Below are 72,089 nucleotides of genomic sequence, written 5' to 3' on the forward strand. Positions count from 1 at the left end.
TCACACCAACTACTCCATCTTCGCCAGGCTGAGGTGTACCGCTTATGCGTGTCTGCTGCCCAAGCCAGTTTGATGAAATTTCAGCTTGCTGCGAATGGCCTGGGGAATTCCATCTTGAGCTGAAATCATCCAAACCATCAATATCAGTTTCTCTGACAAGACCAGTGGATGTTGACGGCCCTCCGGACTCATCAGAAGATTCTGACGAGGTGGAATGAGAAGCAGAGGAGTGCAAGTTAAATGTAGAGCTACCAGGAACTACGGTTGGGCTCTCCAGAATGGGATCACCAGAATAATCTCCACTTTCTGTTGCCATATGTGAGACAGAACCCTGGAATTCATCACGAACGGTGGAAAGGCATACCCCCAAAACTGCATCCAATCCTGAAGAAAGGCATCTGTCACCAGAGCCAGAGGGTCCGGACGGCAGCTGAAAACTTTTGTTATCTGAGAGTTTAGACGCTAAGCAAAAAGATCCACGTCGCAAGGACCCCACTCTCTGATTATCTGGAGTAAAATCATTGGATCCAGCTTCCAATGGCTGGAATCCCTCAGAAATCTGGAGATCCAGTCTGCTATAGTGTTCTGGGAACCTGGAAGATAATCTGCTAGGACAACCAGATGATGGCTGAGGCAATAATGCCAGAATTCCTTGGCAATTTTTGCCAGAATCCTGGATTTCATCCCCCCCCAATTTTTTAACATACCGGGCTGTTGATATATTGTCCATCTTTAATAATATGCAATAACAGTCCGCCTTCTTAGGAGAGAGACTCTTCATGGCAAAAGTTGATGTGAAGATTCTGGTCCCAGCTCGACCATCGTCCCCCAGTCACCAAAGAACTGCAACAAGCTCCCCAGCCCAAACAGCTGGCATCCAATTTGATCACCACACTCGGGTAAGAACCGAAAATGGCTCTGCCAATGAATCTCCAACCTCATTTCATCGGATAACGGAATCAGTTCCGAATAATTCAGACTCTTCCACAAGTGATGGATTTTGAATCTCTGCAGAGCACGATGGTGAAGAGGAGCCAGAAAAATGGCATGAATAAACGAAGCCAGAAGACCCACCAACCTCGCAATTATCCTCAATGACACAGTCGGGCTGGCTAATGCAGACCTCAATCACCTCTTGATGTTGCAAATTTTCTGAGAGGGAAGAATAAGTTGTGAGCGGACTGAATCTATCCTGAAACCCAGGAAGTCTATCACCTGAGACGGACTCAATAGTGACTTCTGCACATTGATAAGGAATCCCAGCTCCTGTAAAAGATAAATAGTCCGTTCCAAATGAGTCAGGAGAGTCTGTGCATCCTGAGCCATCAACAATATGTCGTCCAAATATATGATCAATCGCACCCCTTTGGCTCAAAGAGATTCCACCACTGGTCTCATCAGCTTCGTGAAGCACCAGGGGGCTGATGACAGACCGAAAGGGTGAGCAGTGAACTCCAGGCATTGACCCCTCCATAGAAATTGAAAATATCTCCTGTGTGGAGGAAAAATGGAAATCGAGAGATAGGCATCCTTTAGGTCTTGGCGGACCATCCAGTCACCTTCTAATAGAATATGTCTCAACATGTATATTCCTTCCATTTTGAATTATCTGTACAAGATCCAATAATTGAAATCTCTTAGGTTTAACACTAGGCGATGACCACTTCCTGTCTTGTCTACTAAGAAAATGAGGCTGCTAAAACCATACAGGTGAGAGGAGGAAAAACTTACTGCCCCTTTGTCGATCAGCGCATGAAGCTCTAAGCAAGGGAAAAATACATTTGAAGAGGGGGTTTCAATTGCTTCGGTGTACTGAGAAACTCCAGCTGGAACCCCAATACCGTCTGAAGAACCCAAGGTTCCCCAGAAATCTGTTTCCAGTTGTCCAGAAACAATCCCACTCTGCCCCCCGAAGTACCTGAGAATGAGGTATAATGCTTACCGGAATGCCCGGCGTCTTGAATTGCTCCTTGTTGTCCCTGAAGGGGCCATCTACAGAATCTGGAGTTTCCTCCTCTGGAGTGGGTGGGATAGAAGATGGAGTCTGAAGATTGATCTCCATACCAACTTCCTCTCCCTCTGGGACAGTTGATCTGAGGACTTGAGAAAGATCCTCGGCCGGACATTCGCTCTCCATAACGACTGGCCCTGAGAAGAAAGCCTCTTTTAAAAACCTTTTTGAGGGACATCTGTGCCTTATCGAGGGGGAAAAAAGTAGAGACGAACTTAGCCAGTTCTTTAATGAATGAAGTCCCAAATAGTAATCCATCGCCTGAAGCGCCAGCCTCTGAGGTGGCCAAATCATTTAGTTTAGGGTCGTACGCATGAGTATGGACTTCCTGCGTTCTGAAGAGATCCCACAATTAGTATTGCCAAGTTGACAAATGGCTCTTTGCGCCCAACCAATCAAAACGTCTGTGTCCACCGGGGTCCCTGATTCCTTAGTGTGGAAGGCCATTTCTACAATCCTTGTCAAACGACCAGACATCTAGCAACTTGTCCTGGCAATTACACCATGACCTATCCAGAACTTTTTTTGGGTCCCTAGCAAATTTTTTCATAAAGGTCACCATAGTGGGGTCAATTTCCGGAGTGTCTGCAACCTTGCCATTCAGGTCTGGTCTAGGGCATCCTGCTTGAAGGCGGGACCACACTTCCTTATCAAAACTCTTGCGAATGTTGGACTAAACATACTTAGCCACTTCCGGCGATTGAGTACTTATCTGCTGAGGAGCAGCAAAGAGAGAGGAAGTGACTTAAGGGGTCATGGTTTAAATGGACAGGGTTCTCGAATTGTGATTGGAACATGTAATTTAAAGTATCATGGGTATTGATGTTTTTTGTTTTACTGTTATTTGATTGGCTGCTGTGTTGAGACAGCAGAAGAAAGAGAAAGCATAATTGTGGCCTCCGGTCCTGACATAGAATTTGTTTTGAGTGGGAATCTTTTTTTAAGTTGTTGCATATTTATAGGCCTAGACATGAGTAATTCATTTATAGTGTGTATGACTATGTATCATGAAAACGGGGAAGCTCACCTACATGTACACAAATTGGCCAAAAGCCTAGATTTTTAGACATGCATTTAATCTGCATAGTAATGGTGTTTGCTATCGCTGACCAGGCCGTTGAAATGATTGGATGTGGCATGTATGCAATCTATTCTTTGACTTCTCTGGAGGGAGGAGCTCAGGTGAGTCTCCCGTTCCGTGATCTCAGGTGGAAATTTGCCTCCTTGAAGTGCCTGAGATGAGAAATACCAATACTGCTGGTAAAGTCATAAACGGGTCCCTTGTGGTAACTCACAGCTGAAAAAGAGAGACATGTGGGGAACGTGATGCGAATATGCTGCTTGGGGTGGTAGCTGGGTGAAGCGGTATTCATTCAATTGACCACATAGTCAAATGGACGTGTTTCCTTTCTTTGACAGTCTCACAGTTAATCTTTACTGGACGACGGGTGAATAAATATATATTTTTTAATGTTTTTATAAAGTAGTGGGGACTAGCTAAATAGAGCAACAGGGCATCATTCCTAATTGTGAAGCATAAGATAGTACATTGAGCGGCTTTGAGACACTTCCTAGCTGAGTAAGAGAAACTGCAGCTATTGGAGGTGTAGCTTAGTAGTTCTGTTGCTGGCTGTGGATATTGAGTTATAATCCCCTCTCCCTGTTTAACAACGCTGTGTGATTTTAACTGATTGTCCCATCTCCTCCCACTTTAGGTCTCCTACCAGTTCTAACTGAGAATACAACATAAGTATTATTAGAAGACACTATGCCCCACTATAGGGGTATCTTTGTATTCATGACATGAAATGGATAATTGTTACTCTTTTTATAGCCATTGGAAAAATTATAAGTTGTGAGAATTTGAACAGGCCTCTAGGGACACAGATCCCCTTTAGTCGATGTATGTGTCAACAAAGACTACAGGCCCACCATAGGACATTCAAGAAATAATTGAATGGCCATCGGTCACTCTTTGACCTATACACATTGAATGGTTGACTTTGGAATGTTGGTGATGTGGTTTTCTCATGTTGCGTATGTACAACTAGCATTTTCTTAAGTAGCCCATCATCTGATGTATTAAAACCCTCCATAATATTTAATTTATATGTTCAGTACGTCTTGAATGTTAGTGATGCATTCATAATTGTAAATGAGAGTGGCTGTCCTAGTGCCATGAAGAAAAAGGAATCACAACTATGCTCTAACTGCTTTAGTTTCATGCTGCCTGGACGTCTTGGATTTTGTAGGTTTTAAGTTTGGTAAGTGATGGTATCAACTGGTCATGATGCGTACAGAGGGTGATTATTTTACCCTTCCTCTGCTGACTACATTGTTTGATCATTGGCTTAAATGCATTGCCAGGGATAGTAAGTGTCATAGGTGTAGTGATATTACACTTTTTTTTTAAATATGGATAGATATTGACATTTCTCATCAGCCTGCAATGCATTATTGATAAATAGCATATGTTTCAGAATATTAAATAGGATTTTCACATATTGTTAGTAGTTCTTGTTAGAAATTTGGCCTGTGGTTGGCAGAGGTAGGCACTCTGTCCAAGTAAGAACCAAAATCATAATCAGTCTAAGTCTGATACACAACCAAAATTAACCTGTGCTCACCCTCTGGTAGATTGGCACAAAGCAGGCAGGCTTAACTTAGAAGGAAATGTGCAAAGTATTTGTGCAACACATTCTTACAGTACTACAGTGAAAGACACCACAAAAAGACTCAACAACAGGTTAGAAAAATTGATAATATTCATCTGAGAAAAATAAGACCAAAACGACAAAAATCCAACTAACTATTAAAGAGTTAAGTGCTTGGGAATAATTTAGATCCACAAGTGTAAGTATTATAGATTCTACATATTCATTAGATAGTTCTAGGCAGTTCCCCGCAATATTAAGGGGGTGCTTGCAACCACACAATGCCCAATCTGCAGTGTTAGCTGTGCCAGTGCAACGATATGTTGCAGACAAAGTATTGGGTCTTTTAGAAAATATGGGGGTGCTTCCTTTACAGTAATCAGGGGCAGTACAGTGAGGTGCTTAGGATGAACCACTGGGACCTCTCAGGTCCTAGAGCAAGGAAGTTAGGATCAGCTTTCACCTTTCCCTGTGGTCTAGGCTAATGTGTCAGTTCCCCCCGCCTCAGGAGAGTCCAAAGTGTTCCCAACCACATCCAGGTTGGCAACACAAGGAAGAGAGTGCTAGGGGGCACCTCTTCTAGCAGGTTTGCAGTGTGACTCTTGCAGCCATTGCCACCGATCCTGATTCTCCGAGACTCCGATGCAGCCTCGTGGCTGGGGCAGGGAGACTCCGATGTGATCCTGCTGGTCAGCCTTGGATTCTCTGGCGCTTCATCAGCTACAGCCAATGGGGATACGACGCCTGGCCTTTGGTGGGCACAACCCCACACTGGCTTGTCGGCTCTGTCACTTGTGGGTCTTCCTTCTCGGTCCCCTTGCTGCTAGCAGGGTGACGGGTGCTCTGGCACAGTCTAAGGAAGGTGGAGGGTGCCAATTATGCTCATGGCGGCCTCACACCCAGAGTCTGTATTTTTTGGTGCAGGTGGCTGCAGTAGACCAGAGAACAGCCTGCGCAAATGGCCCCGGGGGAAGTTGGCACACAAAAAAAACTAGTAGACAGCTCAGCCCTCTGCCGAGCAGGAGAGTGCTTCTGTGGTAATACAGTTAGTGCCATCAGTGAACTGAAGAGGTCTTTGATGTCCCAACAAGCTCTTGGGCAGACAGAGAGAGACAAGACCAGTCCTTTTCCTGCAGGAGCAACAGGCCAGCACAACAGAGCAGCAGTAAAATGGCAGTCCCTCTTACAGTTCAGCACACAGCAGCAGTAGGCCAACACAGCAATGCAGCGCAGAGTGGCAGTCCCTCTTGGCAGCACAGCAGTCCTTCTTCATGAAATGGGGTCCTTGTCCCGGTGGAGTTCAGAATTAGGGGCCATTGGGGTCTAGCATTTGTACTTTGGTGCCCTGGTTCTGAAAGTTTGGAGAAACTTCCAGACCTTCTTTTGAAGTCTCCAGGGTCCCTTTCCTGCCCTCCTTGGCTCCAGACACTACACAAGGGTTATGCAGCCCTTTGTGTGAGGAAGGACACACCCATATTCAGAAGCAAATGTCAGCTCCTCCCTCCCACCTAGCCCAGGAAGACCCATCAGCCTGATGATGGGCATTAATATGCAAATGGTACAGCCAAGCTCTTTTTGTGTGTGGCTGTCTAGTGGGGACGCACAAGGATCAGCTGCCCTCCACCCCAGACTTGTATTCAGAGACAGCAGGGGGCACAGAATGGTTACATGTAGAAATTGCCCACTTTTTAAAAGTGGCATTTTCAGACTTACAATTTACAATCTGACTACATCATAAATTGTGATTTTAAGTTGTGAGTCCAGGGACACCAAAATCCATAGTTTTTTCTCTTCCCATTTGGACGTTACTCTTCAAAGGTGTTTAAATGCAACTCCAATGCTATTCTATGTGAGAGATAGGCCTTGCAACAGTGAAAGACACATTTAGCAGTTCTTCGCTACCTGGACATGTTAAACTTAAAAAGTACCTGCCCAACCTTTTATATACATTGCACCATGCCCTTGGGAGCAACTAAGGCCCACCTTAGGGGTAACATCCATGCCATTAAAGGGAAGGATTGGGTCTAGCAAATGGGTACACTTGCCAGTTCAACATGGCAGTTTAAAACTGTACACACAGGCTCTGCTGTGGCAGGCCTGAGACGTGTTTGAGAAGCCACTGTGGTGGGTGGCACAATCAGTGCTGCAGGCCTACTAGTAACAATTACTTTATAGGCCCTGGCCACACATAGCACACTTTACTAGGGACTTACAAGTAAACTAAACATGCCAATTGTGGTGAAGCAAATGTTACAATGTTTTAGAGGACAAAGCATCTGCACTCTAGTACTGGTCAGCAGTGGTAAAGTGCACAGATCCCTAAAGGCCAAGAAAAATAGGTCAGAAAAACAGGGGGTCAGGGGGCTAAACGTTTGGGGAGGCCACACCAAGGATGCCAGGTCTAACAGTTCTTTAAACTATACTTAAAATAGACTTTGGCTCCACCTAGAGGAGTATTAATCTTTCACCTCATTCTACTGGCTGTTGAGTGTATACAGCATGCTCATTGCAATGCATGAGAGACGTTTGGAAATCAATACTTTTTAGCATTTTTTTTATTGGAGTGGGATTTTTTAATGCTTTTGTCAGAGCATACGTTCGGGCCATTCTGATTAACACCCTAGCTACAACCTTCCCTATCACCAGCATTACGACTACCATTATAGCTCCCATCCCTGCCACCACCAGCACCATTATCACACCACCATTATGTTGGCTATTGGCATTAATACCACTCCGCCACTACCACCAACACCATTAATGCCACTGTTACCAAAACCACATCACCACCACCACATCACATTTACAACACCACAATTACCGCTACCATCACTGTCAAAGTATGTGTGCATGCCTGTGTTTGCATGCTTTACCAGATGAAAGCCAGACCTATTGGGTTTGCTAATGTTAATTAGTCCATGAATGTGCAACCGTTTCATGCAGTTGCACACTGTCCAAAGGTGCCCTTTCACGCCCTAAAATAGGACAAATTTAAAAACTGTTCATTCTGAAGCTAAGGTTGAATAGTGTACATGATTAAAAACAGAGGTAATGGGATCAGCTAAATTAAACTTGGAAATCTGCCAAAAATCAAGACTTGTGACCTTATTGTCAAAGAAACACAACTCTGCCTGGGGTTTCAGAACATTTCATTAGACTTGGCCCTTTTAACTATTAAGAACCGTGAGGTGTTCATGGGTGCTGCACAAAGGGGGCTGTGTGAAGGGAAAATGCTCTCCTAAAAAGTTTGAGAGCCTGCTGGATGCAGGAATGTATCGGTTTTAAGTTAGGGTCACTTCGGGTTAAACAGTTTCTTTTCCTTCAATGTGAAAGGCTCCAAAGACTAAAATAAACTCACAGGTCCAAGGGCGCTGATACTGATTTTCAGAGTGGCAGCTGCAAAACCTTTTCAAGAAAATAATAATAAACTATGGCCCTCATTACAACCCTGGCGGTCAGTGTTAAAGCAGCGGTAAAAGAAATGGGATAACGACCACGGCAGAAACCGCCAACACATACAGCCACCTTAACACTCCGACCGCCATGGCGATAGCAACAAACACCGCAGCGGTAAACGCCAACAGACAGGTGAAAGACAATGTACTGCCCACCCCATCACAACCCGCCCATCCTCCAGCTTTTCCGGGGCGGTACCAACGCCATCAAAAGTACGGCGGAAACAGTACCCAGAAGGCTAACCACTCACCTTTTGACACTCAACGAAGAACCAGGACGCCATGGAGCCCGAGCTGCATGTTCTCCCCATGTTGGTCTACCTCCTCATCTACCAGGGGTATGAACGGCGACAACTACGGTGAGTACTGCACCTAGTACACAGGGGAGGAGGGGAGGAAAAAGAGAGTGACACACACACAGAACACGCAACACCCCTACCCCCACCCTCACCCACAACACCATGCACACAAACACATGCAACAACATTCCATTTACACCCCGTAGCCCCCTGGAAGAATGCAAGTACAAAAGGAATAGAGTCAAATCAGTGATATTTTAGAAATAGTCAGATATACGTAATAATTTTAAAAACAGTATTTACAAAAATATACAATATGTTCATAAGGCAGTACATTGTCCACTCAAAATGTCCGTGGGCCACTGGCCCAAAACTCATAGGCCAAGCCCACACTTGACTCCTGCCTCAATACGGAGAGAACACTGCAGGGGCATCAGGTCGAAAACACACAGGCACCTCAAGGGATCAGGGGACGGGGAAGGGGGGGTACCTCAGCCGGAAGATGGAATAACGTCACTGCTCCTGGAGGGGGCTCCATGCCCACAGCAATGTCCTGGGGAGAGCAAAGCCACAGTCTCTCTAGTGGGTGGTTTGCCCACTGCTTGGTCCCAGGGAGGAAAAAGCCACAGTCTCCCTAGTGAGTGGTTTGCCCACTGCTTGGTCCTGGGGAGTCAAAGCCACAGTCTCTCAATTGGGTGGTTTGCCCACTGCTTGGTCCTGCGGAGTGCAAAGCCACAGTCTCAAGTGGGTTGTTTGCCCACTGCTTGGTCCTGGGGAGTGCAAAGGTACAGTCTCTCAAGTGGGTGGTTTGTCCACTGCTTGGTCCTGGGGAGTGCAAAGCCACAGACTCTCAAGTGGGTGGCTTCTTCAACTAGTTCTTGAGGGGGCTTTGTGCCCAGTCTGCTTCATCCTGCCAAGGATAGGGTGAGGTGATGCCTTTCTCCACTGGTTCTGGAGGGGCTTTGGGCACAGTGAGCTTCATCCTGCCAAGGATAGAGTGAGTGGATGGCATTCTCCACTCGTTCTGGAGGGGGCTTTGTGTCCAGTGATGCAACACTTGTGGCGTGGCAGTTCACAGTACCTCATCTGGGTGTCTGAGGCACGAGATTTGCAGATCCAAGGTTGTATTATAGTCCATGGAGGCAGGGCTAAACTCCATCCGGCGGCGGCTATGGCTGCAAACTGGTGGTAGTGCTGGTGGGGGTGCTGCCAGTGGTGCAGGGAGGCTCCAGTCCTTCTCCTGCAGCCTCGGATGGCTGGTCACTGGGGCTGCTGCTGCTGGTAGTTGTGCTACTGTCAGCGGTGCAGATGGCGGTGCTTGCGACGGTGCCTGCGGTGGTGCTAGCGGCGGTGCGGGTGGCAGTGCTGGCCGTGGTGCAGGTGCTGCCAGTGGTGGAGGGAGGCTCAAGCCCTTCTCCTGCAGCCTCGGACCACTGCCCACTGGGTTTGCTGCTGCTGGTAGTGGTGCTACTGTCAGCTGTGCAGGTGGTGGTGCTTGCGGCGGTGCCTGCGGCAGTGCTAGCGGCAGTGCAGGTACCAGTGCTGGCTGTGGTGCAGGTGCTGGTGCTGGTGCTGCCAGTGGTGGAGGGAGGCTCCAGCCCTTTTCCTGCAGCCTTGGATGGCTGCCCACTGGGCCTGCTGCTGCTGACAGTAGTGGTGCTTGTGGCAGTGCTAGCGGCAGGGCTGCTGGCGATGCTGCCGGTGGTGCGGATGGCAGTGCTGGCAGTTGTACTGGTAGCCACCAGGCCTTCACCTGCAGCCTCGGACAGCTAAAGTGCCTTGCCTGGTGTTTTCTGCCCCTTCCTCACCTTGGCAGATGGTGGTGTGACCTTGGGTCTGACAGATGGGGTCTTTGAGGTGGCCGTGCTGGGTGGTTGTTGCTCCTTCCCCTTGCTGGATGCTGTCTCCCTCTTCACCTTGCCAGGTGGCGGGATGGCTTTGGGCTTGGCAGGGGTTGGTAACACACTGGCTCGGCTGACGGGTGCTCCCTTTGAGCCCCTGATAGCTGCAGGAACCACAGCAGATGTCGACTTGGTGGCTGAGGTGCTGGGCTGGGTTCTGGCCACCCTGGCCCGAGGGGAAGGACGGGGGGAGAGGTAGGGAAGAGGTCAATGTTTGCCAAGAGAGCTTCTTACGGACACTGGGGCGGGAAGTAGGAGAGGGTTTGGGAGTGGAGGAAGAGGGAGTGGTTGTAGGAGGTGTCTGTCTGCTGAGTTTGGGTACAGGTGCATGGGCGGGGTGCTGTTGGGAGGTGGATGGCTGTTGGGTGGGTGGGTATTTGCATTTGCGTACTTTATGAGGAGTGGTCACAGAAACACTGGGAGAGGACACAGGGGACGTGTGCATGGTTGTGGGGGTGGTGACTGCCAGTGAGGGGTGTGTTGTGATGGGCGTGCTGGTGATGGAGGTAGTGGATGAGGATGTAGTGCATGCAGGTGTGAGTGGAGATGCTACTTGGAGGGAGGTGGATGACGAGGAGGAGGGGGACACAGTGGAGGCGGTGGATGTTGGCTTGTGTGCATGGGGATGGTGCTTGTGTGAGTGCCTGTGAGATGAAGTGTGGTGCTTGTTTTTGCCTGAGCCACTTTTGTGTGTTGATTTGGGTGAATGCTGGTCTGAAGGTGTGCTTTGGATAGGCTGGGGTTGAGGGGATTGGGACTGAGTAGAGGAAATTGGAGGGGGGAGGCTGGAGCAGGGACAATGGCTGCCATCAGTGTGGAGGCCAGAGCCTGAAATGCTCTCTGTTGGGCCGCCACGCCAGAGTGAATACCCTCCAGGTATGCATTTGTTTATTGCAAATGGAATGGTTGACTGCCCAACAGTGAGGGATCTCAGGAGGTCATGAGCCTCCTCACTGAGGGCAGCAGGGCTGACTGGGGCAGGGCCTGAGGTGCTTGGGGCAAAGGAGATGCCCACCCTCCTGGGTGAGCGGGCACGGGAAACACACTGAGGGGCTGATGGGAGGGTGGTGCTGGTAGGGGGTTGGCGGCTGTACCTCTTGTTGGAGTGGGCACAGAGGTGTCCGCCACCACCAGGGATCTTCCATCGGAGGAGGAATCGCTGTCTGTGGTGTCCCCTCCTGTCCCCATCGTGGTGCTCCCCTCGCTCTCCATCCCACTGGTGCCCTCACCGTTGGTGGATTCGGCCTCTTGGCCCATGTGGGATGCAGCTCTCTCCATCGCCGGTGCCTCTGCTCCTCTACCAAATGATGCTAATGCACGCAAGGACTGGGTGACAAAACAAAAAGGGGGTTGAGAGACAGCGGATACACTTGGTCCATGCCAGCAACACCACTACCGTTGGCAGACACAACACACAGGGAGCAGCCCTATGCACTAGGTTATGCACTACCAATTACTAAGATAGTCACAAGCCCATGGGGTACAATGCCTAACGCTATTAGCTGCACACCTGAAACCCATAGGACCCCGTCCAGTAGTAGATGCCCAATACCACTATTGGGGTTGGAGTGCTTCAGAGCCTGCCCAACAAGGGCCCTATCCTGCCATTTTTGCCCTGGCCCAGGGGCACCCACAGCCCACATCCCACACCCAGGTAAACCTTAACGCGCTCACAGTCATGATTCTGAATCTGTACTCATCCCCTTGTGGCTTCTGTGATGCCTTCAAGTGCCCATCCAACTCAGGATAGGCCACAGCCAGGATGCGGAACATCAGGGGGGTCAGGGTATGACAGGCACCCCTTCCTCGTTGGGAGGCCAGCCCCAGCTGGGCCTCCGCCGTCTTCCTTGCCCAGCGGCGCAAGTCCTCCCACCATTTGCGGCAGTGGGTGCTCCCCCTGTCAAAGACCTCCCGGGTCTGAACCCCCTTGTTGATGGCACGCCAAATACCCTTTCTCTGATGGCCGCTGACCTACAGGGAAAAGACAGCAGAAAATGGAAATAGTTAACCGTCCAGACTGTCACACTCATGGCCCACCAGATCCCTCCCATCCCCTGACGCACATACATTGACAAACATACATGCAGCACTCTGGCCAGGATGCCTCAGCCCCCTCCTACAAGTGGCTTACACACACAGCAATCCATACATTCATGGCCCACACATCAAGCTCACAGTGTACTCACCTGTTTGTCTGGAGGACCGTAGAGTAACGTGTACTGGGGTAGGACCCCATCCACCAGTTTCTCCAAATCCTCCGCAGTGAAGGCAGGGGCTCTTTCCCCAGACACATGAGCCATTGTCGCTTCCAGACACAGGTCACAGGTCACAGCAGCACTTGCAGTGTAGGTCCTCTCCTGTTGAAGGTCAGATAGCTAGTGAGTGAATAGCTAGAAAATGGCAGACACATCCGCAACGGTGCGTACCGTCACCGCTGGCGTACATTGCCATTGGCTCCTGGAACCCATGGGGCCCAATGATAACCAATGTGAAGTTGCGCAGCGGTCATCAGCCGCCTACTGCAATGGCGCACAATGCCAGCGGAATTACCTCATTTCCACTTGTCCCTCCTCACAGGTCAGGCAGCTGCCATTTCAGGGGGGCACAGGCCATGGCACCTAACTGTGTCACAGCAGACATTGGCGCAGCAACTGACTCTCGGATTCATATACAGGTTCTATAAAGGAAGAGATGCATCATTATTTCAAGTGATGTGTGAATATGACCCTCTGCTCACTGTTTTCCTCCATAGGCTTCAACAGCTGAGGATGAATATGAGATGGCGACATCCTCCAATGTACAGACCCCTGGTGGACCTTCCGACAATGGAGGACAGGCACGTTATACTAACATACAGACTTGATCGGACCACAATCCAAGGACTGTGTGCCCAATTGGAGCCAGACCTGATGTCAGCTATCCACTAGCCCACAGGTATCCCCCCTCTAATGCAGCTCCTGTCAGTGCTCCATTTCCTGGCAAGTGGTTCCTTCCAAACAACAGTGGCCATGGTATCAGGGATGTCTCAGCCAATGTTCTCTAACGTGTTGACTAGAGTGTTGACTGCCCTGCTGAAGCACATGTGCAGGGTTTGGACACAGTGAAAGCTGACTTTTATGCCCTGGGACATATCCCCAACATCACTGGTGCCATTGATGGTACATATGTGGCATTTGCACCCCCCTGGAGGAATGAACAAGTGTTCAGGAATAGAAAAAGCTATCACTCTATGAATGTGCAGATGTTGTGTTTGGCGGACCAGTACATCTCCCATGTGAATGCCAAGTATCCTGGCTCTGTACATGACGGGAAACGCCCTTAAGGCCGACTCCGGAACAACGAAGTCCTCGTTAACGAAAGCGGAACAACGCCTTCCTTAACCACGACTTTGTTGTTTTGTGCCTTAGCCACACATGTGCTGAACAACGCACATGCGTGGTTAAGGCACAAACAAGGGAGTCGGCTGAGGAGGACGATGCAACAAGGCAAGAACTCAGATAAGTGGGGTGGGGCGTCAGGGTATTTTCTGTATTAGGGGTGGGGCGGGGCTTTCGGAATAGGACCGGGGGTGGGGGGTCGGAGTATTTTCTGTTTTAGGGGCGGGGCAGGGTGGGGGGTTGGGGTTTTATGTTTAGGGCCAGGGTGGGGGGTCGGGGTATTTTATGTTTTAGGGGCTAAGGGTGGGGGGGTTGGTGTTTTAGGTTTAGGGTTGAGGGCGGGGGTCGGGTTATTTTCTGTTATGTGTGGCGGGGGTGGGTGGGTTGGGGTTTTAGGTCTAGGGCCGGGGGTGGGGGCCGCGGTATTTTCTGTTTTAGGGGCAGGGCGGGGTGGGGGGTCGGGGTTTTAGGGTTAGGGCCACGGGTGGGGGGTTGGGGTTTTAGTTTTAGGGGCGGGGTTTGGGTCAGGGTATTTTCAGTTTTAGGGGGTGGAGTGGAGTGGAGGGTTGGGGTTTTAGGTTTTAGGTTTTAGGGGTGGGTTGGGGGGTCAGGTAATTTTAGGGGTGGGGTGGGGGGCTGGGGGGGATTTAGGTGTAGGGGCAGGGTGGGGGGCTCAGAGTAGTTTTAGGGGCAGGGGTAGGGGGTGGGGTATTTTCAGTTTTAGGGGTGGGGTGGGGGGTTGGGGTTTTAGGGGTGGGTTGGGGGTCCGGTAATTTTAGGGGCGGGGTGAGGGGTTGGGGGGTTTAGGTCTAGGGGCAGGGTGGGGGGTTCGGAGTAGTTTTAGGGGTGGGGGTTGGGGTACTTTAGGTTTCAGGGATGGGGTTGGGGTTGTTTTAGGTTTTGGGGGTAGGGTGGGGGTCAGTTTAGGGGCGGGCAGGGTGGTGGGTTGGGGTTTTAGGTTTTAGGGGTGGGTTGGGGGTCAGGTAATTTTAGGGATGGGGTGGGGGTTGCGGGGATTTAGGTTTAGGGGCAGTGTGGGGGGCTCGGAGTAGTTTTAGGGGTCGGGGTACTTTAGGTTTCAGGGTCGGGGTTGCTTAGGTTTTGGGCGTAAAGTGGGGGTCAGTTTTAGGGGCGGGGTGGGGGTAGTTTTAGGGGCAAGGGTGGGGGGTTGGTGTGGTTTTAGGGGAGGGGTCGCGGTAATTTTTAGGGGTGGGGGTGGGGTGCCAGGGGAGACGCATGCAGGAACAATGGATGCCTATCACTAATGCCTTTACCAGGAATGCCTTTACAACAAAAAATCGTTGTTAAGGCATTCGTGGGAAAGGCATTAGTGGTAACAACTAGGTAATTTTTCCGACCTCGTTGTTCAGGCATTCGTTGTTCCGGCAGGCGTCGTTCCGACATACATTCGTACATGACGCCTTCACCTTGAGGAATAGCAGCATCCCATATGTGATGGGCCAACTCCAGAGGCACCAGGTCTGGCTAATAGGTGAGCCCAAGGTCCCCACCCTGTATAAGTTGGTGTCTGGGTATGGAGTTGTCCCTAAGGGTTTGTGCGTGTCTAACAGGTACCCCTCGATATTTGCAGGTGACTCTGGTTACCCCAACCTCTCATGGCTACTGACCCCAATAAGGAATGCCAGGACAAGGGCAGAGGAACGTTACAATGAGGCACATGGGCGAACAAGGAGGATAATTGAAAGAACCTTTGGCCTCCTGAAGGCCAGGTTCCGGTGCCTCCATCTGACAGGTGGATCCCTGTACTACTCACCCAAGAAGGTGTGCCAGATCATCGATGCATGTTGCACAACCTGGCTTTGAGATACCAGGTGCCTTTTCTGCAGGAAGATGGACTTGTGGCAGTAGTGGAGCATGTGGCAGTGAGGAAGAGGAGGCAGAGGAAGAAGATGTGGACAACAGAATTAATATCATACAGCAATACTTCCAGTGAGAAACAGGTAAGACACTGTAACTTAACTTTACATTTCAGTTTTCTGTTAGACATTATACATGGCAGCCTGATTTCCCTATGTCTATGGCCACTTACTGTACCCTTTGGCATCTCTATTTTCAGATCTCTGTGCCTCACTCTGGCTCCTGGTATGTTTACTGCTGCCTACTAGAGGTCATACCAATGTATATATTACTGTACACATGACTTGCAATTATTTCAGACTGTTGTACTAATACATATTTCAATAATTTGACAGACTCAAGATTGGTATTTGTTCCAAGGGTGTTTATTTAAGTGTTCATACGTAGAGGGGGATGTGCAATGGGCTGGGGTGATGGTGGAGGAATGTCCAGTTAGAGTCCAGTCTCTTGGTATCACAGGTGCATTGTCCAATGGGGCATAGGAAGGGGAGTAATGGCAGTTCAAGGTGGACAGGGTGACAGAGTGGGACAGAAAGGTGACAATCAGGAGAGTCCTATTTCCTGGCGGGGGTCTTGGCAATGTTCTCTTGCTTCTGCCTGGCCCGCAGGGACCATTTGCGGGGCGGTTCTCCTTCTGCTGGGGGTGGGGTGCTGGTGGCCTGTTGGACCTGTGGCGGGGCCTCCTGTCCACTAGTGCCGGTGGAGATGGATGGCTGTTCTTCGGTGTGGCTAGTGTCAGGGGCCTGTTGTTGTTCCACTGCCTCCCTCATGGTCTTGCCCGTGTCAGCCAGCATCCCTGCAATGGTGACCAGGATGCTGTAGATGTTTTTGAGGTCCTCCCTGATCCCCAGGTACTGTCCCTCCTGCAGCCGCTGGGTCTCCTGCAACTTGTACAGTATCTGGCCCATGGTCTCCTGGGAATAGTAGTTTGCTCCCAGGATGTTGGTGAGTGCCTCCTGGAGAGTCGGTTCCCTGGGCCGGTCCTCCCCTAGTCGCAGAGCAGTCCTTCCAGTTTCCCTGTTGTCCTGTGCCTCTGTCCCTTGAACTGTGTGCCCACTGCCACTGACCCCAGGTCCCTGATCATCCTGTGTTTGTGGGGTTGCCTGGGGTCCCAGTAGTGGTGGACACACTACTGATTGACATGTCCTGGGGACAGTGGCATGGGCTCGCTGGGTGGGTGCTGTGCTAGTGTTTCCTGAGGGGGGAGGGTCTTTGGTGGGATGGGACTGTGGCAGGGTAACCAACTGTCCAGAAGTCCCTGATGGGCCAGGTTGGTCATCGTGATCCAGGCGTGCAAAGCTGCTGTCATCACTGTGGGCCACCTCTGGGGGGGGACTGGATGTTGCTGGCAACTCCTCTCCGGTGATGTTGAGTAGGGGTCCTGTGGGGATGTAAATGCAGTGTTATTGTATCTGTGTGTGCCATCTTGTGCATGGGTCTGTTTCCCTGTATTGTTGTGATTGCCCTGTCAGCTTTGCCTTGTGTGTGTGCTGATTTTGGTGGCTAGGCGATTCTCTCTAATGGGCATGCTGTGGTGATGGGTATCCATGCAGGTCTGTGATGGGGGTTCATGGATTGGTGTGACATGCAGGGCTTGGTTTTGGGATGGGTGGGTTGTGATAGTGGGGTATATGTGAGGTGGTAGAGTGATGGGGATGAGGGTAGGGTATAATAGTTTGTGATGGCATGCAGGTAGGGTGGGGGAGAAGGTAGTAAAGATTTGACTTACCAGAGTCCAGTCCTCCTGCTACTCCTGCAAGGCCCTCAGGATGCATTATTGCCAAGACTTGCTCCTCTCATGTTTTTAGTTGTGGGGAGGAGGTGGGGGTCCACCGCCAGTCCTCTGTACAGCTACCTGGTGTGTTGCAACAACGGAACGCACCTTCCCCCGTAGGTCATTCCACCTCTTCCTGATGTCATCCCTTGTTCTGGGGATGCTGTCCCACGCCGTTGACCCTGTCCACGATTCTCCGCCATAGCTCCATCTTTCTCACAATGGACGTCTGCTGCACCTGTGATCCGAATAGCTGTGGCTCTACCCGGATGATTTCCTCCTTCATGACCCTTAGCTCCTCCTCTGAAAACCTGGGGTGTCTTTGGGGTGCCATGGATATGGTGTGAGTGGTGTGTGTGAGTGTGTGTGGGGTGATGTGTGGGGTGATGTGTTGTGGTGTGTGCTGTGAGGTGCGTGGATGGTGTATGGGTGATGGTGTCTGTGGCTCAGATTGAGTGGGTGCTCCTGGCTTGTGTCTCTCTGTGTTGGCAATCTTTTGTTTCAGTGAAAGGGTTGTGGGTGATGTGGGTGTGTGTTTTATATTGGTGTGAGTGTGTGGGTGTGTTGTGTGTATGTGTGTCAGGTGTATGTATTTTGAATTGTCCAATGTGGTGGTGTTTTGTAAATGTGTGTGTATTTTGAGCGCTGTGGTGTGTACCGCTAATGGTTTACCGCTGTTGAAAGACCGCTGCAGTGATTCGTGGGTCCTGATACTGTGGGTGTATTCCTGTTGGCGTAACGGTGTGGGTTTTGGTACCGCCAATTTATCACTAACCTTTGGTCTGGTGGACTTATGTGGGTGTCTGAATAGCGGCAGATTTTTCAGTGTGGGTCATAATACCCGTGATAGAATACCGATGTGGTCACGGGATGTTGGCGGCCATCAGCACGGAGATAGGCGGCACTTACCGCCAATGTTGTAATGAGGGCCTAAGTTTATTATTGTTTTCCTTGAAATGGGTGGGGCCACGGGGGTGACGTGCACTAAGTGGGAGTGTTCAGCACTCACCCTTCACAGCGCATGTGTGTTTGGCTGGCCCCCTTGGGCCGGCCAAACACACATACGCTGTAGAGGTTGAGCATGCCTGGACAGGCTCCCAGTCTGCCTGGGAGCGCCCTGGCTGGGCACTCCCACCAATCCTGAAGCTGCACTGAGCAGCATCAGGATTGGCGCAGGGCAGGTTGGTAGCCTGTGCCCACAGCGAGGAGCTCAAGGGACAGAGGGGCGGTGGAGGAGGTAAGTGTTTTTTTTTTTATTAAATAAAATGTTTATTACCACCCGTCTCTCCCCCCCGCGCCTCCCCACCCTCCCCCACCCATGGCCTGCAAGCTGCTACTGTAATCAGCCACATCCATTCAGTAGGAGAAAGTTGTAGTATGCATTCAGTGGTGAACTTTGCAGCACATTGTCCAGAATATAGAAGTAAAACATGAAGTGGTAGGATACTGCTATGTACAGAAAGTGCATTTCCCATTGAAATGCCCTCTTGAAATGGTGGTTACATTAATTACTATCAGGCATGCAGTTTAATCTCTGAACCTATATGTTTAGGAAACAATGTGCAAGTTTTGATTTTCTGCATATGTTTCACACAAATAAAGTGTTGTTCTTTAGTTTGACCCTAATAAAAGGTTTGTTTCGATCACACTCCAAAATTAGGAAAAAAACATCTCTCATTTGCAAGTGTATATTTTTCTAATGTTTGACTAGACATATCCCCTGTAGTAATCTCTCCTTAGTTGCTGTTGATATACTTAAAAATATTTGTAAAGCGCATTTAAAAGTATTTCAGTTTTATTGAATGCAGTGCTTAATGTGTAAATAAAAACGTGCCGGTGCCCAAGGCCTTACTCTTAAACACACGGCTGCTGCAATTAAATGTGCAAACATGGATTAAAGTGACAGGCAGTGTAATCCTGAAGCCATACCGGGCCTCTTCAATCCATTAAAAGCCACTCCCTGTCCCTTCAGCTCATTCTTGCAGCTTTCTGCTTTCTCCCATTGTGACGCTTTTTTGTTTTCCCCTTCCTCCGTCTTTCCCATATATGTCTTTTGCTCCCAGTAAATGCTTGAGGCAGAAAAATAAGTCCCGGCTCTCAAAAATAAGTGCTGGTGCTCTGCACTGGGAACAGCAAGCTCAAATTAAGCACTGATTGAATGTTAGGTAACGTTTGTCTTACTGCAGCCTGCTCCGTTCACTATTCTTCAACCAAGGAAAATATTACTTAGTTGCAAAGTTCATTTACTTTGCAGTAAGATAAGTAAAAAGTAAACATCAATCTCCACCTTAAAAAACAAAGAATAAGCAACAATATTTCAAAAGACTTTCCCTGACATTTGACCCCATCATTGAGTGCACAGCAAGCCCTCCAAGATAAAAACAAAACGAAAGGCCTATTTATTGAGCACACTCCTTTTGAACTCCTACAAGTTTATGCAATGGGTGATTAAAAAACTACCAGTAAATTATGTGTTCCTATCTGTGAAAAAAGAGCTCCAATTTATTTATGCCAAAATTAAACAGATATAATTTCAAGAAAGCTCTCAGTTAATTTACTGATACCTTGGTAGAAATATAAAAGTTAAGAGGTGTAGTTGGAAAGCGTACAAACAAATAAGCATTGACTTGTCCCCTTGTTTTGGCTTTTTGAATAAGTGTTAGAATTAAACAAGTTACGATACCTCACGAGCACGGGCAGCAATATATATATATATATATATATATATATATATATATATATATACACACACACACACACACATATATATATATATATATATATATATATATATATAGAGCATAGGCACAGAAGCAGTGTAGGCGTCATTGCAAACAGACACACACAGTCATACTCAAATGTTATCCTATACAGTGTAGCTGTGCTCAGTATCTCACCCATATACGGCAGTATTACATACCAGGCAGAGGCACAACCTTACTTTACCCTAAACAAGCAGCCATAGTGAAATTTTACATTATTGATGAGAATTTTGAGTTTTCATATTTTAAGAGAACAGAGTGGTCAAACCGTAGTGTATGAAGGGGCAACTGGCTGTTTGAACTGTGTAATACAGCAATAACCAGGGGGCCAGCTTTAGTACAAAGCGGCGCAGCGCAGTGCTGAGCCAAAATTTCCAATGCCGTGCTGTATCACTTTAGAAACTAAGGGATGAACAGTATTTACTAAAATATGATGCACTCCTATGTTTCCCCTTCGTCGCTGCTAAATATAGCTGCCAGCACCAACGCAAGCATCCTTGCACCGTAGTGCAAGGTTGTCTGAGTTGAAGAGAATAATTGTATATGTGCAGGAAGGTGTCCCTCCTGAACATACACAATCTACAGTGGCGATATGGCACTTCTGTGTGTGCTGCAGGAAGTTCTTACATAGCAACCAAGGTAAAAAACCTCTGATGGCTTATCACTTGAATTTCATGGAGCATCGTGTTGCACCAGTAAACATTGCATCAAAAATGTAAAAAAACAATTATCATGGCATTGAAATATATGAAGTAACACAAAAAGGCTCACTTCCTTTCTGGGTGCCCAGGTGTCTCAGATTTCCAGGGGCAGTCCTGGGTTTTCATCATCTTGCAAATTCCAGTAAATTGAGCATGTCCCGTTTATTAGAGAGGGACGCAAGTTTGCAGGTATTCCAGAGCAGGTTAATTTTCTGTTTTTTCTAAGTTGGTGAGTGCTGTCTATTAAGTCATTCTGTGCTCCCCATTTGATGCAAAATTGCAGTCCTTTTTCTATGTTTGTAGAATGTCCTGGTTTTTGGTATTCAAAATCACCCTAACCTCCACTTCCAAAAATGTAAATAAAATATTTCAGTAGCCTGACACATTTAGCACTTAATTTCACTGGTTTACCACTAAATCAAGCATGTCCATAAAATACCACTGGCAAGTGCTATGTTGCCTCAAGAGGCACCTTTTAAATCAAGGAGAATACTGCTCTATTTTCCCCATTATAAAAAATAAATAGCAAAAAAAGAGCTATTGTGAAACATCGCTCCTGAAACACTAGGTAAGATGAGCTCTTACCTTCACCACAGCCATTCACAGAAAAGCACAAACTAATACCACTCCCATTCATGCTAAGCAGTATTGTCACTGCCTGCAGAGTAATTAATGCACTGGCAACACTCCTTTGCAAAGTCGGGGAATTGGTGGGTAACAATTCAGTAATAGTGTTTGTCTGTTTGTCTGGAGCTTAGGCTCTGCTCCATGGCAATACTTTGCCTCATAAGTGCCAAACTATAACAACCATAGAGGTGGGAGAGCAAACAAATTAACAAGAAGAGCCGAGTCAACAGTATGACTGGGCTCTATGAGTCGAACCCTGAATATGTTAAGCATAATTATCATACCACAAACATTGTGTATGAATACAAAAAAGATTCTTCAGAATTCAATATTTGTGAAAGTGTTTGACCTTAGTACATCGGATTATAACACTGCACTGAGAAGCATGTATTACCATTTATAATTTTAAAAATTCCTGCCTCCTCTGCCCACCCTGACACCAATGCTTTTGTTGAACCAAGGGGCGAGTCACTGGTCAGGAATACACTATAATATGAGGCCTACAATCTTAGATGGAGCAACATTACAATCTATTAAATGAAACACAAGAAGCTTTCGTGCAGAACACATCCCAACCTCGCCTATTTTATGGTGTTCCCGTAGGTGAGAACTACAAAAAAGGAGGCTCAGTTAAAATGAAACATTAGTGTAGGATGGCACAGTTTTATAAAGCAGAGACGCAGGGATTGACACCGGTTTTCTAGTTCCAGATTGTACAGGTTAACCTCTAAATGAGCATCACTTTCTCTTGCCCGTTTTACATCAAAGGTTACTGATTTACCTAGACTCTGTGGTGCATAAGGACGGATCGTAGGTGACGGACAGAAGCTACATGAAAGCTTGGCTCGCTTCGGGCTCGAGTGCCGAAGAGGACCTCGAACTGAGCCAGAGTCTGCCATCAGGATCGAGCATGGCTCGAGCTATCAGTGGCGGCTTGCCCATCTCTAAACAAGCATTGGCAACGTGTAAAACTTTGATTTTCTATAGCTAACCATTGGGTTGGCCAAAAGCTTCTGTGAATGGAAACTAGAGAAAATAAAACAACCCGCTTTTCTAGCAGCATTCACTTAAACGATGCATTTGCGCTCACTCCCAAGTACTACTGGCTCACTCGCTGACTGAGCTATAGTAAGTACTTCATGCATTTCAACAGCAGCGTGAATGGTGCAGTGTTTTGCTGGAATTAATTGTTAAGGATAAATGCCTGTTCTACATAAAGCAAATTGAATATGTTTAGCATTAGCAGCATAGATGCAGATTCGCTCACATACACAGCAAATAGATGCAGCATAGGCAGCAGCGACGCACACTTCCCTCACACACCCACAGAAAAAGGGCAAGACGACCCCCCAGGGCTTGCTTTCATCATTCACGAGTACAGCACAGTCATCAGCGGCGCTAGCTTCCCAGACAGAGAGAAAACGAATACGAGGGATGACAGCTCACCTCCCACACCAAGCAGGTATGACACATTCAGAAGCTTAGCACTTTTCCCACACACATAACAAGTAGTGTATGAGCAGATATAGCACAAACCCGGCCCCACCCACATAACAGGTGCACCATAGGGCAGCAGCACAAGTTTTCATGGCAAACTTTGAACGTGCAAAACATCACAAGTAACAGTGTTGATTTGTTTGTTTCTTTTAAGGTCAGGAAAAGTATGCAGTACAACATAAGCAGATTCTCTCTCACACACAGAACATGCCTGAAAACATTGCATAAGGATAACGATCGAGAGATGCACTGCTAATTGGGACATTTGTGTTCTTCACAGGGCTAGTTGACTGTACAGTTTGCTTTCCATTGTCTCTGCCGCAGAGGTGTGAACTTGTATTCCTTCCAAGACTCACCATGGCTTGAAAGACAAGTGGTCCTTAACGACTTGCCTGAAAGCACCCTTGTTTTTCTATATATTGAAAATAATGGGGCGCATAAAGGAAATATGCAGCATGGACATCAATAATTGTCCACATATCTGCTCCAATTCCCAAAACTGGGCAATATATGGAGTTCTTCATCAGCCCTAATCCCATTCTCCAGTGAGTGCCCCAAAGCTCAGATCTGTCCCATCACTTTGATTTGCATGTCCATGAACAGGGGGAAGATGTTGTCTAGCTGCACCGGTGCTGACCTTGAACCCTTTAGACCGTTATTATAATGCTATCTTTTTCACTTGACCTAAAAGTGTCTATTCCCTCCCACTACCTAGCCTGTTCGACAATGGAATGCTGCTCCTTCAAGGTTGCTTTCATGACTGATTAGGCCCCCCAGTTAAGGAAGCACTATAGTACGATGTTGGGGCTTCCGCTGGTTGGAATATCCCACTGGTGTGAGACTGTCCTTCATTGATGGTGTGCAGACAGAACCTTTTTTGTCAATGTGTATTACCTTTACAAAAATGTCCTGCTCCTTCCACAATCAGCCCACAGGCCATATTGACATCATAGATTAGGCAGTTGACGAGCACCCACCACCCAAAAATCGACTAATATTATACATTAAGGGCCGTATTTATACTTTTTGGCGCACACCTGCGCCAACGCAGTTGTGCGTCAAAAAATTTAACGCCGGCTAACGCCATTCCAAAGCACCATGCGGGCGCCTTATTTATGGAATGACGTTAGCCGGTGGAGCTGCCTGGTGTGCGTAAAAAAAAATGACTTACACCAGGCAGCGCCGGCGTAGGGGAAAATGGAGCTTGGGCGTCAAAAAATGGGGCAAGTCGGTCTGAGGCAAAAAATCTGCCTCAACCCGAGTTGCGCCATTTTTTTTTGACTCCCACCCTCCATTGACATGACTCCTGTCTTAGCAAAGACAGGAGTCATGCCCCCTTGCCCAATGGCCATGCCCAGGGGACTTATGTCCCCTGGGCATGGCCATTGGGCATAGTGGCATGTAGGGGGGCACAAATCAGGCCCCCCTATGCCACAAAAAAAATATATATATATACTTACCCCAACTTACCTTAAGTTCCCTGGGATGGGTCCCTCCATCCTTGGGTGTCCTCCTGGGGTGGGCAAGGGTGGCAGGGGGTGTCCCTGGGGGCATGGGAGGGCACCTCTGGGCTCCTTCCGAGCCCACAGGTCCCTTAACGCCTGCCCTGACCAGGCGCTAAAAAATGACGCTAAAGCGGCTGGACGTCATTTTTTTTGACCCGCCCACTCCCGGGCGTCATTTCTGCCCGGGAGTATAAATACGGCGCACATTCCTCGGAGTCATTTTTTAGACGGGACGCCTACCTTGCATATCATTAACGCAAGGAAGGTGTCCACGCAAAAAAATGAGGCAAACTCCAAGATCTTTGGCGCTAGACGGGTCTAACGCCAAAGTATAAATATGGAGTTAGTTTTGCGTCGGATTTGCGTAAAAAAAAATGACGCAATTCCGGCGCAACCAGAGTATAAATATGCCCCTAAGAGTGCAGAAAGCACTAGCCCAGAGTGACATTCGGAAACTCTTTGATGTGTTAGTGAAGAAGCAAACCAAATGCATTCTCAGTGCAGTCAAAGAGGCCATTTAATCACGAAGGACTTCACAGGGTCCCCTTCTACCAACCGGAGACATTTACTCCTATGGTCTGCCCATTCCTTTCTTCTCTTCACTCTGGTAAGAAGAATTACAGGCTGTATTCCTTTTGTACTCAGACGTTATACCGGCTGGAACAAAACATTACTTGCATATTGAGATGCTTTATTTTTCTCTGTTCATAGCACTTTATATAATATATATCATGCCAATTTTATGACGTTATAACTTGCATTCAGCAATATATCATGCATTTATTTTGAATATTTCAAATGAACACGTATACCCATATGGTCATTTATAACTATACATAATAAGTGTTTCATTCATGCCCAATGTGAACTTCAGAAGATCTTACACTTCTAGCATGAATATTTGCAAAAAGTCATGTTATCTTATATTTCATTTAGACAAATTCTATATAAGTTTCACCTTAAAAAAATCAGCCAACTGCACTGAAATTTAAATTAATAATTCTCTGGTATGAAAACCTTACAACAGCCTTCTTTTAAGCTAATAAATACACAGCCTGTCCCCCACTTACTTTTTTTTACAGTTTGTCTGGTGATTCATCATCTATAGCACACTTCAAGCAATGATCATGTTTCCTTTTCCTCAGTGTTACCTGAGAGAACAGGCCATACTATCAGACCATTGCCTTTGATAGCACGTCGGAGCCTTGATAAGTAAACTTGCAAAGAGACACGCCTAGGTTGATGAACCTTTGGATCACGTTTGGAGACTTCCCAGTACAGATATTTTCTTGGCATAATCAATCAACAAATCAATATTCAAATCAATAAACTAATCATTAATAAATAAACAATCAATAAGAATCAGTAACTGAACACACCATGACCTTTCAGTCATGAATAACCACAACAAGTTAGTTAAGTGTTAGGATATTTATTTCCCTATTTGTTACAATCTAGTATCATGTTTATTAGTCTCAATAGCAATAAGCTCATCAAAACCACTGTTATTTGGCAATCAGAACACAACTTAATCAATGCATAGATTATGATTGTTTAGTATTTAAACACATCATTAATATGTATCAACTTAGCAGAGTCTCATTAGTACATGATTCTACAAAGCAAGAATTCAGTCATTTGTCTATTTGTGTAAGATATTAGTGAACACCTTAACTAACCTCAAATAAGCATAAGCATGTTGGGCTTCATGCAAAACATTTAGCAAACACAAATTTAGAAAAACATCTAACAATGGTGTCTATCAAAAGAGCAGTTGGTACCTAGAAAGAAAAGGCAAACAGACAATTACAATTTGCATACCATATCCAACAGATCAGCAAACAGCGTCAGTCTCCGTCCTCAGGACATCAGTCGATTCATCTTCAGCAGAGATAGGACGGGGCAAAGTCTCACTAGCATAGCTAAGGAATAGGACACTTCCCTCATATGGAGGAGAAGTAAGCATCAAGCAAGAATGGATAGAGGATGGTTTAAAGTATCAGGACGAATGAATGGCAAAGTCTCAAATGAATGGCCCCCTTCCTCCTTGGGTCGTGCGGTTAAATCAAAACTACCTAATTAGTCCATAGTTACTCATTGGATAATAATTGGTGCATCGTTATCTCTGTCCAATAATTTTCCACACACTTCACCAGAAGTTTCCACAAACCACAGTTCCCATGTCGCTGATTGGCCCTTGTTATTGACGTCTTCATCATTTGGAATGTCAGGTAAGAAAAGTTACAGTTTACTCTCCAGTCAGTGTCCCCATTGTTTTCTCATACTCTAGGCAGCCTTGCACCTGTTACGAATTACACTGTTGAATTCAGCAAGAATGTCTCCTTGAGCAAGTCGATTCTCGTGAGAAAGAATTTACTACAGCTACATACATCTAACTTCTGGAAAAGTACAGCTTTGTGTCCTTCAGGAAAACAGCATAATGCACGTTAGAAAAATACTGTTTAATATTGACCAGGCAGCTAGGCCCAGACCCTCGCTAAGCTAAGACCTAATGAATTAATAAGCAAACTCCTAATACATGACTTTAATTACGATATGTTAATATAAATTCAAACCATTAGTACAAATGTATTTCAGTATTTATAAGTTTCATTAGTCTCTGTATACATTGGTAGCCACTTCCCGTGGGCACATTTCAAACATGTGCATTATTTTCTATGTTAACACATTTTCTATGCAGCTTCATCACGCAATATATTTCAAGCTTTTCATGTTAATATTTGCTTTTAAGTGACACACTCCAACACCTTTAATAATGTCTGAACTAATACATCTACCACTCAGTTGTATCCAAATACATTATATTCCAAGGGAGAGCATGTGTCTTAGTAAAAAACAGCTCCCAACAATATCTAGCCTCAAATTACCCAAAGTCAAAAATTAATCTCCTCACTAAACTTCCTTGTTCAACTGTCCAATCAGAAAACGACCTAAACTTCACCCGCCTGATGGCGATCTACTCTTTCCAGGTAACAGTCCAACACATCAACTGGGCTCGAAAAACAGTGTGTTGATTGGCTGAAATTCACTCACAATCTGGAATCTCAACATATGTTATAAGATCATAAATTTTTAATCACACAAAAGAATAGCCTTGGTTTATTATGCGGACCAGAAAGATAACCAACTACGCATCACAATCGAACAACTAAACTTACAATATGTGGTTTTGAAAAATGTCATATATCTATGATTGCTTGCTCAAAGAAGGACAGTGGTCGCACACCAAGCGGACCAGAAAGATACGGTCACTATTGCATTTTGATTGGACAAAACATTCACCAATCCAAAAAGCCCTGAGTGTTCGTTTACTGAAAAAAAATTCACATGGCACATCAGGCACAGATCCGATTGAACAATATGCCATCCAATTAGAGGGCCAAAAGCGTCAGGTTGCGGAAAAAGATATTCATGTAACCCATAGACCAAAGAGGTGACCGTCAATTTCACAACATGACGAGGTGAAAAAAACATCTAATGAAAACGGCCATGACCCTTTAATCGCAAAAAGAAAGTGTTCGTGTAATAAGCGAACCAAAGAGGTAACTGTCAATATCACATACAAACTAAATAATGCACCATCCAACAAGAAAGATATGAACGTTCATTCATCAAGAAACAATATTAAGTGCACAAGCAGATCAGAGAAATAATTGTCTATATTAACTCATGATTGGGTACTGAACCATCCAATCAAAAGGCCCCAGATAGTAAGTCAAATATGCCAATCATGGATTACCAATCATAATCACAATTTACACAAGGAAAACTTGCACTTTAGCACTGATCAGCAGTGGTAAAATGCCCAGAGTGCCAAAACCAGCAAAAACAAAAACCAGCACTGTCAAAAATACAGGAGGCCGAGGCTAAAAGACAGGGCAAACTACGTCAAGGATGCCAGGTCTAATATGTATGTTAATCATTTGAATAACAATAAGTATAATGTTTAGTTGACCATGAGTTTTGATTCCAAGAGGATAAGCTTTTTCGATGTTGAATTGTACATAGAGAATGAAACCATGCAAAGTAAATTATTTTGGAAGGCTACTGCCACAAATAATATTCTGAGAGCAGACAGCAGTCACCCTCGTTTGATCATCAAGGGAATACCATTTGGTGAGATGATGAGATTAAGTAAGAATTGTAGCCAAGATGGAGACTTTAAAGAGGGACTTTAGGATTTAAATAAATAGATTGTGCAGGCAAGGTTAAGAAAAAGATCTATTGGAACAAGCAGAGAATAGAATTCTTGGAATCAATAGACCTAATACGCTAGTCCATAAGAACAGAGGAAAGGTGGATAATAGCAGACGAGCCTTGGTCACTACCTATAATAGAGACCATAAAAAGATTTACAAAATTCTCAATAAGAACTGGCCTTTATTTACTGCTGGATTGGTGGGCAACATTATGGATAAACCAATTATCACTTACCAAAGGAATTACACAATAAGGGACAGGGTTACTGAGAATTTTTTGGAACCCATTATAGAGCATAGTGGTAATTGGCTACCAGGCCTGCCAAAAGATTTCCATGTCTGGGGAGATTGTACTATTTGTCCAATTGGATTGAACAAGACACAATCATTTTAATTCAATCCTAAAAGGAGACACCATATTCAGCAACTAATTAACTGTAACATTCAGCTGGTGGTATATGTGATTGTGTGTAATCATTTTAAAATGTATATAGGTGAAAAGAACATTGAAATCTAGGATATTAGAACACAGGAGGGTAGTAAAATTATAGGATGCTAAATCCCCACTTTCCGAACACATCAAGCATTGTCACCCAGCAGCAACAGAAATTAGGTTTCATGGAATACAAAGAATTGAAAAGGATCCCAGGGGGGTACTTATTATTGAGAATCCACCAAGCAGAGGCAAGATGTATAAATAAGTTAAGGGAGGTACCGATGGGGCTGATTGTTGAAAATGAGATACATTACTTTCTATAGGCCTGTTATAGATATAGATCTATAGGCACCAGTCTGTTGATATGAATGTAAGAATCCTTTAAGTTGGCAGTGAAGAAGAACGAGGTCATCAGTTCTGTCTAGTTCTATAGAGGCTAGATGATGGAGGTGGAAATAGAGGAAGGTGTAAGGATAGAACATTTGTGTTTGGATTACAAGTTGGAGAATAGTTATTTTTGAATAGTTAGCAGCTGGTTGTTTTTGGAGAACATGTCATTCGTCTGTTTAGATTTGGGTCAGGATAATCTTATTTCACATATGTATATGTCCTTGGGTGGAATAGGCCTTGAACAGAGTGTAACCGGCAGACAATAATATGGGCCGTTTTTTATCATAAATTAGGCCTTCATTTTGTTTGCTGTCATTCAAGTCTACCTGGTGTAGGTACTTGAATTCACTTTGTCTCTCAAATGCCTCAAATTGTGTTAGACAGTGATGCGAGCACAGGAGTCTATTGGTACAGTCATAGGCCTTCAACATGGACTGTGTGGTATAGCGTATACGGGGAAATTAACAGGAAGAGTGTGGTATTGTAGATAGGAAGGTCATTACCCAGTCATGGTTTGATTTTTACTGTTCCCCTTGGGCTGGTATGATTTGTGAATTTGAGCCAACACAGCTGCATGTCCCAGGTCTCAACGGGCTTAAATCCTGGGAAAGCCAGTATTAACATCTGATGCCTTTTGATTGGGTGGTTCAATACACACATTTGATTGGATAGGTGCACCATTTTGGCGAAAACCCAGGTTTACAAGTCTTTGCAAGTCTGGGTTTGCATCAAAATACATGCTCCACAAATGTAACACCTATCCAATGCAAAGTAACGCAAGGTAGCACTATGGTCTGCGTTGCATTGCTTTGGATTTACTAAACCGCGTAAAGCCACGCAAAGTGGCTTTGTGGCTTCGTAAATCCCAGATAAGAACTTGTGTTGCCTTGCAACGATTTGCGTCACATAAGAAAAATGCATGTCCTTTGTAAATCTACTCTACATTCGTTATGTGAAGTACTCTTGGGCCGGTTTCTGTAGAAAGTTGTGTGTGATATTTGACTTCATGGGTGAAAGTCACACGAGATACATGAGTGCATTTTTAATATAATTTCTAAAAAGTGATGTAGTGAATGTTGCTTGTGTAGCTTGTGTGGTAGCAAGCAGTATTTAATCTCACAGTTCCAGCAGGAGATTGTTTTCCTTAAATCAGTCTAAAAGGTGTAACTCTTTATGGGATAGAATTAAAAAAAAAACTTTTAACATTTTGCAGACTAATTATCTGGAAATGTGCAAAAATAAGCAGATTAGCCTGCATTGTAAAAAAACGTTTTCATGGGCTAACTACGACATGCACATGACTCATTGATTTATGTGCTGGCCATGCACAGAAGATATCTGTGAGGAATGCAGGTAGCTGCACTAGTTATCTCGATATCTTCATTTAACTTCAAATATAAAGTCTAGACCAGTGCTGTCATGTCCCTGATGTATTTTCGAGGTGAAGTCCACAGTATAAGTATATATCTATTTTTTCAACTGGATTCGTACTGTTACTATTTTTCTTTTCCTTTTTTTTCTAAAACGTTAAGTTTAACCAGTAATTGCCTGCATTCATACTATCCCAACCCAAGTAATGAATGTTTACTATAGAAAAATGTCCAAAAAGTGTCTCAAAAGGTTTGCACTTTCCGTACATAGATACATAATGTGCCTTTTGTTGGTCATTTAATGTTCATGCAAAATATACCAATGTAAAGACATTAATTATATTTTTATGTATTGTTTTGCAGTTATAAAAAGGCTACTTAATAATGAGACTCAAGGCACCCTCACAATCCAACCGTATAAAATTAACGGTATACATCACAACCTGATTAACTGAAGCTCACTAGAGGAATTTGTCGAGTTGCAATATCATGGTACAGAACAAGGAAACGCATTATAATCATTATATTTGATCTAAATAGATGGTGCGGTAGAGTGAAAAAGGGAAGCCTGGGGGTGTGGAAGTGTTTTTTCCAAAACTGTATTGTGCAACAAAAACAATGAATATAAATAATGTTTATGTTAGATTCAGTATTTAAATGATAAGCTAACATATGTACAGCCCGTCTGCGCCCGTCCGCGCCTGGACCGCGCCCAGCGCCCGAACCCCTGGTCCCCACGACCCCCACCCCACCCTCCACCACCGCCTGACCTACGACACCACCACTCTCACCGCCCTCAACCCCGGCCGCACGCCGGGCTGCTACCGCGCCACCCCGAAGCGGACCAACGGACCCTTCACCTGCCGCAACTGCCGCTTCACCTGCCCACGAACACAGATCGCACCCATCAAGAACGACTCCCACGGAAACAACCTCGACTGCATCCTGATCAACACCCGATCCGTCCACAGGCACGCCACCGAACTGTGGAACCTCATCGACTCAACAAACCCGGACATCGCCTTCCTCACCGAGACCTGGATGAACCCCTCCTCGGCACCCGACATCGCCATAGCCATCCCCGACGGCTACAAAATCATCCGGAAAGACCGCACCAACCGCACCGGAGGAGGCATCGCCATCGCACACAAAAACTCCATCCGCATCTCGACCCACGTCGACGACTCACTCCCCGATGCCGAACACCTCCACTTCGCAATCCACAGGGACCCCAAGACCACCCTCAGAGGCACCCTCATGTACAGACCACCAGGACCACGCACTAAGTTCAGCAAAGACATCGCAGACTTCGTCAGCCCACACGCACTCCCGTCCACCGACTACATCCTCCTAGGGGACCTCAACTTCCACCTGGAGAACCACACCGACAACAACACCACCGCCTTACTGGACAACCTCGCCAACCTGGGACTGAAACAGCTAGTCAACACCCCCACCCACTACGCCGGACACACGCTCGACCCCATCTTCTCCTCCAGCAAACACATCTCTTTCAGCCACACCACCGTACTCGCCTGGTCGGACCACAGCTGTGTCCACTTCAGCTTCAAGAAGACCACCATGCGCCTCCACACCCAGCAACCACCAAGAAGACAATGGAATCGAATCACCACGGAACAACTCACATCGACCCTCTCCCAGAACCAACCCACCAGCACCACAGACCCCAACGAAGCCGCCAACAACCTCACGAGCTGGATCTCCGACTGCGCCAACCTCCGGGCCCCCATGAAGACCCAAGCAAACACCAACAACCACAAGAAAAACTCCTGGTTTACCCCCGACCTCAAGGACTCCAAAAAAGAATGCCGCACCCTCTAGAAGACTTGGCGCCTCAACCAGACCGAAGAGAACATGTCTGCTCTCAAGAACGCCACCCGCCAACACCACCAACGCCTCCGCGCCGCACGAAAATCAGCCTTCCAGAACAGACTAGACAACAACGCCCACAACAGCAAGGAACTATTTGGCATCGTCAAAGAACTCTCCAAGCCCGATGCAGAAAACAACTCCATCCCTCCCTCACAGGACCTCTGCGACTCCCTCGCAGCCTTCTTCCACCACAAGATCACCGACATCTACAACAGCTTCACCACTACCAACACGAACCCACCACTGGAACCCGCCACCGACAACACCACCATCCTCACCTGGAACCCAACCACCACCGAGGAAACCACCAGCATCATGAACTCCATCCACTCAGGATCACCATCCGACCCCTGCCCGCACCACATCTTCAACAAAGCCGACAACATCATCGCACCCAACCTACGAGACGTCATCAACGCGTCCTTTACCACCGCCACCTTCCCGGAGAACTGGAAACACGCCGAAATCAACGCCCTCCTAAAAATAAACAACAGCAGACCCCTCCGAACTCAAAAACTTCCGGCCCATCTCGCTCCTACCGTTCCCCGCCCAAGTGATTGAGAAAATCGTCAACGCTCAACTCACCACCGCCCTGGAAACCAACGACTCTCTCGACCCCTCACAGTTCGGCTTCAGAGCTAATCACAGCACCAAGACCGCCCTCATTGCAGCCACGGACGACATCAGATCCCTGAGCGACAAAGGAGAAACTGTGGCCCTCATCCTCCTGGACCTCTCTGCAGCCTTCGACACGGTATGCCACCGTACCCTGATACGCCACCTCAGCAACGCCGGCATCAGAGGCAAGGCCCTGGAATGGATCATCTCCTTCCTCTCCGGAAGAACTCAGAGAGTCCGCCTCCCCCCCTTCAGATCCACAGCCACGCAGATCATCTGCGGCGTCCCCCAAGGATCCTCCCTCAGCCCCACCCTCTTCAACATCTACATGACCCCCCTGGCGAACATCGCACGAAAACACGGACTCAACCTCATATCCTACGCCGACGACACCCAGCTCATCTTATCCCTCACCAACAACCCCACCTCAGCAAGAGCCAGACTACACGAAGGCATGAAGGAAGTAGCGAACTGGATGACAGACAGCCGGCTTAAACTGAATACAGAGAAGACGGAGGTCCTCATCCTCGGCCCTACACCAACCGCCTGGGACGACTCCTGGTGGCCTCCCGCCCTAGGCAGCACTCCCCAACCCACCGACCACCACGCAACCTCGGCTTCATCCTGGACTCTTCCCTCTCCATGACCAGACAGGTCAACTCGGTGACCTCGGCATGCTTCAACACCCTCCGCATGCTCCGCAAGATCTTCCGCTGGATCCCCACCGACACCAGGAAGATCGTCACCCACGCCCTCGTCACCAGTCGCTTGGACTATGGGAACGCTCTGTACGCCGGCATCGCCATCAAGCTGCAGAGGAAACTTCAACGAATCCAGAACGCTGCCGCACGACTCATCCTGAACATACCCCGCCACCACCACATCTCCGGACACCTGAAGAAACTTCACTGGCTACCAGTCAACAAGAGGATCACCTTCAGACTCCTCACCCACGCACACAAAGCCCTGCACAACCTCGGACCAAAACTCATCAACCACCGCGTCTCCTTCTACACTCCTCCGCGCACCCTACGCTCGACCGGACAAGCCCTGGCAGCCGTACCCCGCATCCGCGAAGCCACCGCCGGAGGAAGATCCTTTTCTTTCCTGGCAGCGAAGACCTGGAACTCTCTTCCCAGCCATCTTCGCGCCATACAGGACCACCTCTCCTTCAGAAGGCAGCTCAAGACCTGGCTCTTCGAGCACTGACCCCCCCCTCCCGCCCCCCAGCGCCTTGAGACCCTTACGGGTGAGTAGCGCGCTTTATAAATGTGATTGATTGATTGATTGATTGATATGATTAATGGAAGTGTGTTCATTAATGTTATTCAGCTTTGCCACATTTATGTGAAAATGCCATGTTAGGTAAAATGGCTGTTGTTTCTGTCATTCACTGCTGTATCTTCCCTGGCCCATCCTGTTCCCCTATGCATCTTCTCACCTCACAAGCTCTGCAGAGCGAAGGCAGCTGATGTAGTGGTTTATTTCTACAGTTATGAATACGAAACTTTCAATGAATTTTCTACCATCCCCGATAATTTTCAACCTCCAAGGTCTTTCCACTGTAGAATTGCATCATATGAGACAGAAGAGGGAGTCTCCTTCTGGTATAGTGGGAGATGTATTTGGAGCAATGATCCCTTCAGTAGGAGTCATTCTGAATTCGATTAAGATTCAAAAGTTGTCTACTATTGTGGATAACATGCTGACAAATTTTCCAGGAGCCATATTCCTGATAGATACTGAATTAGCTGCTGAAAGAGCTGTAACTCTACAGAATCGTCTTGCTTTAGACATTCTTTTAGTGAAGGATGGCAGAGTCTGTAGAATGATTAATTCTAGGCATTGTTGCTCGAATATTCCTAATAATAGTAAATAAATTAGAGGCTTAATTACTAATCTGAGTAAGGAAAGTGCTGATTTAAAAGAATTGAAAGAGCCAGGTGTTTAGGAAAAGATTGGCAAAGGTTTTTGCTTCATTGGGAAATCAGCTCAGCAACATTTGGAATGGGATTCTAGTGAAAATCTTGCTGGGGATATTAATTGCTGTTGTTTGCCTAGTTGGAATATGGGGATTGTGTAAATTATGCAAAGGAATTACATTGAAGAGGTTGAAGAATAATCAGAGTGGGAATAAAAGAAAAGGGAAAAATTGTTTAGGGAAAATTAAAAAAGGGAACAAAGGTATGAAGGGATCAAATTGACAATTTAACTGATGCAAACATTTGTGGGTGGTAGTTAGTGTAATGACACATTTAGTCATCAGAGGAGGGATTGCTAGCACAGGTGTTTTAATAAACAATATTGACCAGTGTTCATGTACTATGAGTAATGGATTTGTGTAGAAAATATAAGAGCATAAAAATATAATGCACATATTTGAAAATGTGATTACGATGAGTGGCCACCACTGTTCACGAAGTGTAGTTAATAATTATTAATATGGAATACTGAATATATGTTTGACTAATGTATTAATATGTCATAATAAAGTTTATGCATTATATATTAGCTTTATTAATTGTAGGCCTTAACTTAGTGAAGGTCTTGTCCTAGTTGCCATGCCTCATGTCAAGCTGTATTTCTTAACATTTAATAAATGGATGTCCTAGAGAGTTAAATTGTGATTTTCCATTGTATTGTGTAAATGTGCTTGTAGCTGAGAAAGTTTTCTCATGAGAACCCACTGCTAAAAGATGCTGTTCTTGCTAATGTAACATTTTGTGTATAATGTGTGTAAGACTGACTTTCTCAGGGGGAGCACAATGGAGGCACTGACTGGAGTAGAAGCTGCAACAATATTGTTACATGACGAGCCAGATGATGAGGACATTACAGGAAAACCAACCAGCGGAGTAATGGTAGAATTCATGAATTTGAAATTTTTGTTTTATTGGACAAAGTGTGAACATGCAATCCCTTGACCAATAGGGATTTTGGAAACAGTTTTAGTGAATTTGACTTAACGAGACTGCACTGAGAAGAAACCAGCATTCTGCATTTTTGCATTTTTGCATTTAGCATTTGCCATGAGCCCATTCTTCTTCATTTTCCGTCTTGACAAGTGACGTGCTTAACTTTATTTCTTAAAGACTTTGGGGGTGATTCTAAGTCTGGCGGGCGGCGGAGGCCGTCCGCCAGACTTCCCCCTCCAAAATACCGCTCCGCGGTCGGAAGACCGGTGAGGGTATTCTGGGTTTTGCACTGGGCTGGCGGGCGACCGCCAAAAGGCCGCCCGCCAGCCCAGTGCAAAACTACCTTCCCACGAGGACGCCGGCTCCGAATGGAGCCGGCGGAGTGAGAAGGTGCGACGGGTGCAGTGGCACCCGTCGCGAATTTCACTGTCTGCGATGCAGACAGTGAAATTCTTTGTGGGGCCCTCTTACGGGGGCCCCTGCAGTGCCCATGCCGTTGGCATGGGCACTGCAGGGGCCCCACGACAACCCATACCGCCATCCTGTTCCTGGCAGGCGAACCGCCAGGAACAGGATGGCGGTATGGGCTGTCAGAATCCCCATGGCGGCGCAGCTCGCTGCGCCGCCATGGAGGTTTCAAATGGGCAGCGGAAAACCGGCGGGAGACCGCCGGTTTTCCACTTCTGACCGCGGTCAAACCGCCGCGGTCAGAATGCCCAGCGGGGCACCGCCAGCCTGTTGGCGGTGCCCCCATCATTTTAGCCCTGGCGGTCTTGGACCGCCAGGGTTAGAATGACCCCCTTTGCGTTTTCTGAACTTTGATGCTGAATCCTGATGCCTTGCTGATCAACTGATGTCCTGATAACAAAGACTATCTGGTATTGCCGATCCAATTGAGGAGAGGTATAAATTGTATCTATGTGTCTGTTATGCGTATTTGCTTTTTCTTTCTAGGTACCAACAGCACTGTTTTGATAGAGTTTTGTTAGAAGTTTTTCCAAATTAGTGTTAGTAAATTGTTTTTCATGAAGCCCAACATGCCAATACTAATCTGATGTTAGTTAAGGATTCTCACTAATGAAAAGTCTGCTAATAGGGAATAAGGCTTTATTAATTTCCCTGCTGAACTTAAATGTATATGATCACGTTGACACAATTGTCCTTGTTCTCAATTTGCACTGTAACCTTAGAATGTGTCATAGTTCAAGATTTGATTAGATTACGTTTCTTTTGCCGCTTTGGACAGCCAGTATTGTTTCTGTATGTGTTTCATTTGATTTTGAGGTTAATTTACATGACATTAGCATTCTTAATATAGGGAAATAAATATTCTACCTTTTACTAAAAGATGTGGTTATTCATGACTGAAAGGTCATGGGGTGTGATAATTACTGACTCTATTGATTAATAAGGTTATTGATTATTGCTGATTATTGATATTGTGTATTGGTTATTGATTATTTATCTGCACACACTGGAATTAAGGTGGGATCATCTTAATTGCAAGTCAAAAGGGTCATCGACCTATGCGCGTCCCCTTGAGAGTTTACTTGTTAAGGTCAGATGGGCTAACACTACTTTTGACGAAAAAAAGGGATACTCTATTGGAAGAATTATTTCAACTCAATGTACAAACAGTTCCCATTAATGCGACCAACAACAACAAAGAAGGTTTAATAATGAAATTGTTAAGACTAGAGCGTCTAAAATAACAGGAATTATCTAGATGGTGGGAGTCAACTACACTACAAAGATATATAGAAAACAAACGAATCCCTAGAGGATTATGGATGGTTCTGTTCCTGTTGTTTGAGGATCTATGTCCCGAGCTTCTCAAAGAATGGGAACAACCTTTGATTACCTCTTCCTTTGGGATGATGGGCATTCTCATCAGAGATGCCATCAGGAAAAGGGACAATTTATTACTAGACATACAAACCTTAGAAAAGGAAATTAGGGAAATTAATCTCCCTGGAGTAATGGAAAAGAACTAAAAAATACTAAAGGAGGTTTTCAATAACCATCAACAGTACATCAAAGAGAAAAACTACGAAAACTAAGAAGGGAGGAGAATGACTACAAAAATGGTAGAGCTTTCACTGATGCACGTAAATTTGACAACATTAAAATAGACCAGCAAGAAAGCACATGCCAAAAATCCGACATTAACCTTCCGTCAGGTGCATCTACTAGTGACACAGATATCTTCAGCATTTCTAGTATAACAAGTGGCAACTCTAATGGTTCAAACAGTCAACATACCCCCACCACTTCTAGCAAATCCATTTTGAATTAGAACTGAAGAGGTACTGCAGGGGAAGCAAGCAACCTCACAAGAGGGAAGAACTACACATAAGAAGGTTAGAAGAGGAAAGAGAAAAATCAAAAGGTTTGGAAAAGGAACGGGAGGGGGTGACCATGAGATCAACCATGCGCAATCAGAGGAACTAAATACCTGTGTACAGGAACAGGGGGTTTCATGCACTGAAATCTCCATTGTAAATTTGTCTAATTTTGAACTTGAGACACAACAAATAAAAATTCTGAGCACAGGTTTGGGCTTCGTACTTACTTTGCTACCACTTTTTACAGAATTATACATTAAGTTGTACAAATTCATTTGCAAATGTAAACTCTACAAATTATTTCAAGGTAAACAAACAGCTTCCACAACTCACTCTCATACTAACGCCATACCTAGCAACATGGCTATTAGGGACATAAAGGATATATAAACTCCTCCCTCTATTGAACACACTTCAGATTTTTCTCCACCACTTACGGACATCCTAATGGATCTATATATAGACTCTAACCTGAGTCTTGATAGTGGACTAAAGACGTCTTCCAAATTCACACCGGTTCTACCACCGGACAACGTTATTGACATCTTCTATAAACAAGTGACTTCGGATCTCTACAAACTGGAAAACATCTATGTTACAGACTGAAAAACCATAGAACACACCACTAGAGAGGAAAGAAAAGCACTCAAAATACTCTTGGAGGCACACAACATTATTATCAAAGAAGCAGACAAAGGTGGGAACATAGTTGTGATGAATAGAGAGGATTATTTCAAAGAGATTGACCGACAACTCACAGATACTACAGCATATTGTAGACTTACAATTAAGCCCTTAAGAGAAGTCAATGAGTTAATACAAAAAAGTTCAGTTGCCGTAGGAACCAATGTCTCATTAGTGACATGGAAAATCACTACATATATAATACCACACCTGTATCACCATGTATCTACATTCTTCCTAAGATACATAAGACAGATTCTTTCCCATCAGGCAGGCCCATTATCTCAGGGATAGGCTCCCCCACTGAAAAACAATCTGAGTACATAGACCTCTTTTTACAACCATTTGTTTGTAACCTACCTTCGTACATTAGAGACACAAAGGATTTACTATGTAAGATCAGTGACTTTGAGTGGACAAATGGACATTATTTTGTTAATGTCGATGTTATGTCACTTTACACCACTATTCCTAGAGCTAAGGGCATGACAGCCATCCAACATTTTTTAGATAAATGAGATGCGACCCTGTTGGAACACATAAAATGTTACTTGACCTCATAGAAACAGTTTTGGACAACAATGTCTTCACACAAAATGGGACTTGGTATCGACAAATACAGGGTGTTGCTATGGGAGCAACATTTTCACCATCTTTTGCCAATCTATAGTTGGGTTTTTTGAAATTGTACACCTTTGGTAGAATTGTCCACCTGAACTCATCCAAAATGTCCTGTATTGGGGCCGATATATAGATGATATACTTTTTTTTTGGTCTGGAGCCTCAGGGTATCATTCCAAGTCTGGCGATCTTGAGACCCCCAGACTCGGGGTGGTTGTGGACCACCATGGTAGTGGTGGTCTGATCCACCCCATTCTGACTGAGGCTGACCCGCCACGGTCCAACCAGCCTGCAGCCTGGCGGTCACAGTGGTTGTAATCCGCCACGGCAGCGCTGCCCTCCGGATTATGAGACCCAATTTGTTAGTCTTTCCATGGCGGTTTACATCGCCGTGGAAAAGATGGTGGAATGGGGGTGCCCTGTGCCACTTGGGGTCCCCTGCACTGCCCATGCAGTTGGCATGGGCAGTGCAGGGACCCCCATGCACAGCCCTGCTGTGCATTTTACTGCCCAAATATCGGACAGTGAAATGCCTGACTGGTGCTGCTGCACCTGCTGCTCTGCCAGATTGGTGCCGGCTCAGTGTTAAGGGCCTCTTCACCGCAGGGCCGGCGGGCGGAAATGCTGTTTTCACCCACCGTCCCTGCAGTGAACTTGGAATAGGGCTGGCGGTGTCGTGGCTGCACTAGTGGTCAGGTGGTAGGTTGAGTTTGGTGGGCTGCCGCCCGCCAAACTAAGAGTGACAACATCAGACTCCCTTCACCATTTTATCCAACATCTCAATAAAATCACTTTTAATATGAAATTTTCCACTCAACATAGTACAAACAAGTCGACTGTTTGGATATTACCTTATTTACCAACAACAATAACATATGTTCGAAAACGTACCACAAACCCATGGCCTGTAATTTCATATTACATGCAAAAATCTCTCATCCTCATTCACAAATCAAGGCCATTCCTTTTGGAGAAGCCACCCGTATTTGAGTTAACTGTAGTAGGGATTGTGATTTCACAAGTGAATTACACTGTATGGAACAACGGTTTTTGACTAGGCGTTACCCTAAGAACCTCATCTTTGAAATCAACAAGAGAATACAAAAAAATGAATAGAGATGCACTGCTCACCACACCTAACAAGAAGAAACACAGGAAACAGAGGAAACTATCTCTCATTACTCCTTATAGTGCTCTCAGTGCTCTTAGCTCAGACATTTACAGGATCCTACACAAACACAGGGATTTTATCCTAGCTGATAACACCCTAAAAGGAAGTATCACTGCTAAACCAAGTGTCACACACAGTAGAGGACGTACACTATGTGACCAATTGTTCCATAGTTTCTTACCACCGGACACAAACAAAACCTGGCTACCTAAACCTCCTTGCAGTTCCTACAAGTGTGGGAACTGCAATATATGCCACTATGTCAAGGACAAGATTGATACTTTCCAATACAATACTAAGACTACATACAAGATACCAATATTTATAGATTGCAATACTTGGTATGTGGTCTATTGTCTAATTTGTGTGTATATTTGCATATATGTGGGCAGTACCACTAGGCCTTTGAAACAAAGGATTCAAGAACATATAAGAGCCATCTGCACCAACAATATTGACTATCTCTTCAACATACACTATAACACTACCCAGGGACAGAGAAAGATTTTAGGCATCACTGTACATGGCATAGATGCTGTAGGTACACTACCACGGGGAGGAGACAAAACACTCATCTTGAGACACATGGAGAGTAAATGGATCATTAAACTTAGAGCGGTGGAAGAAGGTCTTCACAGAGATAAAGATTTACATGTCTTTTTATGAATATGCACTGAGTACCTTACTTTGCTATGCATTCATCATTCATATTTGCAATGACAAGAGCACATAGGAGATGAATGAAGAACTTTAGTTAGATCAAATTGGCTTCTGTTTCAGCCTTATAATATTGTAACAATACATTGACCTTTTGGGAACTCCATGTCTTAATGTGTATGTATGCAAAGTTATATAATGTACCTGCAATGTGTATCAGAACTAACAAGTTAAGAGATATAACATTGTAACAGGTTAAGCTCTAATGTTCCATTTATCTTACCATGTGACCAGTCTACTATCTTGTTTTTCTCATTATGGTTCCTCCATGCCTCTTGATGTAAAAACCAATAAGAAATGTAAACTGAATAATTAACATGTATACTTCTTGTAATCTAGGTCAGTCATAACAATACGATCTGTCATATGGTATTAATTGACATTCACTAATAGACTGTACTTTTTAACTTTACAGTTCTTGTTGCTACAATATTTTACCTTTAAATTTTACCCTTATGGTTTCTTTCTGCATTTCGTAATATGTAAATAGTAAGTAAGTTACTCTGTATACGATGACCACTCGAGCAAGTTCATAACTATATTGTCTGTCATACACTACAAAATGGCATCCACGTTTCTCTTCAATACTGTTTTTTCTTTAGCATTAGTCCGTTTTCTATTACCTTGTAGGCCGCGCACCCTTATATGAGTGACACGTGCATGTCGGCATCCTGTATACTATTATTGAACAACTGGGCACCAGCACAATAGGTGAGTTTGCAGGCACTTTTGCAATGCGGGGATATAAGGTGTACTTGTATTTCTCTGTAACTTTAAACCACAGCAACCCTAGTCGAGTGCTTCTCTACATGTTTTGGACTTCTTTTTTACGATAAAGATCTTTTTAAAGTAAATTCCTGGCTGTTCCCAATCCATCATCATTAGCTTCGTTCAGATTGAAGGTGAAAACAATTTTTGCTCATCTCGCAATACGAGTGAATATTGTACCGACAGTCCTACCCACATGTCATAGCAGATGGGTACTTTTAGTTACATTGGACTTGCACACAGTTATTTGCAACTGTTACAATTCTGTCCTTATATGTTACCATAAAATTGACATCTTCTCTTCAGGTTACAGCGTACTCAGTTGGTTTTCCTTATATGATGTTGACCCGCTTATTTGCTTATGACAGGGATCAATTGTATACTCTTTCGGCCTAGATTTGATTTGGTTCAACTATTGTGTTTCCCTTCAAGTTATTTGGAGTACGGTTTAAATAACTATTAATAATCTTGCCTTGCACAATAATTGTAATTTATTGCACAACATATTTGAAGGGCGCTTTACTAAAACTCAGCATTTTTACATAGAGAACCTCTAGTATCACGTAGTCTCCATTAAACTCAATTTACACACAGATAATTCCTGACAACGTTGTCTATGTGCTAACGGGCACTATTCTTTACAGGCTCATCATGGTTATTTATCTTTGAGTACCTGAACTCATCCAAATATAAGATATGCAGTCTGCGATACATAAAGTTTTCTTTTTTATTATGTGCACATAGGACGATATTTAAATTTTCACTGGCTTGTCACATCCATCAGTTATTTGGTTGCAATTATGCTCATCATGGTGGAGAACTTTAATCTATCGCCAGTTTTAGTACGAGTAACTCCACATAAAAATTAGTACAACTTTCTTAATTAAAGACAATTTAATCACCCCTATTAACTATACTTATGGGCATCACCAACCTTCCGCCCATAATTTAATAATAACAACTATCAAAATTTACCATTATAGTTTATCTTTGAACCTTCTATGCAATACCTTACTTTTCCATTTACGTGATTGATTAAGATGTTTTCCATTTTATGATAGTCCCTATCCAGGGCAGATGGGCAACACTAATAAGTTTTTCTTGCCTTCTCCTCTTAAGGATCAGGAATTTCTATAATATATCCTCTACTAGATTGGATTAATTATCAATAGTTCAAGGTATGTCCCCTTCTCTGCATGACTTACTTAGTCAGCATCAACAATTTTTCTTACTGTCACATGTTTTTTTTTTTTTAGAAAATTTACAGATATATCACTTTTTTCTAACTGTCCTAACAATGCATGACAACTGCTAATTTACTAAGATTGGGACACCAGATATGGTGTACACCTACACATGATTTTATGGCTCTTATTTGATCCTTTTTTCTTTGATCCCACCTCTCGGTTTACAACCTTCTCTTCTAACGCAGGAGTATGTTTTTGCCGTAACATCACGCACACATTTTATATATACACAATTTCTTTTTGCGGGCACTTAACTGTTTTGGGTTTTCTAGTAACTAGTGAAGCATGTGCGATGAAAAGCTTACTGGACAGGAATCCCTCTTAGTTCATTACACCTGATTATGTATGTCGTCTTTTCTCTCACAATAACATTTACAGCCTTGAAAAAGTCTAGATGACGAAACACGTGTCGGCTCTTTTCCTTGGATATGTCACAATTTGGGAAGAATAACTCTACTATACTCTCAAGACATGATCAAGACTCTCATTACTATAACCGTATGCTTTGATTTGGCTTGTTGGACTGCTCTGGTGTGTCTCGGTAACTCCTGTCATTTACCGTAGTTCAGCTACATAGATGTTGTCTTTTTCAATTGTCTGAAGTGAAAATGTTAAAATGTTTCACATTTTGTCTGAGCATCTCTGGATGACAAAAGCATGGAAGATGCAGAAAGATTTCTTAAATTGGGATAGTCCTTATGTGTTAAGGTAATGACCTTCACACTTCTGATTTGCTAATGAGTTGTTACATTCACACCATGATGAATTTCCTATCTCACTAATTTGTTATGCAAGAGTTGTGTATAAGAGCCCCTTGAATCTGGAAGTAAGCCAGACCTCTGAAAGGACTTTACTGTTCTAAAAGAGACGTTCTCCAACTCTTTCCCAATTCTGTTGCTCATTTGGGACTTGGAATGATTTCTGATTTTGACCACTCTGAATAATTTTAGCATTTTAGTCTTTATGGCATTTAAACAGTGTCCTTTGTTATTGAGAGTTTTTGCTTTAAAACCCTTTAATTTGTTAATGATCTAGAACTAAATTATAGAATGATGCCAGTTGGTTATTTTTGCTACTCTACTACATTGATTTTGTAAAGGATGCCTTTTCACACAATTCCTTATAGTGGGAGAACGTTCTGAAGTATTCTTTTGATTTTTATAAATTTTGGGGTGTCCTGATTATTGAGATATAGTTTTTGCTCCCAAAAATTCATAGGAGAGGATGGTTGTATGCTAAGTGTACATTCTCATTTTAAAAGGTCTCTAAAGGGTTCTCTCAGTTTCTAACGCCCATTCTGATAGGGTAGTGTATTTTCTGGAGCATCACCACTCCTTCCCGATGCCAGAGCTTCCCCAGGAGTTCTGACTTTCAGTGCATTTCTGAATGATTTGGAGTGTAAGTATGAATGGGATGAAGTGAATAATTGATGAGGTGTGCATTTGTGAAGTCTGTTCATGTATAATTTTATTAAACCCTTACTATTCATTTTGTGAAAATTTTGGATATTCTTGGTTCAATTGGTTGATTGATCACTGTATTGTTCTGTATTGTGCATTTTGTGAATTTAATTTGTTCATTACTAGTCGGTTTTGTTATCAGATTTATCGAAATCAAAGATCTCAATAAATTGTGGTTTAACTGCCTGCATAAGGTAGTGTGTAGTGAGAGGCACCACATGCACAAAGATAGGGGTTCCTAAACTAGTGAGTTTTTTTCAGAACTGTGTTCTGGTGGTTACTAGACAGCCAGACTCGCAGATTGTGATCAGACCACCACATTACAACCCTGGCTGTCGGGCTGCTAGGGAACTGCCAACTCCACCAGGATTGGAAATCCCAGTGGTCTGGGGGTGGCGGCGGTCCTAATCTGCCAGGGCAGTGCTGTAAGCAGCGCTGTCCTGGGGATTACGACCCCCTTCTCCACCAGGGGTTTCATGGCAGTACCACTGCCATGAAAATGTTGGCAGAGAACAGGTGCAGGGAGCCCGAGGGGGACCCCTGCACTACCCATGCACTTGGAATGGGAAGTGTGGGGGCCCCCCTGGCCAGCACCATCCAAATGTTCACTGCCTGCTTTGCAGACAGTGAACATTGTTAGGGTGCTGGTGCAACCTGCGCTCTAAAGTTTTGCCACAGCTCAATTGCGAGCTGGAAACAATGCTGTAGGCTCTTTCCCACTAGGCCAGTGGGCTGAAACTCAGGTTTACGCCCACTGACCTAGCAGGAAACTCTTAATGGGGCCAGCGGGCGGTATCCTGTGTGGCGGCATCCTCCAGTCAGAAGTTCATGGATGGTAAAAACCATCTGCCGAACTTGTAATAAGCCACTGTGTGTCTAAGCTGGGTTGTTGGATCGTTACTCATAAGTGCATGAGAGTAAGAGCATTGACCTCGATGGATTGCCACTGGACATGGGTTTACCTAGTGTGCATTTTAATTTTATATGGTACCATGAAGGGTGCTGCACTTATTGCCATTTTACTAATAATTTGGAGATTTGACTTTCTTTAACTTGTTGATTTTCTTCTTATTTAAGCTTAACAGAGAAGGACTTATTTAGTTTAAAATTGAATTATAAAGGTTTTTCGATTGTCTTCCTCAATAATGGAGAAATTGCACTGTGACTTGTTAGTCAGCCAAGGAGCTACGCTGGGATTGGTTGTTATTCACGGGTTCAATTGTTGTTGTTTTGAGTTTGTTTTAAGTGAGAATTATGGGGGATGTACTGAAGAAACCTAAGCTTTCTGCTATACCTGCTACTGATGGGCAGAAAATACCTGCTGAGGAAATGCCTATATACAAAATGATGACGGACATTAGGTTCTATACTTCTACCTTGTTTTCTGTATGGTATCAATGTACTCAATCTGGCAAAAGCTTACAGTTTCCCTTAGAAGGTATTTGTAACATTAGAAATTTGGGGGCATATTTAAGAGCCCCCAGCGCCTCTCTGATCACATTAGCATCATTTATTTTGAAAGTAATGTGGCCCAAGGAGGCCACAATCCCTGTGCCATATTTACAAAGTGGTGCAATGCATGTATTGCTCCACTTTGTAATCCTTTGTGCTACATTATGCTTGTGCCAGACATAGGGGGTTATTCTAACTTTGGAGGAGTGTTAATCCGTCCCAAAAGTGACGGTAAAGTGACGGATATACCACCAGCCGTATTACGAGTTCCATAGGATATAATGGACTCGTAATATGGCTGGTGGTAAATCCGTCACTTTTCTGTCACTTTTGGGACGGATTAACACCTCCTCCAAAGTTAGAATAACCCCCATAATGTTTGCAAAGGGGGCGTTCCCCGCTAAGGGGGCTGAAAGAAAGGCAAAAGGAAATCTAACAGATTTCCTTGAATAATATTTTCTGCACTTTTAACGCCTTCTCAAAGCGGTGTACAACATTGTTTACAATGGGCCCCTATGTACTCTGCAGGAGTAGTGCCAAAATGTAGTACATCAATAGCGTCATACAAAATGATGCGATTGCCCCCTACCCTGCGCCATGGTGCGCCGTTTTTTAAATAGGGCACACAAAAGGGCGCAAGAAACGTGGCACTGCACTATGTGCAGCGCTGCTTTTCTTAAATATGCCCCCTTGGTTTCCTTAGACAAACTATGGATGAGATAAAGCCAGTGCCCATATTTGCACAATTTAAGACACAAAATAAATGGGATTGAATTGTTACATAGAAGGAGAGAAGGAAAATGTCAAAGCAAGTAAAGGGGACATTTAGATAGTGGCTGGAGAGTAGCTGGAACAACCAGAAAAATGTTGGAGGAGGATACAACATTGAGGGTAATAGGTTATCATGCTATTCCAAAGAAACAAAAGATAAAAACAAGGCTAATAACGGAGAAAAGCAGGGCAATGATTCCGATGAGGAAAATAATTTTCTGAATAGTCTATTTAATTCCAGATCTCCCCCTAAGACAGCTAAGGTTAAATGGACACATTGTTCTGGTTCTTCACCTGATTTGGGTTCAGGAGAAGTTACCACTATGGAACAAGCTCTTACGGTTGGGGTACCAAATGTGCCAACTGAAACAGCAATGACAGGAATGCCCAGTACCAGTAGGGATACTAAGGCTGTTACCCAGGTTCAATTTGATCCACTTATTAGGGCAGTTGTTGGACAACGAGTCTCCTAGAACAATTGACACTGGCATCTTAAAAATCTAATTTGGAGAAATGTTACAGGGAAACATTGATTTAAACAGGATATTAACATATGTTGTCAATGAAATGAAAAGCAGCTAGATGTGTAGCTTGGTGTGCAAATGAAGCACACAACCAACTAGAGGAGTTAGCTGATGAGTGTGATGATACATCTGTAGGAAAGTGCCTCTTTTGACATGGATACACCCTATTTTTTGCCTGGTACAGGTTGTGATTTCAACTGAAAGTGCACTTCGCTTCTGCTAACCAGGGCCCCAGTGCTTTCCCAAAACTGCAGAGTTGTTTCCCCAATTGGCAAAACATTTAGCACCCTCTGTAAGTTCCTAATAAATTATATCCCTGGTACCTAGCACCTGGGGTGCTAAAGGAGGTCCCTAAGGGTTGGTGCAAAAATTGTGCCTCCCTAAGGGACCCCTCACCAAGCACATGACAGGCTGCCATTGCAGGCTGCGTCTCTTGGTGCAGACAAAAGTGAAAACACAATATGTCACACAGCCTGCGTGCCATGTCCCCTAACACAGCAATGCGATATATGTAAGTCACCCCTTTAGCAGGCCGTACAGCCCTAAGGCCAGGTGCATTATATTACATGTGAGAGCATATCTGCAAAAGCAGATATGCCCCTGCTATGTCTTTGTCAATTCTCAGACATAGTAAGTGACCAGGGAAGCCATTTTATATGCATGTGCTGGACACTGGTCAATACGACTTCCCCAGCTACATGATGGCTTCACTGAAGATAGGGATGTTTGGTATCAAACATCTCATATTGGTGATCCCACACTGATGTCAGTGTTTGATTTACCAATACATGCACCTAGGGGGCACCTTGGGGCTGCCCCCTGAAACCCTACCAGCTTCTGGTGTGCTCACCAACCAGTTTCTGCGAGCCTGCCAACTGAGTTGCCGTTCTGGACCCCTAGGGTGAGAGCCGTCTGCTCTCAGGAGGCCCAAACCAAAAGTGTGTCCGTGCAGAAGGTGTAACACCCCCTCTCACTGGATGGCCTGCTGATTAGCCTTCCTAAGGTGGCAAGCCTCAAAGGGCTGCTACCTCTGAAATGTGAATCAGGCTCCTCTCACAGGAGAGGAAACCACCTCTCCCCATCCAGAGCCCATTTGGCACCTGGACAGGTGCAAAAATTAGCTAGTCGGGTAGGCATGCCACCCCCAGGCTAGTACCACCCCTAATGTAGGTTGCTACGAGGTAGACATGATTTTTCAGCAGTAGCCATCTTGGTGATGGCATACTTAGGAATTCTGGGACAGGGTTATCCCCACTTCCCACAGGAAGTGGTCGCATAGGGAGAACCGTGACCCCAAGGGTCAGTAGCCCATTGGCTACTACCCTACTCACCCCTAATTTCAGTATTTAGGGGAGCCCCTGAAACCAGAGAAGCAGATCCTAATGACCTAACAAGACAAAGGACACTGAAGAGTCACAACAGCAGAAAAGGAGAAAAATAGTAGCTTACCTGGTACCAACCCGGCAGCCTTGTCTGCATCCCTTGTTGAAATTGTCACCAAATTCACCTCATCCTGCAGCTGTGACTTCAGAAACTATAATAAAGACTCATGACCGACTGTGAACAGTGGACCTCTTCTCCAAAAGCCTACACAGAAGGGACTCTAAAACCACTGGAACCCCAAAACCCAACACCTGAAGTCACACTGCACCCACAGTCTCTGATCAGAGGTGAGGCAGACCACAAGTGCCAACAAGGTTCCCTAGCTTCCCATAATCCAATTCCATTGTGGTTTCACCCCTCTGGGATTCCCCGAAGTCATCTGCAGTCTCTGCCCACAGGTTCCCTCTTCCCAACCTCTGTGGTGAGAGAAAGCAGACACCTAAAACAACCACTGCGCTTGTCACCTCCAGCTCAAGTTGAAGTGGGTCCTTGGTGTAAACGAAGTGCCCCTGCTCTCCGGACCTCAAGTCTACTGTGGTTTAACATCTCCTGGACTCCCCAACAATGCCTGCAGCCTCAGACCACAGGACCCCTCAACCGTGAGTACTGCTGGACACCAAAGGACACCTCTGCACCTGTCGCCCCTAGCCCGTGGAAAAAAGGACCAAAGGTGCACCTATGTCTTTGAACACCCCATGTTTGTAACCTACCTGTTGGTTGTCCTCGACTGGCCTCCTAGCCAGAGCCTGCAGCCTTTTTCCACAGTGAACGATCTTGATTGAAATACATTGGGCACCCAGCACTGTACTATACCTCTGCACCCGGCCGCCGCAGTGCTGCCTGGTGTGACCTGTTGGTGTGGTCCTGACCCTTGTCCAATACTCACCTGAAGTGTAAGAGATTGGTCCTGTAAGTCGTCAAACAGTTCCTGATTGCAGAACTTGTTTTTCCTCCAATAGGATAACATTGCAGACCTCAGAAACTGCAGCTTCCACTTTTTAAAATGAAAAGAATTCCTATTTAAAAATGTACTTACCTGAATGATTTTTCTCTGATGGCTAAATATACATTAATATACCTGCTATTTTTATAAATTGGTGTGGATCTCCTTCTTGAGTCCTTGTGTCTCATTTATTGACTATTGAGTGTATTTGTAGGTGCCTTGCACTCCTCTGTGTTAAGCCTAAGGCTGCTCTTCCACACTACTCCTAAATAGAGCACTTTAGAATTGCATAGCAAGCCCTGCCTAATCACTGGGAAACCCCTGGACCCTTCACATGTTATCCACATACCACACAATGGGCCAACTTCTCACAACACCAGTAGAATGAAAAATGTGATGCAAGATTATAAAATGGATATACTAATGATGAAATTGGTCCAATCACTCTGAGAGCTCATATTAAAGATTTAATTGAAAACAGGATAATGGAGTGACATGAAGAACTATAGGGAATGGTGGAGGTAAAATTAAAGTGAAGGGAATTGAGGGTAGGACAAGAGACACAACAAGTGATTGGGAAGCTGGGACAAGTAAGTGTATGGAGGGAATCTCATACACATGCCATAGACAAGGGCTGATGTTTATGTTTTTACTACAAATTGTCTGGAATTACGAAAGGAACTGGAGAAGTGGTACAAGGGAGTCCACATGTTGACAAATATACTACAAGTCTGATTTAGATTAATTATTCAAGATTATAGTTCCTATGGACCTGTGGAAAGAGTTTAAGGTGGTGGTTGCATCTTCAACTGAATAACCAGCTAGGGTTGTTCATAATAATACTTGTGTAGAAGTTGCCAAAAAGTAAAGACAGGTAATTGAGGATTTAAAAAAAAGAGTGGCTAAAAAGGATATCTGAAAAATTTGAGAACTTCACAGGAACCGAAGGAGTAAGTGCATGCTTTTTATGAGGTGCATGCAGCTTTTCAAGAAAACCAGTGGAGTTGATGATCCAGTGAAATAATGTGCTAGTGGTTTTGCCTCTGCTTTTGTTATGGGTTTGCGGTCAGAGCTTAGTAAATCATATACAACAGAGTGAGTTGTGTTGGCAGACAAAAAAGCTGGCAAAATACAGAAGTGATTACTTTACTCAGCCTCCTTCCAGTTAGTGACAGAAATGGGTGTGAAACCAATGGCGGATCCCAGACAGCTAAACATTTCTGAAAAGTAGACAACACTTTGAATTCAGCAAGGGGTCATTTGTGTAGATCCTTTAAGTTTTTCCTACAGAAAATAACAGCTGAAATAAAAAAAAAAAATGAAATTGAGTTGAAAAAAACAGCCATTACTGTCTACGTGTCTTCTGTCACTTTTTCCAGCTATGGCAGATATTTTAAAGCAATATACCGTTACGTCTGCTGGATTCTTCTAGTTGCAGGATATAAAGGCCTTGAAGTTTCCTCAAGAACCCAAGGTACCCAAAGCCAATAAATGAGCTCCACCTTGCAATGGGTTTCCATTGCATACCGGGTATACAGCAATTCATTTGGTAAAATATAAAGAGGGAAGAATAGGTGTCATGGAAACCTTTGTATTTCCAAAATGGGCACAAGATAAGGTGTTGAGAAGCAGTGGTTATTTATGCATCTCTGAATTCGGGGGTCCCCATATTAGCATATAAATTTCAGGGCATTTTCAAAATGACTTCTTTGTTACACACTGAATCATATTTGGAAGGAAAAAATGTAGAGAAAGGACAATAACACAAGTTCTATTCTGCGTTCCCTCAAGTCTCCTTATAAAAATAGTGCCTCACTTGTGTGGTTAGGCCTAGTGACCACAACAGGAAAGGCCCCTAAACGTAACATGGACAGATCAGATTTTTACATTGAAATTTGACATTTTTGGGGGGAAAGTGCCGAGCTGTGATTTTTGGCCTTTAACTCAGCCAGCACCTAGGGAAACTTGTGCATTTTTTAAAACTAGACACCTAGGGGAATCCAGAATGAGGTGACTTGCGGGGCTTTCACCAGGTTCTGTTACCCAGAATCCCTTGCAAATCTAAAAATGTGGCAAAAAACACTTTTTCCTCAAATTTTGGTGATGGAAAGTTCTGAAATCTGAGAAGAGCCACAAACTTTCTTTCACCCAGTGCTTCCCCCAGTCTCCCAATAAAAATAATAGCCCACTTGTGTGGGTAGGCCTAGTGCCCACAACAGGAAATGTCACAAAACACAAATTGAACACATCACATTTTTCTAATGAAAACTGACCTGTTTTTTGTAAAGTGCCTAGCTGTGGATATTGGCCTCTAGATCAGCCAGCACTCAGGGAAACCAACCAAACTCACACATTTTTTAAAACTAAACACCAAGGGGAAAGGAAACGCCCCAAAACTCAACATGGACAGATCAGATTTTTAAATTGAAATTTGACATGTTTTTTGGAAAGTGCCTAGCTGTGATTTTTGGCCTTTAAATCAGCCGGCACCTAGGTAAACTTGTGCATTTTTTAAAACTAGACACCTAGGGGAATCCAGGATGAGGTGACTTGTGGGGCTCGCACCAGGTTCTATTACCCAGAATCCTTTGCAAAAAAACATGTTTTCCTCACATTTCAATGATGAAAAGTTCTGGAATCTGAGGAGAGCCTCAAACGTCCTTCCACCCAGTGTTTCCCCAAGTCTCCCAATAAAATTGGTACCTCACTTGGGTGGGTAGACCTAGGGCCTGAGACTGGAAACGCTCCTAAACGCAACATGAACACATCACATTTTTACATTGAAAACTGACGGGATTTTTGGAAAGTGCCAAGCTGCGGTTTTGGGTTGTTGCTCAGCCGGCACTTAGGGAAAGCTAGAAAACCTGTGCATCATTCAAACCTATATATCTAGGGAAACCCAGGATGGGGTGACTTGTGGGTCTCATACGAGTTTCTATTACCCAAAATCCTTTGTAAACCTCAAAATTTGGCCAAAACCCCCCACTTTTTCCTCACATTTCGGTGATGGAAAGTTCTGTAATCTGAGGGGAGCCACAAAGTTCCTTCCACCCAGAATTACCCCACATCTTTTGATAAAAATGGTACCTCACTTGTGTAGGTAGGCCTAGTGCCTGCGACAGGGAAGGGTCCAAAACACAATATGGACACAACAAAATTATCTATTATAAAACTACCTGTAATAGATCATTTTGATGTGTCCATGTTGTGTTTTGGCTCCTTTCCTGTCATAGGCACTTGGCCCACCAACACAAGAGAGGTAGCATTTTTATCAGGAGCCCAGAGGGAACAGTGGGTGGTATACGTTTCTGGTTTATTTTTTCTTCTGGAAGACTATGGTACAGAAATGCAAGAAAAATGTACGATTTTAGTCACATTCTAAAGTTTACAGGGCATTATGACTAAGAAACTTGTTGGGATCCACAAGAGGCACACCACCTTGTACTCTACTGGGTGTCTAGTTTTCAAACTTATCTGGAGTTGGTACTTTTCCCTAGAAAAGAAGCAAGCACACTACCAAGACTCTTACATATGTAATGTTCCAAACACTCAAATTGTGAAAAGAAACATCCGGAGGTTATGCTGAAAGAGCCCTCACCCACCAACCTAATGCTTCATCACTGGGGTCCCACCTGAGACACCCAGCATGTCACTGGTGTGCTTCGATGCCTGACTACAGCGAAGCTGGATTTTTCATTTTTTTATTTTAACACGCTTACTGATTTTATTTGGCACGAGGGTGAGTGATGGTTCAATAGATCAAATTTTATTAACAAGAGATTTCCCAAAAATGAAATCCACTGTTAATAACTGAAAGGCCAAAAAACTGAACCAATGACTCACAGCTTGTGAGCTGTAAAGCCACGACAGGGCACCAACCGCTTTACAGTTCATTTACACACTTTTCCTACGTGACATGCACAAGACCATTCATGCCACCAGCTGCAGGCCCAGCACACTACAACACTCACATCAACAGAAAGCGCCATTTAAGGGCTCGTCACTTTCATACACCCACTTGCCTGACACAGCAATAACACCAGCTTATGGAGTCTGTGGACTGGCATTTGGCTTGCAGTAGTGGCCAACAGCAAGTCACTATTTACACAGCCAGCTAAGCACCACTCCATGTACACCGCCAGCCAAGTGCCACTCCACGCACACTGCCAGCCAAGCACCAATCCACACACACCTCCAGCAAAGTGCCACTCCATGAAACTGCCAGCCAAGTGCCACTCCACACACATGTAACCAAGCGCCACTTCATGCACACTGCCAGCCACTACACGCACAGCGTCATCACTTTTTCTTTAACAAAAAAGAAAACACTAATTAATTATAAGTAAGTACAAAACTACAAACACAAACACTCTAACTAAATACATGACAGTAATGCAACAGTGAAACTGAACAAAAAATATAAAACAATATAGAACAGGCACTTTACGTTTACACTCATGGTAGTTCCCAATATTATTTTTGGGTCTGGTAACTTCTGAAACACCCGGCCACACACAGCCCAGGCTTAGAAGGACAACAGGAGGCAGTACATACGAGTCTCCCTCCGGATACCTCTTTGGGCACAGACTCTACATTTCGTAGCTGGAAAGTATTTTTTGAGCGTGGGAGGAATGTGATCAGGAAAGTTGTGATCTTTCAATCTTGCCACATCCTCCTCTACTGCTTCTCTAGGAACTCTTGCCTGTTCCACCACAACAAGGCTATGTATCACAGACTCCTAAAATGTAACAAATGTCATGACAAATGACTCAGGGGAACAATCCTTGAACACAATAAAAGCATTAAAAGTTGCTAAATGGAAGGGATGTATAGACATCTTTTTATACCAAATGTAAGCCTTTTGAACAGCAGAGTAAGGTTACAACCTCTGATCTGCTCTATCTACACCACACATGTGCCTATTGTAGTCTAAAATGCACACAGGTTTGCGCACTTCAGCAACCTGACCCCAAACAGTCACAGGGGAAGTATGCTCATCGTGGAAGGTATTTAGCATCTAATCATCCCTCCTGTGTGCAAATTTCCCAGCCAGTGCTCATCATCACGCAAGGCACTGCACTGTCCCCTCTCAAGGTTTTTGTATACAAGCTCCCTTGAATAGCCTTTACGGTTAGACCAGATTGTGCCACAAGCAACAGTGTCCACTTTGAAAAATTCCCTGAACAATTGCACTCCAGTGTAGAAGTCATCTAGGTATCTTTGTTAAAGAGTCGTCTACCAAGTTCCAACACAATTTTCTAACTAACTCCAAAAGTGGACGGAAAACTAGGGGGATCAATACTGGAATCCCTACCAGTGTAGACCTGGAAAATATAAACATATTCTGTACTACTTTCAGACAGTATATACATCTAAATTCCATAATGTGCCCTCTTGCTAGGAATGTAATATCCAAAAAAAACAAATGGCCTTTAAACAGGGCCAAAGACTCGTCCACAGCTATTTCTTTCCCTGGAACATAAACCTGCAAAAACCAAGCTACAAAATGATCAAGGACAGGCCTAATCTTAAAAAGACAGTCAGAATCAGGATAATCTCATGGCAGGCTGAAGCATTATCAACAAAATGCAACATCCGAGGAAGAAGCAAATACTTATTACCACTCACGGTTGCAGGAAATATAGCCATTGCCATCAAGGGACTAGTAGACCAATATGAAAACAGTGATGGCTTCCTTATCAGCCCCTTCAAAAAAGTTAAACCCAAGAACTTTTTCAACTCTTCCAGATTTGTGGGAATCCACAAGTTAGCTCTAAAGTTTGTCAATGTCCTTCAAATACTGTTCAGCATACAAATTAGTCTGCTCAATAATCTCTTCTAAAAATACATAATCCATAAACAACTGAAAGAAATTGATAGGCAAAATGTTTTCAGTATTCCCTCTACACCCCAGGGGACCAGTAAAGGCAGACAACTCTAAAAATAATAAGCCAATCTGCCTCTATGGGTGGCAGAAATGGCCAAAAGTAATGTGCCCCATTTGGGGGTCGACCCTGGCCCAAGGTGCCTCCCCCTACACAAAAAAACTAAGTGAAAAAATCCCTGGCATACTTGTGGCTTCTTCCCCCTTTGGGGGAAAATCAGCTTAAAAGTAATAGACCGGTCTGCCCCTAAGGGGGCAGGAATGGCCAACAGTTATTTGTCCCCTTTGGGGAGGTAATCCTTGCCCAAGGACCCACCCTCTACACAAAAAAACAGAAACAAAAATAATCCCTGGCACCTTTGTGGATCAGCCCAAAAATAATAGGCCAATCTTCCCCTAAGGGCAGCAGAAATGGCCAGCAGTCATGTGCCCCCATTGGGGGTCGACCCTTGCCCAAGGGGCTACCCCCACCCCCACAAAAAAAACTAAGGGAAAATATCCCTGGTGTCACTGTGGCTTCTGCCCCCCTTGGGGCAGTTTGGCTTAAAAATAATAGCCCGTTCTGCCCCCAAGGGGGGCAGAAATGGTGATAAACAATATTCCCTCCTAAGGGGAGCGACCCTTGCCCAAATGAAACAGACACCAAAACCAATCCCTGGTGTCTATTGGGCATTCCTGCTGCCCGGTCGTGGTGCCTTTCCTTTCCCCCAATGCCTCTTTTAGAGGAAATCCCCCCACCGCAGTAGAAACTTACCTGTTTACTCCTCAATGAGCTGGAAGCAAGTGGCTTCCAGCACGTCCGACGGCCTCTAATGAAGTCAGTGCTCGGTGCTTGCTGGTGTCATTAGATGCCCGGGGGTTGGGGAGGGGTGGCAGTGGAAGAGCTTCAGCTGCCAACCATGACTGGGGGTGTAGAGGGGAGACCCACGGGGAACGCTAATGCTCCCCGTGTGCTGGTACAAAGACGTAATGGTTATGTCTGTGGCACAGCAGCGCTGTGCCACTTGACATAACCATTACGTCCACAGTGATTGAGCAGGGATTTTTCCAGGAGGTACTCAACAATCCTTGTAATTCTCTTGAAATGGGTGATAAAGAAATTTAGGAGAAAATAAAGATTTATTGAAGACTTGAAAAAAACAAACAGAATTGTCATCTTAAGTTGGCCTGTAGTACCGAATCCAGCAGTAATTTTGTTCAAAATTCCTTCAGATACAGAATGGTATACAGTCATCGACTTATGACAAGTGGACTTTTCTGTTGCACTTCAACGAGAGAGTCTTTCTGCATTTCAATTCCAAAACAAAGTTCTTATGTGATGTAGTATTCCACAAGGGTATACAGAAAGTCCTTCAATCTTTTTTTCAAATCCTGAAGAAAGTTGCAATGGTGAGTATGCCCAGACGTGGATCCCTTGCTCATCGTGCCGATGGAGCCAAGCTACATCGACTGAAGAGCCCGAATTAGAATGAACTGGTCTTGGGTTGCTTTCGCTCCAGTTCAGAGATGACCTGGCTTGGTAGTTCAGGCTGAGATATTCCCACTGGTGAAGGACCAAGATTGATTTGCATATGGTTGTGTCTAATCTGAGTTGGCATGGTGGGTAAAAGAATGGTGGAATGTTACCATGAACGACTGCCAGTGGTTAGAGTTATTGTAAGCATCCTTCCATCAGGTTTTGTATGTTTTAGGTGCCTGGTACATTAGAAAAAACAATCACAGCAAAAATACAATAACTGTGAAAAATCATTTTGGGAAATCAGAAGGCCCATTTTCCAAGCAGACTTTTTAGAGACATAGGCCCATATTTATAGGAAAACAACAGAGCGCGATGCTGTACAAAATTGGCAGCACTGCGCTCCGTCATTTTCAAAATGCAGGGATGAGCCGTATTTAACTGAATGTGGCGCACCCACGTGTTGTCCCCTGCACTGGTGCTAAATTTAGCTGCCAAAGCAGGCATCCTTGCACCATCGTGCAAGGATGTCTGCGTTGAGGGGTGTGATTGCTTATGTGCGGGAAGGTGTCCCTTCCTAAGCACGCACAGAAGTGCCAAATCGCTATTAGTGATTGCTTATGTGCAGGAAGGGACACCTTCCTACACATAAACAATAATTTCTGCCATCGTGCTATTTCTATGTGTGCTGCAGAATGCAGCACACATAGAAAAAGCAAAAAACGAGGAGGAATAAAAGTATTCCTCCTTGTTGTGCCTTGCTAACGCCACCCCTGGAGTGGCATTAGATTTTGGCGCTGCTTCAGGTTTACGAAATCTCGTAAATCTGAGCCAGTATCAAAATGTAATGGGTGTTGCTGTAGCACGCCCACAGCAACACCCATTGCATGCCCTTCTGATGCCGAAAACTACGTCGGAGGGTTACATATTTACAAGGAGGCGTAATGCCACAAAATGTGGCATTACACCTCCTTGTAAATATGGAGCAGAGGATAGGGGCTCCTACATTTGCCCCATAGTTTGAAACACATCTTGGTCATTGTCTGCTTGTTTTCTAAATGGGTTGAAGCCTACCCGACTTCAAGATCAGATAGCTTTACCATTGCCAAACCTTTGTTGAAGGAGTTGATACCACAATTTTTCATTCCAACTTCTATTGAGACAGGCCATAGTACACACTTTGAAAATGAGGTTTTGCAAATAATCTGCACAGCATTCTAGATAAATCAAATGTTTCATTGTAATTGCCCTCTATCTTCAATAGTAGCAACTAGTAGAACTCTCAAGATCAAATTGGCCAGAGTATGTGTTTTAACTGCTTTAAAGTGGGCTGACCTAAATTCCTCTTGTTTTGATAAGCATGAAAAGTACTCCTGACAGCAAAACTGTTTTAATGCCTTGAGGTGATCAATTGATGAGCAATGAGAGTTGCATATATTCCTTCAGATACATTAGTTTCCATAACTGATGGCACTGTGCTAGATTACTGCAGAGGTCTTGCTGATATGGCAAAATCTGTTTCTCATAGGGTGAATGTGGCAATAGAAGTCGACAAGGAACATCACCTGTCACAGTCTGAATCCTGGAGACTGGATGGTGGTCCAGAAGCACGTTAGGAAGGACTGCGTGGAAGAACAGTGGTATAGACTCTTTCAGATAATACTGATGACCAACTCTGTGGTTAAGTGTGCTGCAGTGCAGAAGTGGATCCACGCTGCTCATACTAAAAGGGTGAAAGCAGCAGAAGAAGTGGTAGAAACAGCCATTGAGTCAACCACCAATCTACCAGGTAAACCACAAAATGAAGTTCAAAATCAAGCTCAAGTTCACAGCATGGATCCAGAGGCGATGAGAACTTCAAAACGAGTGAAGAAAGATTTGAACTCATAATATTTCAGGTTAGTGAAAGCACTGATGAAGAACATTCAAAGCCTAAAGTCCAGTCTCAAAGCAAGGATCAGAGTGAAGGGTTTTTATTATGTATCAACCAAAAGCGTGGATGGCAGTAAGGAGAAGCAGTCTCTGATCCAATGAATGAGATATTGCCGTTAAAAATCTGAGTTACTAGAACCCCCAGAGGAAGAAAGCAGTTTCCAGTATATCATAGTGACAAGGCTGATCAAATTTCAAGTTCATGTCTAAGTTCTATAAAAAGTAAAGAAGACTTGACAAAGACTGTTGGTGAACAAATAAAAGCTGAAGACATTATACCTTGGGAAAGTACTTGCAAAAAATCATTTTAAACCATAAAGGTTTGAGAGACAACTAAACTATGAAACGAATGGGAGCGAATCACCTGCTAAGAAAATATCAACAAGAAGGAGAGTTTCAAAAAGAAAATATGCTTTACCTAAATGGGTATGTCATGCCATAGTGTCAGATGAAGAACAAGAAGAATAAGAATTAGAAAGTTACAAATCAGTATATTATTGTCAGTACAAATTTAAGAGTGAATCTAAGAACGGAAAGGCGACAGAAAAACTACCTTGAAATAATAAAGAGATTGTTAAGTCTCTGATGGATTCTGGAGTTGTTTACAGAGGTTTCACCTAGATAACACTAGTTTCAGGTTGGTGGTAAATTGCAAGTGAAAAACGAGCATTCCGTAACTAGTCAGAATTTGTAAATGTTTAGTACATTTAACTTGTGATTCAGTAATATGATATCGCAAAATGTGACTCGCAATTTGGAGCTGCAAATATTCCAAATTGGTATTCACTCGGCTCACAAAAATATCAAAGCCAATGGCTTCAGTGTACATCAAAAGGCCATTTTGCATTTGAAAACAACCCGATTTAGCAATTCAGAGGGTTTGTGGACACAAAAATGTTCTTACATCTGGCCCAATAGTCTTTTTGCAGTTCAGTAGTGTAAACATGGCCCAAAAGCATTAGACTCTTTACAGGAGCTTCACATTACATTACAAAAGGTGATTTTTTTAGGTACAGGCAGATTAGACAATTTGGGCACAATCACAGAATGTTGAGTCTTGGCCAGTCTCAAACCTGACCCCTCGCTTCCAAAGTCAGCAGTTACTAATGTTAGGTCAATCGCCTCGCTTATTATCTGATCAATCAATTTTGATTTCGATTATGCCTAAAATGTGACCATCAACACCATTGTTTGTCATTTCCATATACTCCTTGAACCACTGTAAGGCTGTAAGAGGCATCTCCTAGCTGACCAGAAATATTTTTAGTAAATAATATATTATCCCACAGAATAATCAAGAAAACTCGTTTTTTACAAAGTTGGGTAGAAATGATGTCTATTAAAGAACATTATGCTGTAAATATTGGCAATATGGTGCAGTAGTCCACCATATTTCCGTTGTGTTTTCTTGGAGGCACGGTGCTAAGGAATGGTTTTATTATGAACAGAAAAATGGAAAAAAGTGTTGTGAGATGCAATGAGACATTTTCAATTCATTGTGTGCTATGCTAAAAAGCTACTTTTTAATTATCTAAAAGAATGTAAAAGGAATTGTAAAACCTTGAAAAAGGCAGAAACCTCGATGCTTGGGATTATAAAACATAAAAGCAGCAACTTCGTTTATAGATTGGTCTTTCGGGGTTAACAAAAAAATCTGTAAACTCAGGTGCAGAGCATGTACAGGACTGTATAGTGCTCTACAGCCTTTTGGCTAGGTTCGTGCTCTAGAAATACCATATACATACATACATATGCATACCTGCAGAGGACATCTTTCTAGAAACATGAACAAAATACATATATTCTTATATTGAAATGTAGGAGCAGATAATTTCCACTGAAAGGAAGTCTGTGGATGTCATGAATTGGTACTGTACGAATGACACTATTATCGAACAAATGAATCCCTCCAAATCATGTAAAGTCTTTGGCACTGATTGACTATACTCCTCGACTCTCGTGAGTAAATCTCATTGATGGGCCTGATGTTTCATATTTATTAATAAACTACCGGTAATTTGGGTGCAGAATACAAGTCGACCCTACACACAGGCAGACGGCATCTACCCACTCTTTTCACAGGGTGGACACCGTCTCCCTTGCCAAGAAGTTGGGAGTCACAATAACTTGCTGAACTTGTGCTGGGACACATTCAGCAGCACCTGCATGATTTCTGCTTTGGATCCTAGCAACACCGTGCAGGCAGCACAGGGCTGTTCTTATTCCAGACTCCAGCTAGGCCCTTAAAAAAGGCCACATTTAAGGGGTCATCAGGCATCCTTTTGTGCGAGTATCGTATCGTGGCTGGGAGCTATCTGGAGCCGCACACCTAGCTGCAAATGCAGCAAAGTTAAAATAAAGGCACATAGGGGGTCATTCTAAGTCTGGCGGGCGGCGGAGGCCACCCGCCAGACTTCCCCCCTCCAAAATACCGCTCCGCGGTCGCAAGACCGCTGAGGGTATTTTGGCTTTTGCACTGGGCTGGCGGGCGACTGCCAAAAGGCCGCCCGCCAGCCCAGTGCAAAAACCCTTCCCACGAGGACGCCGGCTCAGAATTGAGCCGGCGGAGTGGGAAGGTGCGACGGGTGCAGTTGCACCCGTCGCGAATTTCACTGTCTGCAATGCAGACAGTGAAATTCAAAGTGGGGCCCGCTTACGGGGGCCCCTGCAGTGCCCATGCCATTGGCATGGGCACTGCAGGGGCCCCCAGGGGCCCCACGACACCCCATACCGCCATCCTGTTCCTGGCGGGCGAACCGCCAGGAACAGGATGGCAGTATGGGGTGTCTGAATCCCCATGGCGGCGCAGCGAGCTGCGCCGCCATGGAGGATTCAGAAGGGCAGCGGAAAACCGGCGGGAGACCGCCGGTTTTCCTCTTCTGACCGCGGCTGAACCGCCGCGGTCCGAATGCCCTGCGGGGCACCGCCAGCCTGTTGGCGGTGCTCCCGCTGACCCTGGCCCCGATGGTCTAGTACCGCCGGGGTCAGAATCACCCCCATAGTTTGTTAACACTTCACACATACTTAAGAGCCATTCAGCAATGCCTGCACGTTGTCTGCCTGAATCTAGAGCAGCAACGTGTGGGTGGCGAGGGGGCCGAAGTTAAGGGTCGATTAGACCTCCTTTGGATTGAATATCCTAGCTTGGAGCTATCTGGAACCTCACACCTAGCTGCAAATAAAGTGGAGGGAAAACAAAGGCACATCGCTTGTTATTACTTCACAGGTACTTAGACAAGACATGCTTTTGACTTTCTTTAGTCCCTGTATATGACATATGCATGCATTGTAAGAATGTCAGATGTTTACGTGTGTCCCGGTATTTGCACAATTCACAATTTAAATGCCACTATTTTGTATTATTTCTTTTATAGTGCTACTCATGCCAATCCAGGGTGCAATAACCACATGTACACTTTCTACATTGACATTAAACCATGTGTGCAAATCAATATACAGGGTGCATTACATATGACAGTGAAGGTTACAAGGTGTAGGAGTTGCATGTCCTTCATAGTTTACTGTGCTATATTAGAAGGATTACAGTTTATGAACTGCAAGTAACAAAATGATCTCGGTGTTAAAAGCAGCAACCCCCTAATCCATCTACATACAATAAAAATCTGTCATCTGTGTGCCACATTATGTGCTTTGCAGGAGACATATTCACCCTCTGTGCTACTTTGATTCCAAACAGGGACTAGACAAAACACAGATCTCTCCAGCAAATGCATAACCTCTAGAGTTACCTTACCATTATGATGATTCCTTGAGATTTACCGGGCACACAAATATCTATGCAGTAGGTGCCTTAACCCCATAAGATATTTAAAAATGCAGACTTTGCAACCAAATCAGCAGAAAAGATTGACTGACACGTTTCTCATTTTTGCCAAATGCTGCACCTGGATTGCTTCACTTTTTTTGGCACAGCTCTGATGCAAAATCTAATTTGTTAAATATTGTTATGCGCTGAAGTGTACTCATGATAAACCTGCTAAACGAGGTCTTAAGAGCTGATGTCTCTTCTTGTGATGTCACTTCTTGTGAGGTCATGTGTTGTTATGCCAGTTCCTGTAATCCCATGTGCGATGTCATGTGTTATGATGTCACTCTCCATGATGTCACTTGCATACTGCCTAACTTAGCTTCCCTACTTCTGTTTTTTAGGACTTATCCCCTCAATGGGTGGTATGATTTTTAATAACAATTACTAAGAAGGGAATTCATTTACCATCCACCCAGAAACTTAGGATATAATTTGCCTGTCTTCAAAAAGTACTGAATTGGGCCATGTCTGAGGAATTATCCCTTTAACCCAGGTGTGGCTTAGAAAGGCCTGCTCACAGTGCACTATAGAGCAGCATTAATGATATTGGCTGAGCATACACTGAAAGAGGGGGTGCCCCAAAGGGTTGTATGTTTGTAGACTTTTCAAATGGCATTGACAAGCCAAATAGGATTTTTTATGGTCACATCTACTGTTAATCTACTCTTAATTTACTGCACTCTACATGAGTGGTGATTCTGGAAAGTAAACTGTACCGGAATACATTGTTTGCTTTAAAGTCAAACACATGGTACAGGGACACGAAAGGTATGTATCCCTCTCCTTCTGGGACAGTCTATATGTAGGTGTGTGTGTGTGTGTGTGTGTGTGTGTATGTGCATGACCCCAGTACAAAACTCATACAGGGTAATATTTATCCCCCTAAAATAGTGGAGGGGCCACAAGACTGCGTATTTTTATGCAGACATCATAGTCTTGTAGTTGATTAAATGGACAAGCACTATTAACCCACATAGGACACATGTTTTGAACTATGGTCACTGTAGATAGAAGTGATACATGCTTTGTTTAGAAATAGATGCCTAACAAGGTATACACATGTCTTGCAATTTAATACTGCCATCAAGTGATATAGAAGAAGGTAAACAGAAACTAAAGACAACATTAATAGTGGGGCTTCACAAATGTATAATTATCCTTTGGCACTTAACCAGTTTCAGCTCTAATAAAAGCTTGCAATGGGATAATTTACTAGAATAAGTTGTCTGCCTACCTTCAATGAGTAATACTTGACACAACCACGTCCAGAATACCATAGTACATAAGGAAATCAACACCTATTGAAGCTTCACAAATGAAATTAGTCTGGATATCTTGTTCATCCAGTGACATATACGTTATGTTTACTTGGTTGTTTACGTTATCTATGTTATCTAGATCAGAACTTAATAGATTACAGGGGTTGATGTTCAGTGAAATAAACACTCAAATCCAAAATAAAAATAGGAATGGTGTTTAATGTCTCATTGGGTTCTAGATGATGAAACTAAGGCACACTTTGTCCGGTACTTAAGTAACACTGCAACTCTAAAAATCAAACTGAAGGTGCCATTGAAAGACTTTTGGCTTTTACTGATCACTATTCTTTAGCAATGAGAAGCTTGTTTGAATGATAAATCTTGAAGTGAGTTTTGGCGCCTTTTGTTACGTTTAAATAACTGAAGACTCAAAGGCTAGATTGTTAATTACCTGATTTAGGGCCAGATGTACGACCCTGAGTTTTGCGACTCGCAATTTGCGACTCGTTTGTGAGTCACAAATCGAGAGCTGCAAATCCTTATGTACAACAGTGTACTTTACACGGTTTGCAATTCGCAATGGGGTCACAAATGACTCACCTCATGAATGCTCATGAGGTAGGTCGCAATTTGCGACCTTATTGGGAATGGTCGCCCTCACAGGGATGGTGGCCTGCTGGAGACAGCAGACCACCATGTCTGTGACTGCTTTTAAATAAAGCAGTTTTTTTTTTTTTTAAATGCAGCCCATTTTTCTTAAAGGAAACGAGATGCAGAAGTTTTCTTTTCATTTTTTCAGATCAGGCTGTTTTCTGTGGGCCTACTGCCTGCTCTGAAAAAATATTTTTGCTGCCATTCACAAAGGGGAAGAGGTCCCGGGGGACCTCTTTACGTTTGCGAATGGGTTAGCACCAGTTTGAAACTGGTGCTAACTATGATTGTTTTGTGACCGCATTCACGGTCACAAAACAATGCTATATCGCGCTGCAACTCGCAATTAGGAAGTGAACGCACCTTCCTAATTGCGACTCGCAAACCTATTTTGCGATTCGGTAAATAGATTACCGAATCGCAAAATAGGGTCTGTACATACCAAAATGTTTTTTTCCTGTTGCAAACGGTCCGATTCTGTGAATCGGGCCGTTTGCAACAGGATAAATGGTACGTACATGTGCCCCTTAGTTTCTGGCAAGGTAAAACGTTATGGGCAATGATACCCTGAAAACAAAATCCTCATGGATGAATTCCACTATAAAGTACACAAAAGGTCATGTGAAACAATTGAACATGTATTTTTCATTTTTGGGATTATGAATAACATCTATGGTGCAACATTATCTATTTCTGCATTAAATATGTGTAATAAGTCAACAGACAGAATTTGCCATTTTATGAATTGTAATGGTCTGATTGGTGTGATGATGGAATAATATTTAAATGTTTGTGTACATGCAATTGATATACATTTATGTTCAAATATTCTAAATGTTTATAAGATTTCTGAAAGCCATAATAAAGTGTTTGATAATATTTATTTTTTACCAAATGAAATACTGCACCTGCAATTCATAAAGTTCTGTACAATTGCTCTCATCTAATCTCCAGGCCACGTAATTTTGTGAAAGTTTACTAACAGACTTGCTGTACAATGTAACTTTGTAGCCTCTTCAGAAAGCAAATATGCAACTTTAACCCAAATACAAAGCACATTGCTATACCTTTGCCACATTGCAGCAATTTTTGTAAACTATGTGGTTTGCTCACAATCATCCTCTTGCAACTGCCTTCCTCTTGGCTAATTTCAGCTACTTTGAGAACATATTTGCCATTGTATTTAAATGGTACTGGTTGTTCCTATATATGAGCAAAAAATATGCCAGCCTTATTGGAGTACGGTCCTTAAACAAATCAGTTAGCGACATAACAAAGTCTTACATTTGTTTTGTAAATGAACATGGTTGCAAACTACATACAGAGGTGCTGGAAAACCATAGCAATATAAAGGAGCTAATGCAAAAAAGGCACCACCACCAACCCATTACCAAGCAATGTACAGCTTACACTGTGAATGGGCAGACATGGAGCAGGACTACAGACAAAAGGTGAGATTGGCAATTAGAACTGAGGAGAGCTTCCATATACTGGTCAAAGAAGTACATAACATTGTGAAATGTGTCAACTGTAATCAAAAAAACAAGTTCAGAGATTTTAACATGGAAAGTACATGATCACGTTTCCGTGCTTCACACAGTAATCAGGCAGAAGCATTCAAATAGTAGTTGTAAGCTCCTCTGAATATTTTTTCTTTAAAAAAACTCAAGTGAAAAGTACTTCCACAAGATACTATCGGCCATATTTATACTTTTTGACGCAAAACAGCGCTAACACAGTTTTGCGTCAAAAAAATTAGCGCCGGCTAACGCCATTCTGAAGCGTCATGCCGGCGCCGTATTTATTCAATGACGTTAGCCGGCGTTAGCCGCCGGCGCTGCCTGATGTGCGTGAAAAAAAACGACGTACACCAGGCAGCGCCGGCATAGGGGGATATGGAGCTTGGGCGCCAAAAAATGGGGCAAGTCAGGTTGAGGCAAATTTTTCGCCTCAACCCGATTTGCGCCATTTTTTTCGACTCCCAACCCCCATTGAAATGACTCCTGTCTTAGCAAAGACAGGAGTCATGCCCCCTTGCCCAATAGCCATGCCCAGGGGACTTATGTCCCCTGGGCATGGTCATTGGGCATTGTGGCATGTAGGGGGGCACAAATCAGGCCCCCCTATGCCACAAAAAAAAAAAAAAATACTTACCCCAACTTACCTTAATGTCCCTGGGATGGGTCCCTCCAGCCTTGGGTGTCCTCCTGGGGTGGGCAAGGGTGGCAGGGGGTGTCCCTGGGGGCTTAGGAGGGCACCTCTGGGTTCCTTCCGAGCCCACAGGTCCCTTAACGCCTGCCCTGACCAGGCGCTAAAAAACAGCGCAAAAGCGGCCGGACTTCATTTTTTTTGACCCGCCCACTCCCGGGAGTGAATTTTGCCCGGGAGTGTAAATACGGCGCACATGCCTCAGAGTCAATTTTTTAGACGGGAACGCCTACCTTGCATGTCATTAACGCAAAGTAGGTGTCCACGCTAAAAAATGACGCACACTCCATGGACTTTGGCGCTAGACGCGTCTAACGCCAAAGTATAAATATGGAGTTAGTTTTGCGTCGGAATTGCGTCAAAAAAACGACGCAATTCCGGCGCAAACAGAGTATAAATATGCCCCTATATTTAGGAGTAGTGTTGGGGGTGATATCTTTCAAGTCACTCAGATGATAAAACATGATCATTTAACTCTCCTACGTTTTCCTAAGTTTAGGCAAAACATGATTATTCCACCTGATGAAAATTAACTTGGCTGTTGCCTATTTCTTTTGGCGAGGAAAAGATCATCTGTCAAATATCACAAATTAAAGCATGAAATATTGAGAGCAACATTAATTGGTGCAAATGGAATGACCATAGCTGTTCCTTTTGTCCGTAAAATTTATTATTGGTCAAATGTGAAGAGGCTAACATTCACTACAGTAAATAAAATGTATGTAAGGATAAATATATAATACAGGTCATCTGCTGGTCTGGTATCTGAGAAATATGTTATGTCATCAATTTTATGTTAATACTTGTATATAGAAGTAACCCATGTATTGTTTTTCAACAGATTATGGCCCTCCTTTTAACCCTGTTAATGTGGCGGTAGTACCACATTATGAGTGTGGTGGGTTAGCTGCAGGGCCAGAGATATCAATCTTCGTTCCTGTGGCCCACAGAGTACCACCAGCGGCATTATGAGCCTGCCTACCGCCATGGTTTCTGTAGTGTTAGTAATGCCACAAAAACCATGACTGTAGGCCCTAACGGTGACAGGGAATTCCTTCCCTGACACTGGTAGCTGGCTCCCCCACACCCCCAACACACACCTGATGCCTCCCTCCATCCAAACACCCATCCCGACCCCCAATTCAAACACCCCCTCTGATATATGCATTCAGCCCCCTCCCCCTAAACGCACAGATACACACCCACCACACAGCTTCCCCCACCCCCCACGCACACACATGCATTCATTCATTCATTGGCATACACGCACTCGTCCAGACATACTCACACACATTTTTACACACAGGGACACTGACATGCAGACACGCACTCACTTCACCATTCTTACAAGTATTCACCCACACGTATACAACCAGGCATACAACACAACACACACAGATGCATTCACACATGCACTCACACACTCAAACACACACACAAAAACGCCCACCCTCCCACCCCCCCTCACCTGTCAGAAGCCTGACTTACCTTGGGCGAGGAGGTCTTCCGGCAGGGAATGGGAAAAGGCGCTGCTACCACAAGGAGTGCCCCTCCAGCAGAACACCACAAGACCATATTTCAGCTCAAATTACAGCTGGTGGCATTCTACTGGTGGGGGGTGCTGATGGTAGCAGCACCAGGTCACCACTGTCCGCCAGTATGAACACTGCCGGACTTCCACCCTTAGGGGCATATTTATACTCTGTTTGCATCGAATTAGCATCATTTTTTTTTTACTCTAACTCGGTGCAAAACTAACTCCATATTTATACTTTGGTGCAAGACCCGTCTAGTGGCAAATTTATGGAGTTAAAGTCATTTTCTGGAAGTGGAGACCTACCTTGCCTTAATGAGATGCAAGGTAGGCATTCCTGTGCACAAAATGCCATGCTGCACCACGTTATACACTGCACAATATGTAACTAGTTGTGGTCTGTTTTAGATGGTAATCAGAGGAAGAGACAACAACCAAAGCTTTTTTTCAGAGCGGAAGTGTGACTGTCCATGGATTTAGGTTAGGATTAACAACTTTACTAGAATTTTGGTCAAAATTTCAGCCATAGGTACTACTGAGGTGGCCCAGACTTGCTGCCAAAAATTGACACCTTAAAGGTTTAGGCAGTTATAAGGTGGGAATCAAATAGCGCATTTGGTTTTAGAAAATCTGATATTATTACACATAGTAAAAAACATTCGGGTATTACTAGATGGGACAGCATCAAAAATCATAATATCAAAATCTGGAAGCTGTGCACATGTGCAGAAGACTATAGGGCACTCCCTGAGGCTGCCGAAAGTCAGTAGGCAAAAGTAGAACAATCCCAATTGTAGACGTGAGCTCATATTACAAACTCCACTTGAGCATGAGGTATACAAGTGCAACACATAAATGACCCACCCCTCCACCTTTTGCCGCAGGTCCCCAGTTAAATTAAAAAAAGACAAGATGGAGACTGATATCTTGGCTCAGTAGTGCAACATGCTTTAACACAATCCTGTCCTGCCTTTTGGCCTCTAACCTTCTTAATAACACATCCTTTGCAAAAACAGGCAAGGCAAGTCAAACCTAACCGTTTATCCTAGTTGAACGAATTATTAAACTTAGTAGCATGTCTTTTTTCTTGATAAAGCCGGGTGAAGTTCTGGCAGCTGGCTGCCTGCAGCAGAGATGATTTCCTGCTGCAGTGTGTCATCCCAGAGCACCACACCAGACTTTCTGCATGAAACCATCTTCATCAACAAGGCTCAAAGGACCAAAGGTGGGAATACCTTTTAGCTTGTGATTTCTGCTGAAAAATGTAAGGACCATATTTACAAGGTTTGTGCCACAGGGCAGCCCAGCAAGTGCCTTGCTGCACCACCCTGCACCACTGGGTAAGGGCAGAAATACACTGCATCTACAAGATATGGCGCATTTCTGACCTCTCCCCCTGTAGTGGCACATTGGCACCCTTCCAGGTTCCTGCATTGTGGGGATGATTGATTTTGTGCAACACCAATTGAAACGCCTCCCTAATGCAAAATGAAGCAACACAGCAACTTGTGCTGCGTTGCCTTTCTCCATATCTACAAGGCTGTGAAAAGCCACACAAAGTGGCTTTTTGTGGCCTTGTAGCTATGGGTGGGCAGCGGGCGCTGTTGGTACATCACAAAAAGTGACACCCCTACAGCGCAGGCCGTTTGTAAATATTGGCCCTAGTGTAACGTGGAGGGCAGAGAAAACAAGGGAATGGAGCAAGAGCACTCAGAAGTCTGAATTTGGCTGGAAAGGGGCTGCCTTTGCGGCGCTACTGCTTCAAAACCCAGATTTACAATCACTTTGCATATCTTTTTTAATTTTTTTATTTTTATTGAAAGGTTGACAATCATACTGTGCACATTACAAGTGTTTCTCAGCACAGAGTGACATAAACAGGACGTGATTTTGGCACCCATCACCATTTCTATCTCCGGGAGTCTCCAGCCCAGTCCTATGTCTTTAGAGAATAGTCCCAGGGGCACATTGTCCATCCCAAGAAGGTGCACTGTGTGGTCGCATGGGGGGGTGGGATACACAGCCCTCCCCCGTATCCTTCCATTTCCCCCACACATTTCCCCATTTCGCCGGACAGCAGTCCATATCTCTTTTCCAGTCATTCAGCTCTGAAGTTCCCGGTGAACCCCAAAATCTAGCACCACCGTGCCAAGCATTACCAAGCCATCCCAGAAGGGGAGACAAATTATGGGAGTAGTAGCTGGTGGGGCCTGCTATTACGAATATGCCTAGGTATTGAAAACCATCAGTTTAAATTTTAATTGGACAATCCTGGGGGAGGTGATGGGGTTTCCTTTGAGGATGTAATTAGCAGACTTCGCCCAATTGATTGTGTATTCCGAGTACTGCCTGAATTTGGTTATTATGTGCATTATTCGGGCCTGGGAGGTGGAAGGCTTTGTGATATAGCAGAATACCATCTGCATACAATGATATTCTATCCTCCAATTGTTCCCCCATAACGAAGAGGATCCATCCGCACCTACTTTACGAGTAAATGTCCTCAAGCGTGCGCTATTCACCACTACAGGAGCCTGTGGGGAGGAATAGAGGAGTTGTACCCATGCCCTGAATCGAGGGCCAAAGTCCATTCATTCCAGTACTGCGAAGAGATATGGCCATTCAACTGAGTCGAAGGCCATACGGGCATCGAGGCAAGGAATTGCTGCATCATACCGCAGGGATTCAGCATGGGTGAGCACATAGTGCACTTTCCTAAATTTCAATGCCTATTTTGTCGCAGCATAAACCCCGACTGGTCTGTGGATATGATTGGTGTGAGGCGAGAGGCCAACATCTTGGCCAGGTTCTTGACGTCTGCATTGAGAAGGGAAATTGGGAATATGAGCTGCAGTCGTCTGCTTGTTTCCTTTCAGATGACAACTAGAGAGGCCAAGAGTTGGTCTGGGGCTCACCTCGTACATTCTTTTCAGGTGAGGTGCCTGGGTAGCAGCTGTTGTTGTATCC

This window comes from Pleurodeles waltl, chromosome 11 (assembly GCF_031143425.1).
Source record: "Pleurodeles waltl isolate 20211129_DDA chromosome 11, aPleWal1.hap1.20221129, whole genome shotgun sequence".
Lineage (NCBI taxonomy): Eukaryota > Metazoa > Chordata > Amphibia > Caudata > Salamandridae > Pleurodeles > Pleurodeles waltl.